The sequence below is a fragment of the Sciurus carolinensis genome, chromosome 10 (assembly GCF_902686445.1).
Source record: "Sciurus carolinensis chromosome 10, mSciCar1.2, whole genome shotgun sequence".
Classification (NCBI taxonomy): Eukaryota; Metazoa; Chordata; class Mammalia; order Rodentia; family Sciuridae; genus Sciurus; species Sciurus carolinensis.
Window position 1 is genome coordinate 56426553 of NC_062222.1, and position 64142 is coordinate 56490694.

The window sequence follows — 64142 nt, forward strand, 5'->3', positions numbered from 1 at the left end:
ATATAACTTAAAGGGAAATTTGGGTTTGCTTGTACACTCTAAACTTCAACATAATATAAAGTAGATTAACATATTGGATTTATATATCATTACCTAGGGCCTCATATTTCACACTTACAGTTTCATTTCTGATATCAATGCTTACGTTTTGCACTGATAACACTGTCAGAGAATTGCCTTCTGGGTTTATAGGGAGGTTTACTCTGCAAACGCACATATTAGAATGAAACTTCCCCCCCTTTAATCACCCCAACAGACTTTCCAGGAAAAACCTCATTCTAACCCAGAAAAAAGTCAACCTCTACTCTTTCTTTCATTGAGCTCCATCTAATGGCAATCTTGTGCTTTTCCACAGAGAGGGAAAATAATGGCTTTAGGTAAAGTGTAAACTCTCCCTAGAGCATCAAGGGAGCTGAGTTTGGGCTTTCTCAGTAGTAAGCTTTGGGGTTTATCATTTGCTGCATCAGGATTTTACCAATTGGACTGACTTTGGCTCTGGGCATAGAGAAAGTCAATGAAAGAGAAAGCATATGCTTTTACTTAATCACATCACAAAGTAACATATCCCTGATGCACAGCTCCAAGCTACATTTGGCAGGGACTAGAGGCATCCAGCTGTTCTAAATGCCAAGTCAGATAAAGAAATAGCAGGTTTGAGACTGAAGACTGCAGGAGGCTTCTACAGCAACCCTTTACTGCATCCCTTTATAATTCGGAGGCAATGTAGAAATGCTTAACAAATGCACACAGCAGTGGGCATGCATTTCAAGATGGAAACAGTGAGAGTAAAGATAGGAGGCCTCATTGGTTACTATATGCTCCTGAGAGTGGAGAGACCCAGAATAGCTGTTCCAAGGCTGTCAGTAGCTGCTGGATGCACGCTCTGCTGAGTCACTGGCCTTGGCAAGACACATTGGCAGAGACCTGGTAGGCAGGTGATAGAGAAAAAACTGCTCTCTAAACCAAGCTGCTCTTTAAATGGAGTCCCTCATATAAGACTCTCTTTTTATTCTTTAATATGTTTATTGTGCTCGAGCCATTTAGATAGTACCATAAACAAATTTATTTAGAAATGTCTTGAGTATTGAAAATATGATTGTCTCCAGGGAGAAATAGTCTCTTCTTTTTCTCTCTTTCTTTTTCCCACTTTCTCTTCCCCTTAAGCATATAGGTGTGTGTGTATACACATACACACACGCACACACAAATGTACACACATAGAGAACTGTTTGGGAGTATTTATGTTTTTTCCCTATCAATACAGGATTGGAGATAATAAAGAATCTAATACCAAAAATGAGATAATAGAAAAAATGAGCAGGATCCTCCCAGGCTCCCAAGTCCCACATCTGTGAAGAGAGGCATCTACTGCACAGCACACTGTCCCTGGGCACAGCGTGCACTCCAGCTGCCTTGGGGGGTGGACTCCTTCAGGAAGTGTTGCCAGCTCCCACCTTGGGCCTTTACACCAACTTGCTTAATTGGAAAGCCTTTCTATCCTATGAGTGAGCCAATAAATATTTCCGCTGAAAGGCTGTGAAAGGTGGGAATAACACATCCGGAAGCAGCTGTTTGAGTTCCAGCACACCCATCAGGCCAGCTGGAGGTCCCTTTATTGTCTCTTTGTTATCGAGATGAGGTTGCTCCCTATAGAGGATCCTGGTTTCTCAAAGGCATTGCATTTTTAAGTGTCTTACTATATTTACCCAGGACCAGTGGGAGTGGCTTGACTTTTCCAGTGGAAGATGAATGATCATCACAAGGCTTGCAACATAAAAAGATGATCTAAGGGCCACAATAATTCTAAAGGAGAGACAAAAAAAGTGCAGCAGTATATTTGCATTTCAATTCATTCAGCATCACCCACTCCTCCCCTAAACCACACCCTCATTTAATAACTCCTTCTTGCTGATGATTTTGGCTCTCAACCATAATTTGTTTGCTAATAAGGAAATTTCTGTCCTGGACTGGCTTCTCCTAAAAAGCAGTGGAATGGCAGTGTCTGTAAAGAAATGGGGATTTAGAGAGTCAGAAAAACCTTCTGTGCCCTCTGATTTTCTGATCACGTGGCCTCCCCCTGAAGTGCCAGATTGTTGCTCAGAAGGAGTCTCAGCATTGGGGAATTGATCCTTCAACTTCTTTTCCAGCTCCAGAACACAGGCTCCGAAGGGATTCATTAGCATGCAAGCTCTCTTAGGACTAACACCCACATCCTGTCTTCCATCTAAGGTAATAACATGGGCCTATAATCCTCTTCCTTCCCCCAAACAGGGGAAGGTGTATTTCCTCAATTCTTCTCATTCATCCACCCACTGAGAAGATTTCAGATTGTTCTAGAAATAAAAGGCTCAGGATATGAGGTGTCAGCACTTAAGCCCTGTCATCCCTCTGACGGATTACTGCCACACTCCAACAGTAACTCATATTGCCCACATTATACGGTCAGATGTGTGTTCAGCTGTGAGAAGCAGAGAACTGACCCAAGAATGGTTTAAATTCATGAGGGCTATTTCCCAGATACCCCTGGCTGATAGGTGATTGCCCACAACAGTGTCATTTTGCAGTAGTGTCACCCTCCAACTCAGAAAGTATAGAAGGTTGAGATTTTGTCAGGCACATTGTTCCCTTGTACAAAATTAATAAGAAAGTTGAGGGATAGGACTGGATTTGGGGGCAAGAAATAGCAGTGATTGCAACAATTCAAGCATTTATTGTGCTTAGAAAAAGGTCAATTATATATGTTTGTTGAATGAGATCCTAAAATGTTAAGACAAAGCGTGGTCAAAGTAGGAACACTTATAGAAGTCCTTTTTAATTAATAAAATACAAGTTTATAGTATTACTAAATTCACAGTAGCTTTTGGAATTATATATTTTCTCATGTAACGTAGACCATGAAAGACAAGAATGAACCCCAAATAATTTTCCTATGTACTTACACGAATATACCATAGTGAAGCCCACCATTGTGTACATCCATAAGAATGGGGTCCTTATTAGAATAAGACATATTCCATGCTTCTATAATTACATCAAAATGAATTTTACTATCATGTATAACTAAAAAGAACCAATAAAAAAAGTCCAGAGTCTAATATTTTATAACAGGGACAGATTCAGGTTCTCTGGGGCCTGGGATCTGAAGCTTATTTAATTCAGCACCCCTGCTTTTTGTTTTATTTTTGTTTTTATTTTTTACTTTAGGTTCTGGAGATCAAACTTAGGGCCTCTGTAATGTATAAAGTTGCTCCCCCACTCATTCCGTTGCAGTCATTTTCCCTGCCTCCCAACCACTTGTCAATCTGTGAACATCCTAGCTAGCTATTGGTTCATCAGTCAGCTTGCAAGTATCCTTCTCCGTTATTGGTCCCCTGTTAGCCCAGTGGAATTCAACCGCCATCTTTTCCTTCTTGCTTTTCTCTCCTACACACTTGCTTTTCCTCCTCCTCGCTTTCCACTCTCTCTAGCAGTACGCCCTTTCTCTTTCCTTTCTCTTTTCCTCTCATTTTCTCTCTTACCCTGCAGAGAGACACTCTGTTTGCTCAATAAATTCCCTTATGTGATTTCCCTGTCCAGAGTGGTTCCATGGGATTCCTTACAGCCTCATGCATACTAAGCAAGTAAGTGTATTACGACTGAGCTATATCCTCAACCCTTCAAATATTTTATTGGTTTATTATATCATATGTATTAGTGGGATTCATTGTTACATATTCACACATGCACACAATGTACTTTGGTCAATCTCATTCCTCAGTACCTCCCTTGTATCCCCCCTCCTCCCCTGGTGTCCTTCCTCTACTCCTCTGGTTTTCCTTTTATTTTTTTGAGATTACCCTACTCCCCTCATCCCTTTTTTTCCTTTCTAGCTTCCACATATAAACAAAACAAACAAACAAAAACCATATGACCCTTGGCTTTCTGAGCTGGATAAGTCTTTTTTGGGCATACTCATATATGTGACTGAGTAAACCCAGCCAAGAAGATTTCATGGTCATGGGGATTAGTATGCAAGGCAAATAATGGATTTGGCTCTTTCTCATTCTCACATCACTTTATGAAACAGAGAAAGAAAGCTCAGAATAAAGTGCTCCACACACTTCTAGTTATTCTGTCAATAGCATTGTAGCTTTAGAGTTGAAGGATGTTGGCATCAGCCCTTCCCTTAATACTTTTTATGAATTTCAAGGACAATGGCCCTTATCATGTTTCAAATCTGACACTGTTTCCGTAACTCCATTTTATCTCCAAAGAGGCATATCCCTCATTATTATCATCTTGAGATAGCCTTCATTAGTTAGCACCTTGATTACAGACGAGTGTTCATATAACAGAAGTATCCAGTGCTATCTGATTCAGTGGAGCCTTGTCAATTCAGCTCAATAAGGATTATGAAGTCTGGGGAATTCCGATGACGGTGTTGAACTCTGAGAATAGACATTCGTCAGCACCTCCAAGGGATTGATTTTAAGACCTCCTCTCTGATACCAAAACCTCAAAGTTGCGTATAAAATATGGCACGGTGTTTGCGTATAATCTACATAATCCTCCTGTATACTTTAAATCATCTCTAGATTATTTATAATATCTAATACAATATAAATGTTATGAAAATAATTTTTACATTGTATTGTTTAGGAAACAATGACAAGAAAATCTGTATGTATTCAGTACAGATGCATTTTTTTTTCCAAATATTTTTGATCTGTGGTTGACTGAACCTGTTGATTTGAGACCTGTGGATAAAGGTGCTGATTGTGGAGAAAGGAATTTCATGCTGCTTCTCTCCTCAAGAAATTTATGATCCAATGGTGAGAGGCAATTCTGATGAGGTGAGTGCCATTGTAGATGTGCAAGCACCATGGCTGTGAGCAAGTTACGGGACTCTATGGGATAACATTCTCAAACATGGTTAGAAGCATCTGAGGTGGGCCTTGGTGTAGAACAGGATTTTGCCATGTAGAAAAAGCTGGTTAAATTTTTTTAAAAAAATTTTTATTTGTTATTTTTAGTTATACATGACAGTGGAACATATTTTGATATATCATACATACATGGAGTATAACTTCCCATTTTTGTTTGTACATGATGTTGAGTTACGTTGGTTGTGTATGCATAAATGAACATAGAAAATTATGCCCCATTCATTCTACTGTTTTTCCCATTCCTATCTCCCCTTCTGTCTCTTCATTTCCCCCTGTCCAATCCACTGAACTTCTATTCTTCCCCACAACCCCCACTTATTGTGAGTTAGCATTCACATATCAGAGAGAACATTCTGCCTTTGTTTTTTTGGGGATTGGATTATTTCACTTAGCACAAAAGCCTCCAGTTCTATCCATTTACCAGCAAATGCCAAAATATCATTCTTCTTTATGGCTGAGTAATATTCCATTGTGTATATATACCACATTTTCTTTATCCACTCATCTGTCGAAGGGTACCTAGGTTGGTTCCATAGCTTAGCTATTGTGAACTGAGCTGCTATAAACATTGATGTGGCTGCCTCACTATAGTATGCTGATTTAAAATCCTTTGGGTATATAACAAGGAGTGGGACCACTGGGTCCAAAGGTGATTCCATTCCAAGTTTTCTGAGGAATCTCCATACTGCTTTCCAGAGTGGTTGCACCAATTTGCAGTCGATGCTTGAAAATTTCATCTTTCTGCATTTGATTCATATTAAAACAATTGCATTAACACCAAGCAATAATGAAATTAAGCCAAGCATGAAAGAAGTCAGTTTTGGGGAGCAAATGTTTGGGTTTGAATTTAAAAAATGTAACTCTGGAGGTTACTACACCTGTTCAAGATTTAGTTACTAGGCATATCACTGCCACAGTACTAAGGAATGTGGAAAGCACTTGGTAAGGATGATTTTGCAGACTGATAAAAATTTCCAAAAATTGCCTTTCTCTTCTATCCCTTTTCTTCCTTTGATAGAAAACAAAGGGGAGTCACAGGCCACCTTTCCATACCTTTGTAACTGTGGGTTGGTAATTGCCTTTTGGCTCCCTGGAAAATAAAACACCCCTCACACTACAGATTTTCAGGTTAAAGACCTATCTAAATGATCAAAGTATTTTAAAGAATTTTTAAAATAATTTAGTCAATGATGTAGCTATTTTCTGCAGTAATGCAAAATACCCAGATGGTTATAGAATTGAAATTTGGAATGTTGGGAAAGAGGTAAAAAGCACCGTAACAAAAATCCTCAGATTGAAGCTTTAAGTCTAGGAGGAAAATGGTACTTCTCTGACAGTCTGAGAAGCAATTCAGGTCCACTTCTACTTCCAGTTTAATCTGCTTTCCCCACTAACATCAAGGATGCAGAGAAAACCTAGCTCAGAAGTCACAGGAGACTAGATATCCAAAATTGCAGTCCATCAAAGCACATGATACTGTGAGGATGACTGTCTAATTTGGAGCTTAAATGGGGGCACCTGCGAGGTCCCTTGGCACTCCGTACACAACAGTTAGATACTTTACTCTCCTAGAGACTCCATGTTGCTGTTTGTTTTTCAAACTTCCCTTAGCTTGAATGTCTCATGTTTTTGTTTTTCAAAGCTCACTTGTGTGTTCCACATGAGAAGCATCCAAACTCGGCACGTCTTTGTCTCGCTAGGGTGTATTTACTATGTTTTACAGCATGTTTGCTGTGGTGTTACTTTGCTTCATGTGTGGTTGCAGTCGAGCACAGCAAGACTGCCTATTTTATTTTGAGTTTTCTCTGGCACTGTTTTTTGCCTTTTCAGGAGAAATTTACACATAAGCCAGCCAGGCAGACAACTGGTTCCCTAGTGAAAGGAGCTCAGGATCTCCTCTGGGAATGAGCAGAGCAACCTCTGTCTCTCTCAGAATCAATCAGACATTTGCACATAATGTGAATTGTAGTCAACTGTTATCAGACAGTTAAGATGGAAGGACTTTGCAATGTAGTGTGAAGTTGCAGTTTTGACCTACCTGGAATCATGGAAATGTCCTGCCATCCACTTAACTGTGTGTTTTATCATAAATTAACCTATTGTAGACAGATTCAGAATAACCGTCTCCTGACCCTCACCAGCAGTTCCCTGAATGAAGGTCCCTCACTGTGTGGCTATTAATGAGCTAGACAGCACCCGAGGATCCTAACTGTACCAAGGGCCAGGTGAGGAATGGGATAGCAGAAATGCTTCTCCCCAGGACCCACCTCTAAGAATTCTATTTTTCATGGGTTATGTGGACAGTTTACTGAAATGCCTATTTTCTTGTTCATTGAAATAAGGACTCAGGTGTTTATGAAAAAGCAAATCTTCCAAGGAGAAATTTTAAGATTTTATATGTAAAAAATGATGTAATTTCAGTCATTTTAGAAATTTATTAATTCTGAGACATGTAAATATTTTCTGGCTACAGGGGAGATCTCATAGAAACATTTTATGTGATATTTTCTAGTTTATGTATGAGAATCAGATATAGAATAAATCAAACAATAATTAACAAATTGGGAAATTATATTGCCACTCTATCTCAAATTAATGATTTGTTTAAATTGTGGTGTTTTCATCTTTAGGAAGTACAGTCATTCTGGTATTTTTAGGGGATTGATTCCAAGTCTGCCTTTGGATACCAAAATCTGCAGATGGCACAGTGTTTGCATGAACCTATGCAATCCTCCTATATACATTAAATCATCTCTATATTACTTGTAATATGAAATATATTGTTAATGCAATGTAAATAGTTGTTATGCTATATTTTTAGGGAATAATAACAATAAAAAAGTTTGTTATATATTTGGTATGGACACAATATTTTTTGCAAATATTTTTGATCTGTCTTCAGTTGGTTGAATCCATTAATGTAGGACCCAGGGCTATAGAGAGCCTACCCTTGTTAGTTTGCTAAGGCTCCCATAACAAAGTGCCACAGATCCAGTGATTTAAACAACAAAAATTCATTTTCTCACAATTCTGGTGAATGAAAGTTTATGATCAAGGTGACAATAGAGTTAGTTTTTTCTGAAGCCTCTTTTGGTTACTATAGTTTCCCTGTCTTCATATTGTCTTCCTTCTGTCCTTACCTGTGTGCTAATCTCTTCTTATAAGAATACATATAATACTGGATTAGAGTCCACCATAATGACCTCATTTAAATTAATTCCCTCTTTAAAGATTCTGTCTCCAGATAGAATCCCATTGTGAGGTTACAACTTCACTGTGTACATGTTTTTGGGTACCACCCAGACCCAAACAGGAGGTATTGGTAAACAAAATACATTTTCAATTATATCAACTTATAGAATTGTAGTACATGCTGGGTGATGTGATAATTGTTTTAAGTATATTAATTCATATACAGAGAGTTTGACTTAATTTTTTTAACTTTATGATGGGTGAAAGTGAATCATTTTCAGTGGAAACTGAACTAGTGATGTCCGATGCAATAATCTCAATGCCAAGTAGCAACAGTGAACCACAGCTCCCAGGAAGCCCCCCAGTTATGAGGGGAAACAACCCCATTCTCATAGCTTAGCACAATGTACCATGTTTGGGAGTTAGGTGTACTAAATGTGCTTTCAACTTACATATGATATTTTCAGCTTATAGTAGGTTTATTAGGATGTAACTTCATCATAAGTCAAGGAGCATATCAGTTCTTACGATGACCTAAAAAGCTAGATTATTAGAATCTCCATTTATTATTTATTTTTGTGGTACTGGGAATGGAACTCAGGGTGTCATGCATGCTAGGCAAGTGCTCTATGACTGAGCGACATCCCCAGCCCCAGAAATGGTATTAGAAGCATGTGTGAGTCAGTTTTTCATCCCTGTGACAATATACCTGAGCAAAACAAAGGAGGAAAGATTTACTTTGTCAGGTTTTGTTTTGTTTGGGGGATTGAAAAACCAAGAGGCGCTTCACAACCATGCTGCGTTCCCAGTACTTTTTATTTTGAGACAGAGTCTTGCTAAGTTGTTGAGCATCTCACTGAGCTGCTGGCTAGTTGCAATCCTCCTGCATCAGCCTCCTGAGTCACTGGGATTACAGGGATGTGCTATCTTGACCCAGTGGAAAGATCTATTCTGTCTCAGGGCTTCAGATGTTTCAGTCCATGGTCAGCTGACTCCATTGTTTCGGGGCCTGAGGTGAGGCAGATCATTATGGCAAAAGGGCATGTGGAGCAAAACTGCTCACCTAGAGGCAACCAGGAAAAGAGAGAGAGAGAGAGAGAGAGAGAGAGAGAGAGAGAGAGAGAGAGAGAGAGAGAGAGAGAGAGAGAGAGGGAGAAAGTAAACCCTTCCAATGTACACCCTCAGTAACCTACTTTCTCTAACCAGACCCCTCCTCTTACATTTCTGCTACTTCCCAATAATGCCAAAGGATAATGCATCCATCAGTGGATTAATCCACTGATGAGGTTAGAGTCCTCATGACCCAATCACTTCTCCAAAGCTCCACTTCTGAACATTGGTGCACTGGGGACCAAATCTTGAACACAGGAGCCTTTGGGGGACAGACTATGACGAAGCAGAAAATATAAGAAATGGTCTCAACACAGAATGTCTACTTCATTTTCCTAAGGTTCTTCAGGGATATTTAGTTAGTCTTGTATTACCCACATTTCTTCATTCAGTTCTCTCTCATATTTACTGAGCACCTAACATCTTTCAGGTACTGTAGGATCATCTATTTTCTGTAGAGAGTCTGGTTTCCAAGGTAAAACTGTTATGCTTAAATCCTCAAATCACTTCACTATAATAAACCAGTAAATGAATGCTCAGAGAAAGACACATTTCAATTTCAAGATCCCCAGCCTCAAGAACTTTAAGATCTAATCTTCATTGTCCATGGAGATGAGAAATTCTATTTTGCAGTGTAATCCAGAGTACTAGAGAAATGAGTTCCACAGGCAAAGGAAAGTTACTGCTAGGTTCTGTCTTAATCTCTCAGAATATCCCCCAGGAGCTACCCAGTTCTCTTAATTTTTGTCTCTATAGTCACTAAACAAATCACTCATCATTTTTTTCAAGTAGCCTTTCTAATGGAAAATAAAACTGGCAAACCAGTTGGCATAAGAATTGAGTCTTCTTGGCAGTGGTGCTTCTTACACTGAGCTAATAGCCAGCATTCCAATGTACAAATTCATATTTCTTGAGTGTGATTTGTTGGTTCCAAGATCTGCTCAAACTTAAAAGGAAGTAACTTCATCAGCCTAGAGTTCTTCTGCGACCAGAAATGAGACTGTCCAACTTAAAGTGGGCATCCTTTTCATGTCTGTCTTTGGTGCAGAGAGTAGGTGCTAAGTAGTGGATGTGAATGTCCGTCACCGACCTATATCTGGAAGTGGTAGGTATTGCAGGTGTGTATCTGAGGAAGACCTAGCTAGAGCAGCTCTAGAAACAAACCAGGATGGGTGCCATGCTCGGAAGTCCAGCGCAGGTAAGGAGCGTGTGTGTTGGAGCTACTGAGAGGTATGTGCATGTGGGGAGTGGGCGAGAGGGTGAGGAATGACTGGAAATTTGGGAAAGGGAGTTTCATTCCCAAAAGCCCCAATCCAGGAATTTGTTCCGAAAAGTAGCCCGGGGGAGGGAAAAAAAAAACTGTTTCTCAAATAACCAAGGGATGGGCAAGAGGCCCTGCAGTCTGGGTCAATCAAGGGTTTGCTGTTTCCACTCTGTATCACTTTCTACTCTGCACGAGATTCTGTTTTATTTTGAAAATTCTATCATAAATTAAATCCATTCTTACACCTTCTGTAAGTCTTGCTACGAGGTTAAGAAACAGACAATTATTGAGGGCCACTGCTGTGTTCATAAACTGCAGTTTATGTTAATTCTCTTTCATCATTGCTCAGTATTGGCAGAAGTAACCACTCACTAATAACCTCAGAAAGTTCGAAAATGTCTCCATAGCTGCCGAATAACCATAACCAAATCTATCGCCATATCAATCAAGGGACAATCCCAGGATGAATGAGGTTAAAATTCTCTTTCTGATTCTCTCCTTCCTGCATTTCATATTTTTGCTTTATTATACCACTGTTGTGTGCCAGCATTCTGAACTAGAATGTACCCTGCCATCCACATGCCACATCTTGGTCTACACAGGGCACCTCTCATCCCACCTTCACTGCCACCAAGATGGGGAATGTGCTCTTAGTTCACTTGAGCAGTGTTAGTCTTGGCCCTAGTATAAAATTGGATGTTACAGAGTGTATACAGTTCTTCCCCTCACCTAACTAAACTTAACTGCATACACCTCAGGTAGAAATACTGCCTATCTTAGTTCCTTCTTGATCTTGGTCTGTCTGAGTTTGCTAAATTAAATTAAGTAGATTTGAATGAGCACTGTCATAAATTTGGCAACAGTGTCTCTCAAAATTAATTCCAAATATCATTCCCAGGTTTAGATTCCAAAGTCATGCCTCAGGGTCCCCTGTTCTCAGTCACTGTGTCCTCCACTCTGCCCTGCTCACTGCCTCCTTAAGAAGACCTTCTCAATGTGCCCCCAGGTTTTCTTTCTTGAGCCATCATTTTGTGGCGGGTCCACCATTTGTGTGGGGTTCTATTGACATTGGGGTTCTGGATGTTCAGCTTTAAGCCTTCATCTATGTCTAACTTGTATGATTCCTTTGATACATGTTTACTAGGTAGTGAGATATGAAGGCTCATTTTACCCTCAAAAGAAGCTTAATTCCTCATCTACTCCTTCAAATTAGCATCATGACCAAATCTTATCATTATTTATCTGTCTTAGATGACAGACTCCATCTATCCCCATTTTAAATCTCTATAGTTTACTTCCAACTATGAGAAACAGAATCTTCATCTTGTCTTTTTGAAAGTATTCATTCTAATCAGCTTTTCTCACTAAGTTCCTATTTCCTCTCTAAAAGAGACCCTAAGGTATCATTTTCAGAACAGGGAGACTGTCAACACCAGCCAAACTCATGGAAGCAACTCCACTCTTTGTCCCAGGTTTTGCTGGATGACTCATCTCTGGGGAAACTATGAGGTGTCCTTTTCTAGAATTCTATACCTCCACTATTTAATATCAGAAAAACTATTTTACTGTAAACACAACAGATATGGTTTCCATTAAGGGAAGAGTCAGTAACTGACATATCTAAAGTATCAATTACTCCCTAAGATTAATATTGGGAAGAGCCTACAGTCTCTATTTTGAAAGTGACACTCTTATTCACAAAACACCACTGTGCCTCACTAAGATATTTTTTAAATATACCACGTTAGCTGTAGCTTAGATAATTTGTACAATTTAAATCATCATACCATAATTCAGGAAAAGTAGAAAGTTATTTTAGAATAGAGTGAATCTGTAGATTAGGTCTCTAGCACATGATAATGATATCATTTGGAAATTAACTCATTAAGTGAAATAGGACTTTTATTTTCCCATAAGCATACTCTGCTCTTGTAAGGTTTGTTTTCTTTTTTATAGAAATTATTTCTATAGTTTCATATGATTTTGTATTTATTTTAATGAAAGAAAATTCTGTATTGACATATTATTTTATTAAGAAAGATTAGGGGATGCATATTCTGATGGGTCAACATATCCAGCTGGCTAATCAGAAATGATTTTATGTCCATCAGAGTCAGCTGTAACAAGTATTCATGTCAAAGGGCAGCCAGGAGCATTATTGCAAGCACACTATTAATCAGAGAAAATGCATAATATGCAAATGCCTTCTGATGATAAATTACATGAATACTTTTTCTATTTCTCCTTCAAAATTGCTGGTAATACAAACAGAATAATCCTTATTTCTACTGGAAAAATGATTTCCTATCTTGGTGTAAGATTTGACTTTTCTTCTCAGAGAATAGAATGGTGCAAACAAAATCAGTTTTAGCTGAAGATAAAGATACATGATCTGTTGAAGCTCGGACACTTTGGAGAGTCTAACTCCACTGTTTCTCCTCCTTTATATGTGGTCTGAGGTAGAGGTTGTGATTTTTTTTTTTCATATAGTTATTCTAGTTTTTCCAGTGTCTCAATCTAAATTTGTCTCAAACTAATTAAAAATTTGTTCTTTATAACAAAAAATAAAAAAAACCTTTTTTATTTAAGTACTGATTCTGTATGCATTGTTCTAGTTCCCGACTCTCTAATCCAGCTCATCCATTTGTGGAATGTCTACATTAATGATGATGTCACATTATCTTAATTAGTTACCTTTTTGTAAGTTAAGTCTTAAACTATAGAATGTAAGTCCTTCAACTTGTTGTGTAATCATATTGTAAATTTCTGCAAAAATGCCTTAGTCTTTTGATAAAAATTGTGTTTAATCTACAGATCGATTTGGAAAGAACTGCCATCTTAACATTATATCTGCTGATCCATGAACATTCTATATTTCTTCTTTGAAACTCTTTTTTAGTTCTTTCAGCAGTATTTACAGTTTTCAATGTAGAGGTCTTGAGTGTCTTCATATATTCTGAAACATTTAGTATATGTGTTGTCTCGGTTTAAAAATATTTTTAGTTGTTTTCTGAAAGTACACAAAAATAAAATTAACTTTCTGTTATATTGACCTTACGCCAGTGACCTTTATAAATTTGTGTGCTAGTTAGAATAGCTTTAAAATGTAGATTCTGTAAGAATTTCCAAATTAATAGCCATGACATCTGATGATAAACATGGTTTTACATTTTTCTTTTCAATTTTATATTATTTTAATGTATTTTCTTGCCACAAGGGTGGGTTTCTCAGTCTTGGCACTAGTGACATTTTGAAACTGTCCAAAAGTTTGCATAATGTTTATTATTATTATTATTATTATTATTATTTTATTTTTACAGACTGCATTTTGATTCATTGAACACAAATGGGGTACAATTTTTCGTTTCTAGGGTTGTGCAGATTGTAGATTCATACCATTCGTGTAATCATATATGTACATAGGGTAATGATGTCTGTCTCATTCCACCATCTTTCATACCCCCTTCCTTCCTTCTTCTTATTGCCCTCTAAAGTTCCTCCATTCTTCTCTTACCCCCTACCCCCCACGCCCATTATGTATCATCATCCACTCATCAGGGAAAACATTTGGCCTCTGGTTTTTTGGGATTGGCTTATTTCACTTAGCATGATATTCTCCAATTCCATCCATTTATCTTGCAGAATGTTTAACAGTATCCTTAGCTTCTAACCATCAAATGAAAGTAGTATCTACTTCCTCCCAGAATCTTGAAAACCAAAGGTGTGTCCAGGTTGTGCAGTGTGTCTTCCAGGGCAACACCGTCCTGTGGAGAACAAAAGCCTTGTGGTGAAAATGGACATCCTTTGCCACTAAGTATAACGTAGGGTTTGTTTGCTTTTATTAGACTAGGAAAGTTTAATTCTACCCCTGGTTTGGTGAGGGGTGTGTGTGTGTGTGTGTGTGTGTGTGTGTGTGTGTGTGTGTATTGGATATTTTACAGTGTTTTTATTATGTGTGCAGTAGATCATATGATTTTTCTCCTATATTCTGTTAATAAGGTAAATGCATTGATTTACTTTTTAATGTTAGGCCAACCCTATATTTTACTTGGTCAGGGTGTATTATGCTTTTTATATTTTGCTCAATTTATGTTGAAACTGTTTTATTTATGATTTTTACACACACACACACACACACACACACACACACAATTTTTTTCTTTTGTGGTGCTGGGGATTTAACCCAGGGACTTGTGCTTGTGAGGCAAGCATTCTACCAACTGAACTATATCCCCAGTCCACACCAATATTCTTGAGAAGTGTTGGCTATAATTTTCTTCATTTGCAATATTTCTGTGAAGTTTTGATATCAAAGTATGGTAGGAAGCAGTCCAACTTTCAATATAAATCTCTATTTTCTGAAAGAATTTGTGTAAAATTGGCATTATTATTTTCTTAAATGTGTAAGAGAATTGAAACATGATTTTTTTGTGTATAGGAAGATTTCTTATTATGAATTCAATTTCTTAAATACATACAAGGTTGTTAAGATTTTCTATGTCTACTTTTGTTGATTTTGGTAACTTTTCCTGTGAATTTGTTTATGTCATATAAATGATTCAATTATTAGACTAGTTCTTGGTTAGATTCGTCTCAAACTAATTTTGGCACATCTTTCATATAAATATATATTTATATATAGTTTCAAAATTTTAAATTTACTGTTAAAATTAACTATACCCAACTAGAATAAGACCCTGGTTTTCTATTCCTTATAAGGTGGTGAGTAAATAAGTGGTTTAAAGAAGGAAAACAAGTAAGTTTAGAAAATTCAGGATTGTATCTGTGGGAATAAGATACATGTCATGCAAGCTCCTAAGTGTGGTTCAAGCCTAAAATCAGTTTCATATCAAGGATTAAGACAGTGTTATGTACTTTCAGAGCACATCAGACAGTAAAAACTAGTGAAGTCTTCAGGAGAGAGAGACATCAGTCAGCTGGACATAAAGAACAGAGGAAAAATAGCATGAGCTTAGGAGACTGAAGAGGAAACATGGAGGAACATGGACATGAACAGGATTTAAGACACAGCAGCATGGCCAGTACGATGGGATCATCGGAGTTTAGGAACAGGAATGTGGTTACATAAGGGAAGGGGTCTTGGGGAAAGTTTCTAAAGGTCCAGAAATGCCAGAATTAGAAAGTTAAGATTTTCTTCTTTAGGCAAACAGTTTTTAGTCTTTTCAACTGTTCTTCCTTTTTCAACTCCTTCCTTTCTTTCCCTTAATTTTTTCCAAATAATCAGAGCAGAGCCCTTTCTTCAAATTGAATAGTACATGGGTGAGTAGTATTGAAATTGGATGAATTAGAGAGAGATGCTTCATCAAAATGTGCACTGTGGAGAGGAAACCTGGAATCCAGCCACCACATGATGGCCCCTTATATAGGTTCCTGAGAGGCACCTCTAGGGTTCCTTCCTTAAATCTAGATTTAAGATTGCAATGTTAGGTAAAGGGGAGTCCATTGATTTTTTTTTTTTTTCTTTCTCTTTTTTAGAGGCAGATGTCACTGTGTTGCCCAGGTTGGCCAGGAATCCTGGATTTAAGTGACCCTCCTGTCTCAGCCTCCTGTGTGACTAGGACTACAGGCATGTGCCACTGTTCCAGGGCAGTCAATGGATTTTTTAGCTGGGAAGGCAAGCCTTTCCCTAGCTATAAGTTTTGAGAAAGTTATTTAGCCTCTCCAGGGATCGTTTTCTCCTAGGTTACATAGAGGTAATAATACCTTCCAGAGAGGTTATAATAATTAGAAACGAAGTACGGGGCATAGCGTCTGGTCTACAGGTGTTCAACTAAATGTAATTGCAAAGTTAGTGATTGTGACCATGATAATGAAAATAGAAGGTGTTACTAGGTACCAAGTTCCAAATTCCTGAATTCATTATGAGACCTATATTTGGGTTTGGATTCTTTGTGGACTCCAAACTCAGGTTCAGAAGACCCCTCAGATTCTGTAGCCACTGTGAGGAGTTCACACCTCTCTGCCTCTGGCTGGCCCCATGTTCCTAGGCAAAGGTACTCAGAACAGCCCCTGTGCGGTGGCTCTGGTTCCCCTGCATGCCTCCACTCAGAAGAGCCACTCTGATGTGAAGTGTGGACACCTGAGGCCAGAACAAGGCACCCCCTCCTCCCCACATCACTGCAGGACAACCCTAAGTGCTTCCTCCTTCAGAGGGATCCCTGCAGTGGCATTCTCCTGTTTCAGCTCTGGAGCTCGAAGGAGAGCAACTGATTATGCTGTTTTCCATGAAGACACCCCAGGTGTCGCTTTATGAATAAAATACATCTAAATTGTGTCATTGCTATGGCAAGTTTTCTGTGTATATTCACCCTTTCTGAAAAGATGGATTTATTCACCATTCACTTGTTTATTCACTGATGCAGTATATACGTACACTGTTCAGTGTGTTACAAGCACTGTATTAGGTAGGCACTGGAAATAAACTGATGGACCAGCCTGCCACTAAATATTATGTAAGTGGTAGTGATATGTATATATGTATATATTTGTATATATATGTGTACACACACACATACACTCAAAGGGCATTTAATGTAGGAAGTCAGAGTCAACTGCTAAATGTGTTTGTATCTTTCCAGGCTGACTTATGTGACTCTGCCAACACCATCTGCTCTACAGCAGAAAAACTAGTTAATAGGCAAAGGTGGCTGCCAGTTTAGGTTTCAATGTACTCTCCTAGTTCCCTCCAGGATGACCTGGCGTGACCACCCTTTCTAGGTAAAGAGGGTTCTCTCTCCTTTTGACAATAAATCCTCAACCCGAGGAAAGAGCGGTCACATCAATCCAACTGACTTTAAATCACAGGAGGGTGAAATTTTTACGACTTAGTACTACCAAGCAAACACCAGTGTGCTGATTGCTCAGGAGGGGTGAATTCAGGTTAGTTTGGTTTGAGATCTGATTGTTTGTAACCTGTGTTTCAATACCACTGATGTGAGGAGGAATGATCCCTTCTGAAATACTGACAAATGTTAATTTTCCCTGATATTTTGAGATGCAATAAAACACGATGGCTAATCCCTAGGAAGGGTGTGCTGGCAAGGGTGAAAGTAGAAGTCAGCTGAGAAGAAAGGAGAATCAAATGTACTGAGCACAGGCTTTCCACTCCTACAAAATGAGAACTTGAAATAAAAATTAATTTTTGTTTAGGAAATAATTTTAAAGTCTCTTTCTTACACACTTGATATTGTAGAGTGAGAGTTGTGATTGCCAATCCTGTCTGGGGATTTAGTTTGAAATGAAAGTAGCTGAAGCAGGCAATTTTGGCAAATTGCTTAATAAAGCAGCAAATAGAAGATTATTGTTAAGAAATCTGGAAAGTACAAAATGCTGAAAAGACTCATTTATCATATTTGTACTCATTTTTAATATTTATAATAAGGTATGTCTTTTTATACCTTCATTGAAAATAATAATTGAAATTATTGGTACATAAAATTTAGTCTACTGTGCTTTGACAATTAACACTGGATGAAGAATACTTTATTAGATTAATATTTTAATGTCATCAAATATATTTTAAAGCATTTTAAAATTATTTGTGCTTCATTGTAAAATTAACCCATGTTAATTGCAGAAAACTTGGAAAACAAAGTTAAAAAAGAAAATTAAAAAAGATAATCCTGACTAACTAGAGATAATTACTCTTAAAATATCCCCAAATCATGGGCAAATGTTTTATCTCTAAAAGCTTCCTTCTCTTTATCTTTAAAATAGAAATAATAATAGTATCTACTTTATAGAGCTTTATATTTCATATAAACTGTTTCTAACAATGTCTTATGTATCATAAGGACATACATATAATTTTATACTAATTTTAAACAAAACAACATCAGCTTATACAAATCACTCTGTAACCTGCTTTTGTTCATTAAACAGTATTATCAAAGATCATTTTCAATGTTAACAAACATAAATTCATAATATAATTTGAGTAACTGTCTGAGTGTTCCTCTCCATGATTATACCATATTTGTAAGACAGACTATAGACATGATTTTTAATATTACATCATATGCATATAATTTATTTAACACTTTATATTGTGAACTTCATGTTTGTTATGACTCTGTTGCCTAAGGAAAATAAAACCATGTTAATAGTAAAAAAATATATTTCTCTGACTGTCTCCAGTTTTCTCTTGCTGAACCTTAGGCTCTCATTCAAGATTCTTTCTCTCATTTCTTGGAGTTCCTGAGATTCATCTGTTTGTTAAATTAACGAATATCTAGCACATACCATGCATCAGGCAGTGGACCAGGGATGCAATAATGAGAAAAAATAGACTTCAGCTGTTGCTCTCTTGGCATTTCCAATCTTAAGGGGAAAACCAGACCTTAATCAAATAATCACCAGATAAACACAGACTGTGTTAAGTGTCAGAAAGAAGAAGTTGAGTGCTAGTAGAAAGCTGACCAGGATTTGACCTTTGCTGGGCCTCTGGGACCTCTCTGAGGATGTCCCCTAGGTCTGGAGAAGCTTTCAGGAGAAAGAGGGTTGTCCCTTGTGGGAGGGACAGAAAGAACAAAAGCTTCATGTAGGAGGGAACACTGTGCCTGAGAAGCCAGAGTGTGCACACCTGTGCAGAACAAGTGCAAAGCCAAGCTGGCAGTGGACCGTGCGTGTTTTAAAATGTAACTTTATTGTTATTCAGGTGTGGTGAGGTCAGCCAATCAAGAAATAATTGTCAGGACTGGGGTTGTAACACAGTAGCAGAGTGCTTGCCTAGCTTATGTGAGGTCCTGGGTTCGATCCTCAGTGCCACCTATAAATAAAATAAATGTTGTCCATCTAAACTACAAAAAAATTTTTTAAAAAGAAATAATTGTTCTTGAGAAGGTACTTTGTTATGCTCACCTCCCAAGAGGAGGTGGCATACCACAGCCACGGGACCACATGGAGAAGCATCAGTCAGGAGGCAGAGGGATTGAGGGGGGAAATGCAGGCAGGAGACTTTGCTATGGTTTCCATGGGACAAAAAGGGGAGAGGCAGAGTAAACTAATTTAGGATTGATTAGTTTGAATAACTTCAGCAGACTCTGGGGCACAAGAGCTGCCCCTGGTTTCCTGGTACCTGGCCCTGGGGTGATTAGACAGGGGTCCTGAGTGTTAGAGTTCAGTAGAGGAGGTAGTTGGAGTATGGATCCAAAGAGCTGTTTTCATTTAAAAGGCACACTCCCAGGCTGATTGTTTGCTTTTCTAGGAATCAGCTAGCTCTAAGAGGAGCAGTCTCTCCAGGGTGAGCAAGGCCCCAAGATGTCCAAGCACAAAAAACACAGAATTAAAGGACATAATTCATACAGTGTGCCTGAAGAACATGAAGCAGACCAGAGTGGCAAGGGAAAAAGATGATAAGGAAGAAAAAATTTCTTGATGTCATTGAGAAATCACGGGAAGAAAGGATGGCATTTCTCAAGGTCTCTGAGATACTTCAGTACAAATAGACCTTTCCAATTTTTGTAGACCCTTTTCCCCTTGGACACAAACATGCAGCTGGGTTGGAGGTCAAATCTGGGTGGCAGAAAGATCTACATGCAGAAGAATCCCCTCAACTGAAACACTGATCTTGGACCTGGATGTAAGTCCCTTCCTGGTAAATTTTTTTTCTTACATTCCTTGGTAAAATAAATTCCAGAGCAGTGGTTTTCAACTGGAAGCAATTTTGCCACCCAAGGGCCATTTGGCAATGTCTGGAGAAATTTTGGATTGTCACAACTTAGTGGAGGGTGCTACTGTCATCTAGTAGGTGGAGACCAGGGATGCTGCTAATTATTCTACAATGCTTAGACTGTCCTGTACAGGGAAACATGAAATCCAGAATGTCATTAGTGCTGAGGTTGGGAAATACTTCTCTAAATACCCATATCCTGGAAATGAAAGGGGCCAAGATTTAAGCCATGACCTTCACAAAAGAATTTTTCAATAATGATGCTATGTGAACATTATTTGTATACTTTTTTTTAGTCTCAAGAAATATCTTATTTTTCTTCTCCCTACTTCTTCTCTGCATTTCTATTTCTGAGGAAGGAGGACTGGGGAACTTATGTGGAAAGAGTTACTTAGTCTCTTATCTCCCAGTACAGTTCCAAAGCCCTTTCTAGTACAGTCTTTTGGGTGTCATATTTATTTCTTAAGTCTCATAATTATTACTTTATGAGATCAACTAGTCTTTAATAACTGACCACCATGTACTCAACATGTGTCTAACCTCTGGAAGTCCAGCAGAGTGTATGGTACATGTGTGCTCTGTCCCATAGTCTGTACATTAGCCTGTTTACTTCTCTCCTTAGCCCTGTAGTGGAGGGATTAGTACCGATCCTTACACAGGAGCAAGCAGAGGCTTGGAAGGTTAAGTCATGCCCAGGACAGATGGCTAGTATGCAGGTGGACCTGGATTCTAACCCAGGCACATGGTCTAACTCCAGTGCCAGTACCCTTCTTGTGGGACTTCTTAACTCCCTATGAACGGAAGTTAGGAAGCATGACTCTCTGATCCCCTTAAAAATCTGTGCTTCTGTTGACTCTTAATTTAAGAAACTCCATTAAACTTACTCTCCTCACAAATCAGTAGGAAAGTCCCGGTTGAAGGCAAGAAAATGAATCAGGGGAATAATGAGCCCTCATAATGGCTTGACACCTGATACACCAGAAAAGCCTGGCTTTTGAAAACACTGACTATTCATTTGACATCTTTGCTGAGGTGCTATAAACAGCAGAGATCAGTTACAAATATGACATTGTTGGGGGACATTTCCTGATATTGCTCAAGTTCTGTTAAATGTATCCTCATTGAACCTGAGATTATCTGTGAACTTCAAAGAAAATGGAAAGGCTCATCACGAGTAGGCCGATTCCTGTTCTCAAGAGAGTTTCCTAACCCTCAGATGCCAGCCCCCTCCTTAACTCCCAGAGGAGCTATTGTACTTCCCACACTGCCAACAGTTTTTAAAAAATGTTTTAGCCTTCTATATTCTTTTAATTATTTTGTTCTGTCATGCTCTTATTCCTTTAGAAAATAAAACATGAGTTATCTAGCTAAATAATCTTTAGTAAATACATAGAAGCCTACCCATGGTCTCTGCCCAACAGACCTCACAGAATCTCTAAACAGGATAGTTGCTGATGAGCTTTGCCTGCTGAAGCCAGTTTGCGAAGCCTGGAAAAAGTGCCTATTTCTTCAAATGTACACACACCACTACAAAGGCCCAAGGATCATGAATAATCAGGGAAATGTGATGCCATGGGAACAATAAAAACAATAGAAATCACCAGCAACTGATCCTAAAGAAATGGAAATCTATGAACTCTCCGTCCAAGAACTCAAAATAATTATCTTAAAGAAGCTCATTATTTATAAGAAAACACAAATGTACAATAAAATCAAACCAGGAAAATTCGTGTATTATTTTTCCTTGTTTTCTAGTTTGGCAAAGAGATAGAAACTGTTAAAAGGAACCAAACAGAAATTCTGGAGCTGAAGAACACAATGACTAAACTAAAAATTCCCATAGAGAATTTCAACAGCAAATTCAATCAAGCAGGAAAAAAAAAATCGGTGAGCTCAAAGACAGGTCATCTGAAATTACCCAGTCTGGGACACAAATAGGAAGAAAACAAAAAGAATAAAAAAGAGTGATAAAAGTTATCGGACATCATCATGCATTGTGGTAATTCCAGAAGGAATAGAGAACAGAAAGGAGCTGAAAGCTCTTTAAAGAAATAATGAGAGAAAACTTCCCAAAATTGGAGAGGGAAATTAACATTCAGATCTAGGATGCCCGAAGAACTCCAGACAGATAACAAGATCTTCACCAAGACACAGTATAACCAAATTCCAAAAGATAAATACCAAAGGAGAATTTTTAAAGCAGGAAGAGAAAAATGACTAGTGATGTTCAAGGGAACATCATAAAACCATCAGCGAATTCCTCAGCATAAATCCTACAGGTTAGGAGAGAATGAGCTGTTTATTGAGAGAAACAAACAAACAAACAAACAAAAAAACCCTGCCAACCAAGAATACTAAACTCTGGGACTTGGGTTGTGGCTCAGTAGTAGAATGCTCACCTACTGGGCATGAGGCCCTGGGTTCAATCTCAGCACCACATAAAAATAAAACAAAGACTGGCCTTATAAGAAATGCTAAAGTATCCAGAAGGTAAAGGTGGCTGCTGCTATTCCAGAATCTTGGTGAGACCCAGTCGGTGCTGCATACACACTCTACATCATAGCTATCTATAAACTGGTGCCTATCTGGCATGGCAAGAGTGCCTAGAACCCAGCCAACCACTTCAGTTGCTAGTACAATGTGAACCCCATTGACCATGAGGAGATACAACACACGGGCACTGTGAGATGCTGATATGAATTTCATATCTACTCCTCCATGCAGAAAAGAGTGACCAAGATCCTCTAGACAGTGCTGGATGCCACTGATCAGGTGTGACAGCCAGTAAGCAGCACTATGGGGGTCTGCCTGTCCTTGATAAAACAGAAATTTCTGCTGAATATGATGGGACCCAGGTAAAGATCTGAAGATGCTCCTGTGATGTCCCACCACCTTCAGGGTAACTCAACCATCTTTCTAACAGCAACATCAATTAAGATTACAGATATGCAGACCTCACTGATGACCAGCTACTTTTCTATGAGAGTCTAAAGACACTATTTCCAGAACTCTGCCCTCATAGAATGAAAAAAATAATTCTCCAGATTCAGGAGGGGAAATATGTATTGATTTCAGCCCGTGGCAACAGACTTCTGGGCACTGCCAGGCATCTAGATGGGTTCTATGAAGAAGCTATCATGGGGCTGAATCGGCCAAGCTAGTATTCTCACGACTGTGAATTAGACAAGAACTTGAAGTCCATCAGGTCCATGCAGTCACTGGGAGATGACAACACCCATGTCAGTTGTGGCTGCTCGGAGTAAGGTCAAATAAGAAGTGAAGGTGAGTGGGCAGGCCACTCACCCCAGGAATGCCTCCCTCATCTATCCATTTCTCTGTACCTCTCCCCTCACAGGTCACACTGACTACATCTGTAGGCATCCGAAGTTGTATCTGCAGATGGGGACTGATGGTTCGTTTTCGTTTTAGCCATTTAATCTCCTACTCCCATTCTTTTTATAGAATCTAGTTAGAATAGCACCTCTGAGACTGGGGAGTTGGGGAAATGTTGATCCAAGTGTACGGAGTTTGAGGTGTACGGTATGAATAAATTCTATAGATCTAGATACAGCACAGTGACTATAGTTAATAATACCATATTGTATACTCAAGATTTGCTAAGACAGTGGATATTAAATAATCTCACCACCAAAGTGGGGGGAGGAACTATGTGAGGTGATATTAATAGGATAATAATATCACAGTATATACATATATCAAAATATGTATTTTTATATTCACAGTTGAATATAAAAATGTTCACCATCATTAGCGATTGGGGAAATGCACATCAAAACTACACTAAGATTTCATCTCACACCAGTCAGGATGGCAGTCATCAAGAATATAAACAATAATAAAAGCTGGAAAGGATGTGGAGAAAAAGGAATTCTTTTACACTGTTGCTGGAATTGTAAATTTGTACAACCTTTATGGAAATCTGTATGGAGTTTCTTCAAAAGACTAGGCATAGAGAACCACCATATAACCCAGCTATATCACTCCTGGGCATTTATCCTAAAGAAGTAAAGTCATCATACTGTAGTGATACATGCATGCCCATGTTTATGGCAGCATAATTCACAATAGCCAGACTATGGAACCAGTCTAGGTGTCCATCAATGGATGAATGAATAAAGAAAATGTGGTATATAAATACAAATGGAGTTTTATTCAGTCATAAAGAAAAGTGAAATTATGTTATTTACAGGAAAATGGATGGAACTTGAGACCATTATGTTAAGTGAAATAAGCCAAATTCAGAAGGTCAAGAGTTATAAACAAAAGAGGAAAAAGGAAAAGAAATGGGGGTGGGTGTATCTCATGAAAATCAAAGGGAGATCAGTAGAGGAAAGGGACCAGGGAGTGGGAGGATGGGAGGGAGGGGAAAGTGTTGGGAAATGAAATTAGCCAAATTGTATTGTTATGTTTGTGCATGTATGACTATATAACAACAAATCCCATTATTCTGTAAAACTATAATGCAGCAAGAAAAGGTGGAAAGAAAAAAATCACAATTGACATCTTAAATATGTACTATTTTTTTTAAATCAGTTATACCTTCAATGAAGCTAGAGGAAAAATCAGACTCCAAAAAAGATTCACAAAACAAGTTGCTGAACAGTATATAAACAATAATTTCAAATGTGTTATAAAAATACTTTTTATATTCATAAAATACGCCTGGAATGAAATGTTGGTTATCACAAGGAAAAAGGGTGAGAGTCCGGAGCGCTTCATGATGTAGGAGACAAATGTTTGCTTTACAGTAGTTTGAAGACCTCCTCTGCTTTCTCAGGTAGAATCCTCCAGGTGACAAGATGCCATTTAGGAGACTCATGCTTGTATGCAATCTAAGACACTATGCTCTTTTATTTGTTAAAGGTTGTGGTACTGGTCACAGACACTCATAAAAAAATAAATTATTAGCCCTTCATGAAACTCTCTTACACACCAGGTAGCTACAATCAGTTTTCAGAATCTACCTCCTATGGAAGAATGAAGCACCGCTTCCAGGGAACTCATGTATTTCTCTTGTTAGGTTGATGCTCAACTAGTTGGTACATTTGTGTTGACCCCTGGCCAGGCCGATTTTCCTGTAAACTGTTACAATGCTCTCTGGGCAAAGATGGCTTGTGTGGTTGGCATCTTGTTACGACCCAACAAAGATGAGATAAGTCATTCGGTGACTGGTCACAGTTGAGAGCAGAATCAGCACATCTTTGTAGTGTTGGGCTTGCCAGGCAGAGCCCTTTGGCACAACAAATGAACTGACTGGTGAGAAAGGCTCCAGATCACACCATTCACTCCACACCCCCGACTACCTCTCTTCTTTTCTTCTGACTGTTTTTTCCATGACCATACTGCAGTCTCTGCTGAAATTTAAGAAAGACTTAAAATCAAGGACACCTGTTGTATTTGGAAACGACTGTGTTGTCTGTGTTATAGTGTCCATTGAGCCTGACAGCTGCACACACGAAGGCCAGTCAGGGTTCACTTCAATAGAAGTGTCTTTTCTGCTTGGGTGAAAAATGCCAACAGAACTATAGATCCTGGGCTGGTGCTGTGGGCTCATTTGTTTTTGCAGAAAGAACATTTTCTTATCTGCTTCTCTAGACACACACACACACAATAGGACTAGCAATTAATGTAAAAAGTTAAAGTGGGAGGTCATAAAAATAGTGTGTTTAAAATGAAGTATTTTATTTTGTCTTAAAACATAGAGGTTTGTTTGTTTTCCGACCATCTAGACCAAAGCTTTATTTGGATGTGAACACACCATTTGGAGTTCTGTTGTTGCCTCTTTTGCATGCCACTTCTAATATATAATTTGCAATTTCCAGGTTTCTTTAAAGTGGAATTAGAACTCCAGGATAGTTATGAAACAAACTGAGAGTAGCTTCCATCTATATTTTTACAATAGTTCCCAAAAAAGAGAGAACTCACCCACATGTAATTCTAGGGTAATCTTTTTAGTGACTTGTTTCCTAATACTAATACTCCTTAGTAGTCATAAAAAAGAACTCTTTTTTCACTGTATTTCATTGACTTACGTAATTTGTAATTAAATACCTATAACCAATATAACAAGGGCAACTGGCATTGACTGGTTTAGGGATAAAGTCCCACTGATCCCTGGGTAGTGAGCATTCCACCTGAAGGCAGCTGGAGACAGGTGTGTATGAGAGCAGCACCCAGCAGCTCCTGAGTGTATCTGTTACCATGTCTTATTTAACTCCAAGAGGTGATGGGTATGGGTTGACACATGGAATGTCTGCTGTTGACTCACTCTTTCAAGGGTTTTCAGTGCATTTTAAACAGTATAACCCTTGATTAATCTTACACTGAAGAACAGGACCTACACCAAAGTGGAGGTGTTTTGGAGGAACTGTGTTCATCCCCTTTATGCCCCTGAGGTGACTCTTGAAAAACATCTAGAATTCCTAGGGTCATGTAAAGCACTATATACAACCCATGAAGAATCCAGTGCTTTTACATTAAAATGATAAACTGATATCTAAAGATATTGTGATCAGAACTCAAGTTTTCTGGTTCCTAAGCTTGAACTTCGCTACATTTTCCATCTTTTATTTACCACATGACTTGTGACTGCCTCTCACAGGGTCTTGTCATCTGATTAGCTCTGGGTGGCAGCCCAGAGGCACTACTAAGGCTCATCTCCTTGACATCAGCCCTGACACCTGGTCTGGAGGTTGGTAAGAAACACAGCAGCACAGCTCAGCCTGACCTTCACTCTATCTCACTCAACTTGCTGCCAGCAACTAACCCAGGTGAACCAGGTATGGTTGAGAGGGGCAGGCATGACGTTTTCTTCTGACCTTTACCACGACTTACTTTTCAACACTTTGTGGGCCTAAGATGTATTTTTATTACTAAATATCTAGTCCCTGATTTTGCTGTCGAATGCTCCCAGGGAAGGTAGTGCCTGAGCCTGGCTTGGTTAGGAAAAGGCAGGTAGCAAGATCAAGGGGTATCGTAGGCACAGGCTTGAGCAAGCATGATGTTATAGAAACAAAAGGAAAGAACGAGCCAGCATCATGAAGGGTCTTCTAGCCAAGCTGAGGAGTTTGTATGCTGTCCTGAAGGCAGTGGAAAGTTATTAAGGGATTGCAAGTAGTGGAATGATATGACCAGGTTGTGATTTAGATGGGTCACCTTGTCAACGCTAAGAAATGAGTGGGGGGAGGGGATTGAAGGCAAGGAGACCAGATAGGAGGCTATGAGCATAATTTAGGACCTGAACTAAGGCAGCGACAATTCAGATACAGGAGAGGAGCTAGATTTCAAAGTATTAAGCATGTTTGTACTTAGAATACTGTCCAGGGCTAACTGACTACAAGATGAAAGTGGCCCAAAAAGCTCAAAAGAGAGTGTAGATTTTACACATGATCAAGCTTCAGATTCAGTTCCCAGGAATATTCCAGAGCTCCTAGTTTTCCTATCAGGGCTTCCATGTATTGCTGCATAGGCTGTGTGCTAGAAAATTCCAGGCAATGCTGTGGTTATAGATTAGAATGTGTTTGGAGCCTCTCTGAGTTGTAAAAGGCTACAACCCTTCTCCCTACATTGGGAAAACAAAAATTCCTGGAGATAGTTTACAGAGCTTCTTCAGAAATGTTATGAGAGTTATATAAGCCCTAGGATCCAGTGTAAGACTGAAGTAGTTCTTGCTCCACACAGGTGCTGAGAGGGATAGGAAAAGAGGGCAGGTGGCAAGGGGTTCAAGGGCAGCTGGGGAAGACCCACAAGGAGGTCATGCATCAAAGCAGACTGAGGCAGAATCTCCATCATTGTGGTATAGCTTGGGAATGCCAGAAATTAGTCTCACCAGGAACACCTTGCCAAGGTACCCAACATAGGGGTTCAGGTTACAGACTGCAGAGGAACCTGGAAGAACCTCTAGAGTGGTCAGCCCCCTTAATAATCTGCACCCACAAACCAAGAGGCATTTGTCTTCCATTCTCTGTTTGGAAAGGCCGAGATGCATGTTCCTTTACTTCACATTAGCCAGTAAAGATGGCTTGTCTTCTGGAAGTAGACTGTTCACAATTCACAGTGTGTCTTAAATACACAAAGTTAATGAATATGTGACTCTGCCCTTTGCTTTACACAGTAGACTTACTTTTGAGAAGTTGTGCAATACAAACAAACCAAATTTTATTTTTAAATTCTTTTCATCATTATGATATTCTAAAACTGTGCAACAATGGTAGTTTGCAAAAAAAAAAAAATCAATCATTATATGCCTGATGGAATCCAGTATAATGTAGCATTGTAGCACAAGTGGAAGTCACTAAGAGTACAGCTGCAAGTGAAAATGCAGAGGTAGATCCTAGTATTAGTGCCAAGCACATATATGTTCCTGGCACAGAGTAGATACTTGTCTGATGTGCTCCTAACAAATATATGAAGTAGGTGTTGTTATCTTTGTCATATAGAAAAGAACATAGATGCTTAAAAAATTAGTGGACCTAAGTACTCAAGGTAACAGAGCTAATAAATAGTGTGACTAGGACATTAATTGAGATGTTTTGATTCTTTCCACCACATGATAGCTATTTGTAAAAACATTGTTCTGCATAATTCTGACTTAAAAAATTGTTCTTGTGAAGAAGAAAACCATGTCCTAATTTATATTTTGTAAGTAAAAAATAATGTCAGAGGAGATTTTCCTAAAGTGGGAATCTCATTTTACAAATGTGTGAAATACTCGCTTCCGCTTATTTTGAAGATGGAATGATTTAACACATGAAGCATAAATATATAGCTGAGAGTCACAAAAAGCAAAAAGTTTAAAAAAAAAAAGCAAACTCCAAAACCCCCACAAAATTTAGACATTTTATCTTCCTTTTTTGTCTTATTGTTATTACTTCTCTCATATTTAGCTAGCATTATATAACATGTTTTTTTTCTGTTTCCAGACTGAAAATTTTGTTCTCTAAAGTTGTTATTCTAGTTTGTTTGTTTTACATGAAAAACTTATTAAGTAGAAGTTGGCAGAAGCAGAACAAATACCCTAAAAAATAACAAATTTTGCAAATGATAGAGGGAGGCAAGATGCGCTGAGGTTCTGAGCTTTTTCTATGCAAAAACTAAAGCAGACATCCCACAACAGTGGGGGAAAGCTGGTTTCAGACCACATACCAAAATGTCAACTCTGCCCATCTACAGTTGCTTGGCTGGCCATGTCTCTCCCACCTGCACGAGGACCTCTTGGGCTAAAGTCAACTCAAATCATCGCATCCTCCCATGGTGATCCCCACAGTTTCCACTGGAGATCATGTTCCTTGGTTCCCGTCCTAAATCATTGCTGAGCTTTGCACACCTGATGTGCTTTCTCTCCTGATCTTTTTTTAGGAGAGAGAACAGAAGCTCAAGGATCAGGTGCTGGCTACAGAAAAGAGATTTTGTTTCCATCAGAATCAAAGATAAGCATAAATCAAAAGTAAGAATAGTTCCTTTACCACCAGGGTCCTTTCAGAAAATCAAACAGAACACATCGTTCTAATTGTACCAGCAGACACTGCTCAGGAGAAATTGTATAAAGCAATGCACTATCTTAATCTGATCGACCGGGTCTTTAGTTGGTGAAAGTGTCCCTTGGTGGATGCAGGGCAGCGAATCTCAGCATCCTGGCCTCAGGTGTCATTTTCCAAGAATTGCAGAGACCTCAGCCTTATCTTTGGCTAAATTTCATTCATTCAATCTGCCCAGAGTCAGAGGTCTTTTTCTTGTAGTTAATGCACCTAAAATACTGAGCAGGAACTGACTATCAAATTTTAAAATGAAAATTGAGTTTTCTGATCATCCTAGTTTTTAAAACAAGATCCAATAAGATGTAAATATGTACATGCATGCATGAAATTTTGGTGAAGGTGGCAATGTACTTTCCAACAAGCAAACTGCAAATTCACAATGGTGTTTACTGAAGGACGCTATATTTAGAAAAGTCAAGTCTAATGGAGCTTGGCTTTGAGAGCCGTTTGATCCTCCCTTTCATCACTATGTGGTGGAGAGGACTCTGGCGAGCCCTCCACAGGGAGAAATCACCACCAGGGCTTCCACTGCACGAACCTCCACTCCTGTGACCAAACATAGCCTTGCCACTTCAGGAAGGTTTGCATAAAAGGGATTGATTTTCATTTGATTCTGCAAATGGACTCACCGAACTAGCCTGGCAGATAGGAAGAGAAAGAAGAGGAAAATTCTAAGGCCGCCCTGGCCAGCTTCCAGAGGCTTCAGGCTGATGGCACAACTGGATTAATCTGCTTCTTTAAACCTGAAGACACACTAAAGGTTCAAGGCCAGAAACTCAGGATTTATGTGATAGTTTGAAATTCTGAAACGTTTTCTGGTAAACCAAACAAAACAACAAACAAACAAACAACAAAAAATTCCCCAAAGCTATTATACTTGAGTTCTTCTGCATTTAAAATTTTTTTAAATTGCAGAAATGGTGGTCCTTTACCTTTATTTAGAAAACATTTTAAAAATTGCAAAAGCACACAACTTTCTCTAAGAAAGAATTCTCTCACATCTGTTGTTGCTGTAGGATTAAAATATTCATGCCACAAAGATATCCCTCTTTGAAATAAAATAAACTGAACTTGATCTGAAGTCATTGTTATTTACTTGCTAATTGTTTACCATGGGCTCACATTAATCTGTTTAGTTATGAGGATAAATATCAATAACACATATTCAATGGATTCTGGGTCCTCACAATATAGCAGGGGAAACACAAATTTATGACTATATAATGATGTACATCCTAATTTTCACACAGTGCAGTGAGTATTATAAAAGGTACTGGCAAGATGTTGTGAAAATAAGAAGTAGCAACCAATTTGGCCTAGGGTGGGGCAGAAGTTGGTTAAGGCTTCACATGGATATTAACATCTAAGCTGGGCTTTAAAGAGAACTAGTCAATAAAATTTGCAATTCCGACTAGGACTGAGTGGGCCTATGACAGACCAACTGGATTTGCTGATGGATTGGCAATGAAGTAAGAACGAGAGAGGTCAACCTTTATACAAAGGTTTTAGACCTGCGAGTCTGGAAGGATAAGTTGAAACATGTTTGGGGATGAGATAAAGAGTTCAAATTGAGACACCTCAGTAGAGTCAAGAATCTGAGTTTATGAGAGAGGTTAGAATGGAGATATTCATCTGAAATCATGGATATATAAATATTATACTGAGAGTCATGAGATGATGTGAAATCACAATGTGAGTATGTGTAAGTGGAGATGAAAAATAGACCATAGTCTGAGGAGAAATGAACACATTCAAGAGGCTGAGAAGGAACAATTAATGAGGCAGGAAGAGCACCCACTATAGTTTCCTGGAAGCCAAATGAAGACAGCTATAACCAAAGATGAGAGAATGGTTAGCCCTGTGGAATCCTACTGAAAAGAGCAGAGAACTGACCTTTGTGTTTAACAATGTGCCCTTTATTGTTAAATCCAAGGGCTCATTGATAACTCTCACAGGAGCACTGATAACACAGGTGGAGAGATGAGGGTAAAGCTTGGTAGGGGTAAATCACTCACAGTCCCTGCTGCACAGCCACGTTCCCCACCTAGTCTCTATCTGCCCCTCATTTGGTCCTCCTGGTTACTATCTTGCTGTGTTTTCATTTCTCTCTTCATATCAGGTTGGGACTTGATGCTTGGGACCATCTCTATGATTATAACTCTGATTCCTTTAAATAATGACACTTTGGGTCAACATGAACTTCAAATCCCTCACACACAAAGTTCTGTCAATTTTCTCTAATCCTATCTGTATCTTCATGGTTTGTTTCTACTGGGTTTATCCTGGCTTTAGAGCGGACCAGACACAGGTGTCAAAGAACTTACCATAGATCAGACTGTTTGCACAACTTACCCGGAACACAGACCCTACCAAGTTTCTTTCTTCCCTTCAGCCTGGACTGTTTAATTTTCCCTGAGGCATATTTACCAACCTGGTGGTAACAATGGGATCTACCCTCCCAAGAGACTGATACCTTTTCTGTATTGAGCTGGCCACAGCACCAGGATTCTCTTAGCGGTCATATGGCTTCCATGAAGAGCTCTATCGCCCTAGTAGTCTATCTTCCTCTGAATTCCTTTGAAACTATACACCCCTGTCTATTTCAAAAATAAAAAAATCATTTCATACAAAAACTTCCATTAAGATATTGTTACCAAGAACAACTCTAATCTTAATCTTAATTTAATTTGCATCACTATATGCCAGATTATATTAAAGCTAGGAACACATGGATGATAGAAGGTCAGGAGGGTCCAAGAAATGTTTGTCATACAAACATAATACACAGTTTTTCTCAGGAGAGTATGCTGGCCCTTATGTTTGTTATGGCTCCTTTCAATACAAAGATGGAGTTATCTGTATTGACAGCATGATGTTGGTAGATCCTAGAATCCAATTATCCTTGAAAAATAAGGGAATCATAGAAATAAGAAAGTTGGTGAATAATGATTGCTAAAGGATATTATCCAGGAAAAAAAACTTAAACTAATTTCTCTTTGTATAAATTCTTTAGTACAAATAGTTTATGAAGGCTTCTAGAAAATAACACAATAGTACCTTAGAATGACCATAGAGAAGGTAAAAAATATCCTTGTAGTTTTATTTAACTTCCTATCAGTATAACAAAATGCCTGAGGTAATCTACCTATAAAGAGAAAAGAATTATTTCAATTCACAGTTTGAGGTTTCAGTTCATGATTGGTTGGTTCTGATGCTTTGGTTTTATAGTTAACACATCATGGTGGGGTTGCACGGTAGAGCAAAACTACTCATCTCATGGCTGGAAGTGAAAAAGACAAAGAAAGGAAAGGAACTGGGTCTCATAATGCCCTTCAAGGGTCCAACCTCAATGACTCAAAGAACTCCTATTAGGCTCTACCTCTTAAAGTTTCCACTACCTCCCACTAGTGCCAGGCCAGAGACCAAGCTGTTACCACATGGACCTTCAGGGGATACTTTGCATTTATGAATCATGGTGGTCTCAGTTTAGTGCCTTGTACTTTCTTCTTGCATATGCATAATTACATCGATAACAATCACTTAAGTTTTGCAACAATGACATTTTCTAGCTTTATTGTCATTTTCTATAGCCCATAAGAAAAGCAGATATGCTGAAGGAATTTCTATCATAGAAATATATACTGTTGAGTCAATTGAGGAACAATTTCAGCAATTTAAGTTTGGTTATTCATGTTCCTACTGATTACTCTTTTTGTGGACAAGTAGCCAGATATTAAAGAAAGAATGAAAATTATCAACTATTCAACTCTTTACCGAAATGTTCCAATATCTTTGGCCAAGTATCTAAAAACCTTATGAGATTAGTTAAATCTTCATACAAGAATTAATTTCAAAAGCAACATAGAGTTCATTTTCTTTACAAATGACCAGACTATGTTTTAATCTCATAGTTAAACATGATTTTGATTTTTCTGTTCTCCAAGGAATTTGACAAATGAGGAAAGAAGACACCCTTATCACCGATAATGTCAAATATTTGTGACCTCGTCCCTCTCTTGTTCTCAATTTTACCATCTTTAAAGTGAGTGGATTGAACTAAATGTCCTATAGAAGCATTTTTTTTCTTATGGATTTCAACTCATTCTCCAGCAGGAAAACCACAACCCCATTTCTTTTCCCCACAGTCTACAAAAGATAAAAGTTTTGGCTGAATAGTCTTTGTTTCTAAATAAATACCTGGAATTAGAAGTAAACTCTACCGGGTTTCTTATATCTCTTTGGAGTATCTTTGAGTGACTGTTATGAAAATGTTACTAGAAGGTTCCAAAAGGACCTGAACTCATTCCCAGGATGCCCACTGTCACAAGACCAGCATTAGAAGCTGTAACAGCTAACAACAGCAGCAAGTTCACTGAGTGCTGGGCACTGTTTTAAGCCAATCACATTATTACCTCCTTTAATCCTCACCAGACCCCAGTAGCTATCATTTCCCCGTTTTACAGGGTTACTTCATGTCTCATGAAGAAGGTTCTACACTGTCCACACCGGATGCAGGGGAGATCATGCTTAATCTCTCCGCAGTGCCATTGCCTGAGCAACCAAGTAATCAGCATGGTCTTCATCATGCCAGTTGCAGTGGGGACTGAAAAAAGCACGACTCTACTAACTGAGAAGACATATCCATTCACAGCAAAAGGTCATGTGTGTATACAAGAGGTATAAACCCTTTGCTCAGGAGCTGGGAAACCCAGTACTTTCCTGCCCTTCACTTCCTCTACACATAACGATATGCACAGAAACAGGAGTTCACTTCAGCCATTTTACATAAATTAAATTAGATTGCATACCACAAAATAAGGGATGGAAAATACATTTAATTGATTAAAACACTTGATTACCATACCAAAGTCAACTAGGTAAACAAATCATTTTATAGAGGCAAAGCAGCAAATAACAAACAGGAATTTGGGAAGATCAGGGCTTTGACTAGGAAATAAAAAACTGTCTGGGTTTGCAGATAATAAGATGGTGGTGCCCAGATACAGGTTTCTTGTGATTGATTAGTTGAATTGATGTCATTGGTATTTATTAAAGAGTTTCCACAGAAACAATGTCTAAGGTGCATGACTAATTCCAACTGGACTTATTTCCAACATAGAACAGGAAGTGAGGCCACACAAGAAAAGTTAGAGGCCAAAAGATTTATCTAACCCCTGAAGCTGAGTCATCTTGAGTTCAAGTGTATTTGATTTATGTAAATTCAACCACTAGGGCAAAAGGCGAAAGGGGAAACACAACTTTGTAAATTGTTATTTTGCAAAGTGTTCTTTACTGAATAAATGTGCACTTACGTATTATATATTACATATAATTTTGTGCAGTCACATATTACACAGGATTGTATACTCAAAAGCCTGAAATCAGACCTTTAGGAAATTTGAGGGGTTTCCAAAAGCAATTTTGGCCTTTCTATCTTTTTATTTTAAGTTGTGTCTCAGAAGTCCAACCAGTGAGCAGCCTGTGACCCCACCATGAATTAAAATGACCCTCTGGAGAGCAAGAAGGCCCAATGGAGGTATGTCTCCAGGTCCCAATACTAATACAAATGTGATTGTTATTAAACTGGGCTCTCTCCCTGTCTGATCCTGATATTCACTAGGAATAGAGAAAGAAGAGAAGAGAGAGCAGTTCAGGGGTGTTTGGATTGGTCTGTTGGGCCTTATATGTGTTGTACTGAGGTTGCTTTAGTCACACTAAGGCAACAGGGAGACAAACAAGTGAGAAGACCTTTCAACTACGGAAATATATTCCAAAGAGTTATGAGCTGTCATATCAAAGTGTGTTGTGTTGAGTTAGCATGGAGAAAAATGGTTTTCTCATCCATGAGTTTATTTCCCTAACTGCTACAGACATACAGAGATAGCCAGGACAATCCTCTGCACCTATTTCTATTTTTAGAGCCTGTGTGGATGATAAATATACAGAGACCAACTCGTGTCTTATGGAAGGGAGCATATGCTTGCAGGGACTAAAATAGTAGCACATTAAAATCAGGCAGGTGTTTAACTGGGGAATGCAAAAGCACCTTCTCAAAAGAGTCTCTGGAGGTTTTTATTTAAATGTTTTCAGCAAAATAAACTGTTACTAGGAAAACATGTTGTCATAAATATAAGAAGGGTCTGCTGGTCTGAAATGTATCTGGCTGATTTCTCCTTCCTTTATAATCCCACTAAGTCTCAATGCTCAGCAGCAATAGTCAGATCTCCTTGCATCCTTGGTCACCCAGGGCTGCTGGCAGGATAAGGTCAGAGTTCTCAGCTCAAAGTAAACCATCTTTCTTGATTAACAACCCCTAACCTTTTAAAGACTAAAAGGTTCTTTTAGTAAAGCAGGTGCTGGGAGCCTTGTACCTGCTATATGCCCTGATCTACAGACAGTGAAGAATTTTGTTGGAGGCAGTGACTGGTTTAATGAAGGAAAATAGCGTACTCTGAAGAGGCCCATTCTGACTCTTTAACTGCTAAGTTGAATTATTTTTAAAAAAGTCATTATTTGGGATGTATTAATTCTGAATTTGCACTATTTGATAATGATGTATTTAGCATTTGCTTTATTTTAAACAGCATTTTGCTAAGCGAATTTAGAAGTTAAACAAGATAATGAGGTACTTTTTGCTAACTTCTGAGTTGGCTTCCCTAGCAGCTAAGGACATGCAGCTAAAGACTTCAAATGTGACTACAAACAATGTCTTAATAACACTTGTAGATCATAACACTTTGATGCATTATTTTATAAATCATTCTTAGTTATTTGGTTAAGGACTCTTCCTAAATAATTTTGCTAGCTTTTCTCTAGTTATCCAAAAGTAACAATTAAGCTATTTAATTATTGATTCAATAATGGAGGCAAAAGAGTATTTTCTGAGTTCCTACTGTCCAGTCATTTGAGAGGTAACAAAGATGTATAGTATGCCTACTGTGAACCAGTAAACAAATGAGGCAAAAAATAAAAGTAAGGAAAAAAAAACAAAAAACCTCTGCCTGTGTAAAGCTTATATAGTCCTAGATATTGGAATGAAAACAATTTATAAGTCAGATATTATCCTGGCTTGCATGGAGTTTAAGTTCTGATGTGAAAGATGAGCAATAAACCAGGACCTGAGTTTTTATAAGAAAATTGGTGGGCAGTGTAATGCATATGGTGATGGCATGTGACAAGGTCATTCTGAGTCCCACTTGGATACGGTAGAAAGGGAAGATCCCAAGACGAAGTGATGATTAAAACATGAAGGATAAAGAACTGGATATTTAATTAACATAAAGTTATAATAGCACAGAAAATGTTATGGAACCCTCAACACCAAATTTGTATATGTGGGAAGATAAGGTTGAACAAAGGGATGGTTATACTCTTAAATTCTCGTTCAATAGCTCAGAGTCATTTGAATTGTTCAGCAAATATGTTTTTCTCTTAGGATAGAAAAAAATTATTTTCATGTTCTTATTCTGTATGATAGAAAAGGTCAGATTGTTTTCTCAAAAGTTGCTCTAATTTGCATCTTAGGTCTTGAGTTGGGAGCAGATTTGAAGGTATGATTTGAAGCAAGGGAAGAAATGAGATGTTAAATAATTTATGATTACTGCAAATATTCAAAGGAAATAGAATATTGAATTTTTGGAGGCCTATGTTTGAAATTGCTGATGTTTGAAATCAGAAATTTGGGGAAAAGAAACATTTTTCAAAGTGAATGAAAACAGAAACAAGATTTAAGTCCCAAGTTGTAATATCAAGATAAAAGGGAAAAAGAATCCTTGTTAAGAATCATGGCAATAAGTCATCCATGTGATTCTGTGGTCAGGCAGCTGAGCTGGCTGAGTTGGCTGGTTAATTAAATTCTGTTTCAATGCCATCTTAGAAAAATTGACAGTAATTTGCTAAAGCCTAATAAGGCATCTTCTCTTTGCTACTTTCCCAAACTGGGGAGGAACCTTTGGAAAATCCCCTCTCATCCCTATATCATGCAGGTCAGGATAAAAGATAGAGGTCATGGGAAAGATGAACCAAAAGAGTTAGATTATTTTAAGTATGGTGTAGAGAAAGATTTGTTTGCTTATTGATGTTTCACCTCAAGGCTGGTCTGGAAGGGACCATTTTCCTTCATCCAGTAAGATCTGAAACATTGAAACTCCCACAGCTCCCTTAGGAGAAACCAGATGGAAACTATTGCCTGAGATAACAAGTCAGGGCCAGAAGGGAAGAGAGGAAAAGTAGGGGTAAGGAAAGAGAGGACAAAATGCCAAAAAGACCACTCAAAAAGCAGAAGGAGAAGGAAGAAGAACAGAGAAAACCGAGCATCCTGGCTCAAGGGGAAACATCAAAACCTATTTGAGCCACCTCCATCCTGTGTATGCAGGCTTAAGTGTTAGTAAGGTTTTATTTCTGGTGGTGAACTATTCCTTCCTGTCCTTCCAAGTTTTAAGGGCATAGCTAAGGGGTTGCAACTACAGTGTGCATGGCATGATTCTACAATAACGTGCTTTTTTCTTTGCACGAGAAGATGGTGCTACTTATTTATCCTCATGGTACATGCTGTTTTTCTATTCACAGGGATAGTCTTATACTAATCCTACCACTCCGTTTCTTTGGACTCCATGGAGACCAGCTGGTGCTGTGTGCAGGCAGCTGGTTGAGGCAGTGGCCAGCAGTGGGCATGGCCCTGTGACCTCCACCTCATAGATTGAATGCTCAATCACCAACTGAGCATGAGCTTGAGTTGCTCAGAGCTGGGTTCCAACCAGGGCTCCAACACTTACCATTAATTGTAAAAGTTATATAGGACACGTCTTCGATCATCCTTGAGTACTTTATCCACTAAATGGGAAAATGTGCATTTTCATGGTATGATTGAGAGGACCTTTAAGCAGAACACAGAAAGCATGTACCTCAGAAAACAAATAATACTCTTTGTCACACTCAGCAACAAAAGGTAACATGGTGCCTTTCCTTCAAATGTAATTCCAACCTGGTCTAGAGAGACACAGCTGTCCACAGGGCATTAAGCAGGGGCCAAAAGAAAAGCCTTCTTCCTCCTGGGGTGGTGGTACACGCCTGTAATACCAGCAACTCTGGAGGCTGAGGCAGGGGATTGGGAGTTCAAGGCCAGTTAGGACAAGGTAAGTGAAACCCTGTCTCAACAACAACAACAAACAAAAAAAAAAAAAAAAAAAAAGAAGAAGAAGAAGAAGAAAAAGGAAAGAAAAACCTCTTTCACATCAATTTGCATGAATAGCTATGCAAGTGCTTATGGAAAATCTTTCACAACTTAAGAGCCCCGAGAATCTGAGAATGTCTGTGTTTGGAAAGTCCTTTGTCTCCCTCCTGGTTCACATTGAATCTATCTCTTCATTTCCAGTCTAGTGGTCTACCTTTGATAAACTTCTTTCTTTCCAATGCCATATTTATATATCATATTATGCCACTGTCAGAGACCCTAAATATAACCATATCCTTTTACCAACTGGTAGATGATCTGGTTTTCATTCTTCATTTCTTCAATCATGTTAAAGTTTTATATACTATGATACATTTCACTAGACTTTCAGGGAGTACTGAGTAACTTTCTCTACAGAGATAAAAATAATGATGCTGAGTCACTTCCTTTGTTGCTCTTTGAATTCCCATATAAAGTTATCAACCAAGTATACCTTGCCTGGCCTAGCAAGTGGGCCCACTTACCCTGGGTTAATGCTGGTAGCATTAGTCACTGTTAATTGCTCAAGAATTGAGATCAGGTAGGCAATCACTGAGTTCATCTGTAAAAAAAAAAGTGACTCTAGTCATATTAAGGAATAAAAGGCTCTATGGCTACCAATGGACAGCAAGTTATTTCAACAGAACTGAGAGTATCCATTTTCATGGTAATATAAACTGACCCAGAACTCTGAAAATGCCAGGAGGCAAACAGTTTCAAGTTCTTAATTATTTTACCCTAAATTTGGTCATTGTTTTCCCATTTATGTATTTTTTTAAATAGGTAGACTCTGTCCTACTCCCAGTTTTCAGAGAAATTGTGGTTTGAAGTAAGGCTGATTTTTTTGGAAATTGACTTTATTTGAAAAAGTTTTCCCTAAATTTTTTCCTGTACTGCCATTCATTTAGATAAAAAGCAGAGAGCTACGCAGATATCTTGGAGGTAAGTACCTATTTTAAAATGGCCCTGTGTTTGCCTCTTGGGGAGCTTTGGCTAGGACTGTGCTCTCTGAGGGAACAAGACTCTGGAGGGAGATTTTTCAGAACTTGGGGCATTAAAGTTATGATTTAACCTGCACCCAAGAATCTGACCTTGCAATTTTGTAGTTTGCCAACTGCTGGGAGAAATTCTGCTGAAATCTGTTGTGTTGTCATGACAGACAAGGCCATATGGAAAGTCCTGGAAAAATTCCTTCCTAGACTATAATTGTTTTGATGGGCAGAAACTGTGCCTTCCATTCAACTATGGGGTATGTATGCTTCATAGTGTTTGAGGCTATACTTCAGGGTCTATCCGCCAAGGCACGATCAACCTCAGAGCAAAAGAAAACACTCTGCTTGCCTGAAGAAGCCAACAATATTTTATTTCAATTTATTTATAGGATCATGTTACTTAATCCCCAAGTACTTAATATGTACACAAGTTGGTTATATGAAAAAAATTCAAACTGTTACATGGTTTATTTATGGTCATGTAGATGAAATTACCAATTGGGTAAGTTACTTCTTCTAATTGATTTATCTGGGTGTCCTGTAGAGTATGTGAATGTAGAAATCAGTAAGACCATGTAGCTTAATGGTTAAGATCCAAGCTCTGGAGTCAGATTGCCTGGATCTGAAATCTGCTTCATAATTTCTTAACAATTCTGTGCCTCAGCTTTTCCATCTATAAAATCAAGACAACAATTTTATCTAACTCATCAGGTTCTTATGAGATGCTTATTATTTAACTAATATACACATTTAAAAGGTGCTTTAAGTAGTTCCTGGCATAGTAAGCACTATGTAAGTCTTAGTTGTAATTATTATGCTATCATTAAGAAACAGATCATTGTGTCATTTCTTTTTCCTTTTCTTTTCTTCTGTCTTCACCTAGAGTTCTGACTTTATGTCCATAATATTATTCCTGACATTTCCAGTCTTTCCTTAGGTGGTGATTTTAATGGCAGTGGTATGGGCAGAGGGAGTTGTGGAGAGAATAGCAGGGCTGTGTGTCCACATCCCAAGTGTGAGAAGGTGGATGTTTCAGTTGTTCGGGGCTCCTACTTCATACCTACCCACATGCCTATTCAGAGGAAGGAACATTTTTCCATGTGGGGGTGGCATTCATATTGGAAGGGGATGGTTGATGGTGTTATTTTTGTTCCCCACAAATGTGGATGTTTAAAATAGTGCTTTATTCAATCGGTGTAAGTGACACATAAACTATGTATAGTGGTAGAGTTGAGCCTGGCAGGTGATGAGGGACAGATCTCACCAAAATCAAGATGTGGTTCTCCACTGATAGTATCCAAGGAATTACTCTGAAGAAGGCCAGCACAGACCCCCATCTTGGGTTGCCTGGCAAACTTGCCTGCACAACTACTGACTTGTTTGAAATGGATGTAGCTCAGAGGCAGTGAACTGGGATTTGGCTTTGTCTCCATGGGGCATGCCAGTGGGTCACATTTCCTCTCTGAACCTCCCTCCAAGCCGCACTGTACTCATGAAGGGTAAGCATATTCCTTGTTCTTTCGTGCTTTTTGACTCAGTGCCCTGCGGGCCTGGAATGCAGCCAGCAAAACAGAATCGTGAGCTTGCAGCCCGGGCTATATTTAATTGGGGCTTATTGTCTTGCCATGGTTTTACAAGTTTAGGGGACATTTTTGAGATCGATTAGATATTGTAGGGATTTGCAGTAGTGTCAGTTTTGGCTCTGGGTGCTCCATTTTCATGACTATAATTAAAAATGTATTTAAAGTGCTAAATTTCAGGTCTTTGAAAATCACCCTTTTATACTTCATGTCACACAGTAAGGATTCTAGAAGGGATTCTTCCTATTTGGGAACAATAGGTTATGTTGCATAGAGTGCCACTTTGGGGAAAGAGGGATGAAATATTGTTTTCCAATGAAAAGTTTTATTACCAGAACTCTTCCGATCTGGCTCTCCAAAGAAAGAAAACACAACCATTTTGAAGCAAATATAAAGCTACCATATGTATGAAGGAGATTTTGAAGTATTTCCAGAGTGTCCTCAATTGATTTGAAGTGCAGTGCAAAATATGAATTGTGTTTAAGAACAAGGGGGGAAATCCATTTAATCAGAGGCTGGGGAGAGAAAGATGGCAAGGAGTAAAGAATAATTGCATACTTGCTAGACATCTCTGTAATAGATTACATAGGACATTTGGCTGATTTGAATTGGAACCTTCATGCCTCCACCCCCAGCCTCTCTTTTCATCTCTCCAGAGCCTCTTCCCTCTACCCTCAAGTGTGGTTTTGATATGACTAGGGAATGGACACTAAAAATATTTCTGGAATGACGTGACCCTCTCTTGCCCCATCCAGGAAAGGGACGAGGCTTCACAAGAAACAGCACATGCTTTGCTTTCATTTCTGGGAGTACAGGGGTCGACCTACAGATGCTGCTTCTTCCGTGGCTGATGGCATTCAGACCCCCAGCTGCCCACGGTGCCAGGCAAATAACTGGACAGGTGAGCTCAGTCACGGGTCACTGGCCGCAGTCTCGGCCAGAGCAGCAGCCCCCCAGCCACAGACCACCTCTGCCTCCCCATCCAGGAGCCTTCCCACCTCCCTCAGGTTTGCTGCAGTCCCGCCACAGGGGCTGAAGACCTCGGAGGTGGTGGCAGCAGTGGCAGTGGTGCCTACAGCCTTGGGAACAGTCCAGGCACGTGGGACCCTGCTTCAGGCAACACTGCGGCCCCTCCAGGACCAGAGAGGGACCCAAGACAGCCCCGGAGGAGCTCACCACTGCCTCTTCCTGTCGCTGAAACCTGGGCAAGGACTCAGAATGGAAGCCGCCACTCCTGAGCCGAACTCGCAGGCCAGACTGTTGGAAGTACAGGACGGAATGAGCAGAACGCAAGACAGCCAGGAGTCCAAGCAGCAGCTGCAGCCACTTCCCAAGCCTTCGGCCTCCTCCCAGCGAGAAGCAAAATATGTGGAGATGTGTGCTTCAGCTGGAATCCAGAGGGAGAGTCCCCGGACAGTGAAACTTACACTGGAACACCGCTCCGGGGATCAGAAAGTCGCTAAGAGCCCAAAGGAGAAAGCCCAGGATGAGCTCAGTAGTCCGGAGTGCAAAACTCCAACCCCCCAGAAGAACCATGCTTCCTCCAAACGCTCCAGATCCCAACTCTCCTGCACTGATGAGGGTGGCAACTCCTCCTCCTCCTCCCCTGTGGACAAAGCAGAAGACAATGGCCTTTCCAAAATGGATGAATCTGCCACATCATCCGGGGCTCTGGCCACCTCCTCTTCATCGTTAGGCTTTGAGAGTGAGAGTGAAGTGAGTTGCCACCCCAAGGGAGGGGAAGGAGGGAAAAAAGCAGCAGGAGGAGAAGGGCAGGAAGGGGGAGGGAGGACAGGAGATGGAGCAGAGTGCAGGGACATTATTGCCAAATCCCAGAGTAACAGGGACCCCCCCAAAAATGAGGAGGCTCACTACATCACCACCCATGAGATCCAGCTGAGTGAGGTGGAGCAGGACATGGATTTCGATGTGGGGCTGGCCTCCCGCTGGGATTTCGAGGACAACAACGTGATCTACTCGTTCGTGGACTATGCTTCCTTTGGTGGCAGCGACGAGACCCCAGGGGACGTCACCACCCCCACCGAAGAGGACGACGACAACAGCTGCTACCTCAGCACCACTCCCAGCACCAATGCCACCCGAACACCCAGCCCCACCAGCAGCGACCTGGTTCGCCCTAGCGCAGGCAGCAGTGATCGGGACACCAGCAGCACGGAAGTGGGCAGTGGCCCCTCCGACAGTGACCCTATTCCCCCACCCACTGGGCCTGGCACTGCCACTCTGCCTGAGCCCTTGCTGGAGCTCCGGGAGGCAGCTTCAGGGGCAGCCTACACCACCGCCAGCAGCTGTGGGAGTGCAGCAAGCCAGATCCTCCTATCAATCAAACCAACTTCCCGGGCTATAAATGAGCCTAGCAACGTGCGTGCAAAGCAAAACATTATTTATGCTGCCAAGCATGAAGGCGACATGAGCCTCCGCGTCTCTACAGCTGCTGAACACAATTCAAGTTCACTGAAGCAAAACTCGGCTGCAGCCGTGGCTCAGGACCATGCAAAGAAATTCATTGCTGTCCCTGCTCGCCTGCAAACCAGGTGCGGGGCCATCCGGGCAAAGGAGCTGGTGGACTACTCCAGCGGAGCCTCCAGTGCCGTAAGCGAACTGGACGATGCAGACAAAGAGGTGCGTAACCTGACCTCCCGGGCCTTCCGGAGCCTTGCTTACCCCTACTTTGAGGCTCTGAACATCAGCTCCCGTGAATCCTCCACCACACTCTCCGAAGTGGGCTTTGGACGCTGGTCAACCTTCCTGGATCTAAAATGTGGAGGTGTTGGAGCCAGGGTGGAACAGAGTCTTCTCAGGAGCAGCGCGGCCTCTGTGGCTGCAGGTCTGAGGAAGGCCAGTGGGGCCCGGGGTACTGCAGACCAGCTTTACATCCAGTCCAAGAAGTCCCAGACCAAGGCCTTGGAATTTGTGGTCAGCAAAGTCGAGGGGGAAATCAAACATGTGGAGACACCCTTGTGTTTCCAGAAACAGGTCCAGACGGGCTCCCGAGTCGTCACCCTTCTGGAGCCCCTGAACTTACGTAGTGAGAGCAAAGCCAGCTCGGCCACTGCACCCTGTAAAGCTACCAAGGGCTCCAGCAAGGGTCCTGGGTCTGTGTATACGGATGATGGCTCAGAGACCTCTGAAAGCAGCAAGCCTGGCACCCGCGGTGATGGCCCCCACAAAAAGTCCAAGTTTGCATCCAGTTTGCTCAAAAATGTCATTTCCAAGAAGATGCAGCGGGAGCACGAGTTTAAAATGGAGAGGGGAGAAGTCACTGATACATCTCATCACAACCTCCCTGGCACCTCCAAGGAGGCAGAGGGGTCTTCTGGGGCTGAGAAGCTGAGAGAGAGGGGCTTGCAGCGACAGAATTCCCGCCACTCCGAAGCGGGTTCCGAGTACACCGTGGTCAGCGTGTCCGACGCAGGCGGGGAGGGGTCTAAATCCCCAATTTTCAAAGCCAGTACTCCTCGAGAAGGCAACGCAGGTTCTAGTCGGAATTTCACCGATGGACAAACGGAAGTGTGTGAAATTAAAAAGAGTGCCTCAGAGACTGTAAAAGGCATCTTTCTCCGCAGTCAGAACAGTGCTTTTCGGTCATGGAAGGAGAAAGAGGCCGAGAAGCGGGAAGAGAAAGCCCCCATTGGCAAGCTGAAGCTCCCCAAAGGCGGGGACTGGAGGGCTGATCTTGGGGAGATCTCTGCCAGCAAGTCCACCATCATGTCTCGCCTCTTTGTCCCCAACATCCAGCAGACGCCCAAGGACAAGCAACCTGGGAAGCAGGCCACCAAGTACCCTGCTGCCCAGGCCACAACCACCGCAGTGATCAGGCCTAAGGCTCCCGAAATCAAGATCCGGCTGGGGAGTGTGCAACAGCCAAGTTCAGACTTCAATATTGCCAAATTGCTCACGCCCAAGCTGGCTGGTGGCAGCGCTTCTAACCTCTTCAAGACCATTGAGGACAACAGCAGGGCACAGCAGAAACTCTTCCGTGGGGACAATCTGGAAAAAGTGCCCCAGTTCCAGGTGAGAGATGTCAGAGACAAGTCCAAGGCTCAAGGGCCCCTCCACCAGGTGAGAGATGTCAGGAAACTAATCAAAGGGTCAGGGGATAGCAGTGACAAAGGCAGTGTTACTCCAGAGCAGGGACTGACAGGGTCCAAGCCCAGGCAGCTGGCTGCTGCAGCTGGTGGATCCAGATCCCTGTCTCCCATGGTGATTACATGCCAGGCTGTAGTGAACCAGAGGGAAGACAGCATGGACCGAGGAGAGCCCAGGGAAGGCTTGGGCAAAGGGAACGGCAGCAGGATTTTGAACTCCTCCTCCCCAGAAGGGACAGTCTTGGTTCACAGAGCATCTGGCAGGCTGCCTGTAGCCACCATTGCCCCCAATAAACCTGAGCAGGGCTCATACCTGCCTGTGCTCAAGATTGTCTCTAAGGCTGCTCAGAAGACCCCAGAGAAACCCAAGGAGGAGGACATTAAGGAGGAAGGTAAAACCCCAAAGCCAGCCCGGAATGCCCTGGAGAAGCTGACTGCTGCAGTGAGATCCATGGAAGAACTGTACAGCTTCAACAGGAATGAGTGGAAACGTAAAAGCGATCCCTTGCCCATGATGACAGACAGCCATGTCCTGTCACTCATTGCTAGTGAGGAGAGGGAAGGGTTAGTGGGTCCTGAGGGGGACCCTGACAAGATGGCCAAACGACTAGGTGAGGTGGAAGAACGGGGCACAGGAAACAAAAGTGGTGTGGTCCTCCGAGGGGCTCCCATGGAACGACTGCAGCGGAGAAACTCCAACCCCAGCACCGAGAGTGTGTCTGCCCGTGCAGCAGCCTTTGAAAACATGGCCAGGGAAAGGCCCCGATCCCTCTACATCCCCCCAGTCCACAAGGATGTGGAAAGAACCCAACCTCTGCAGCCCCTCCCACCACTCCCCAGCAGCCGGAACGTGTTCACAGTGAGTGCCAGCAGCACTCAGAAAACTGGGGGCATCGCTGGCAAGTTCCCCCAAGGACCTCCTCCAGAGAGCTCTTCAGTGGCCAAGGGCATCAAATCACAGGGACTCCGGTCCCTCAAGATCTCTCCAGCCACCCAGGCACCACCCAGTGAGGTGACCAACAGGAAAAGCGGCATCAATTTGGAGAAGAGCAATAGTGACTGTGAGAATTACCTGACTATCCCCCTTAAGGGAAACTCTGCTGCAGGAGAGCTGCCTAGTAGGCCTGGTGCTGCACGAGAGGGTGCCCCCATCTCCTCAGCTGCCACCCTCTGCAGCTTACCCCCACTGAGTGCCCGCAGTCAGGTCTCCAGTAGCCCCAAGGGCTCTCAGGTCAGTGGAACCAGCCGGCCAGCTTGGCGTACCAAACCTGACAACCCCCGGGAGACAGCAGCTGCCCGCTCAGGGCCCCAGAGCCCTGAGCATACCCCTACTGCCATCTACCACCAGCAGCCACTGCCTTTCACCCTACAGGGTGCCCAGCCTCAGGTCCTCTGCTTCTCACCACCAGGCATGCCTGCCCCAGCTCCTGCAGGCCCAGCTGCTGTTTCCGCAGACCCCTTCCAGCAGTCACAGCCTCAGCAGACTCAGCGCAAGATGCTCCTGGATGTGACCACCGGCCAGTACTACCTGGTGGACACACCAGTACAGCCCATGACTCGGAGACTATTTGACCCTGAGACAGGGCAGTATGTGGATGTGCCCATGACCTCCCAGCAGCAGGCTGTGACTCCTATGTCCCTCCCTGTGCCTCCCTTGGCCCTGAGTCCTGGAGCCTATGGACCCACCTATATGATCTACCCTGGGTTTCTGCCCACAATGCTGCCCACCAATGCCCTGCAGCCCACACCAATTGCTCACACTCCAGGGGGTGGCGAGCTCTCAATGACCACAGAGCCCCCCAGCAAAGAGGCAGCTGCAACTTTCACTGAGGCCCCATACTTCATGGCCTCTGGTCAGTCTCCTGCCACCTCTTCCTCCTCAGCCCCAGCAGCCACATCCCAGCTTGTGGGAGCCAAGGGCTTCGCCCAGCTACATGGCAAACCTGTCATCAGTATCACTTCGCAGCCCCTGGGACCTCGGATCATCGCTCCCCCTTCCTTTGACGGCACCACCATGAGCTTTGTGGTAGAACACAGATGACGAGAAGTCACCAGAAAGCAGAATGGAGCAGCTGCTGGTGAGTGAATTTTACTTTGATAGTCAGAGTTGAGAGAGTAAGAACAGTTCCGTTTCTTGATATGTGAAGTGGGAGATTTACAGCAGAAGAGACTGTCTCTAGAAACGGGCACTATCCTCTGTGATAAAAACTGAATCCTCTGTGATCTCTGAAGGAGCTCATTTGCTTGCCAGATTTCCTTCTCTCCCCACTCCTCTGTCCTCTTTGCCAGCCTTTCCCCTTTAAAAACCTTGCACTTGCCCTAAGAGAAGGTGTTCTGATCATTTGAAAACTGAAAAGCTTTCAAACTAAATGCTTAAGTGAAGTGAAAACTAAATGCTGAAGTGTTTCTTCCCCACCCCTGACCCCACCCCCATCAGAGGAAAGGGAACCTTCCATTTGTCCCTTCAGCCTTTGGTAGAAATTGGCAGGAAAAAGAAATGAAAATCTGGTCTGGATATTGCAGAGCAAACCCCACAATTTCTGACAGCACAGTGACAGGCACTAACATTTCAGATTGTTTGACACCTTTAATCTGTTTGCCCCCCAAGAAGTAAGAGGAGTCCAAGACTGATGCTTTCATGGTAGGGAGGTTTACTAAAATTGACCGAAATGCTTCTCTCCTCTTCTCCCACATTTTCCTCTTGAAATTTCTTATACAAAGGGAATGTATTGCTTTTCAATTTTCAAATGATCAGAACACCTTCTCTTAGGGCAAGTACAAGGTTTTTAATATATCTTACCCCCTGCCCACCCCCCAAAGTTTTGCACTTTGACCTCCAGAGGAGAAGGAGATTCTGGAGCCACAGTTGTTTCTCGGTTGGAGTTGCTGTGTTTAACTCAGTCCTATTCTGACTGAATTCACCATGCTCCACAGCTAATCCCCACAGGACACTCATCTAGTCTATGTTTTCTACCTTCAGAAACAAATCAGCTTCACTGCTTACCAACCTCTGCAAAAGAAATCAGAGAAAATAGATTCCTGACACCTAGGTTAATCCATACTCACAGACAGGAATCCCTGCTGTAAATACAGTCCTTGGAACTTGATAGGAGGAGTGAGTTTGGCTGGTCTGAACCAGGACACTTCAGGTCAAACACATGAGACAGGGCAAAGACACCTTCAGACAAGAGCATAAAGATGTCAGAATGGTGGGGACAAGCTTGCCCTTCATATTCCTGCACTCCTCAGAAATGGGAAGGGTTGAGATCATAAATCCTCTAGGTAGTAAGATCGCACTGAATGAAAAAAGGAAATGGAAGTAAGAAAAACCCTACTTAGGCTTCTATAGCAGAAATAAGTCATTTTTCTCTTCCCTCATATAACTGTAAAGGAGCAGAGGAACACTGCTGTTTTGTGCAATGAAAGAGACTTGAATTAGAAATTAGGTTCATTAGATTCAAGTCACACAGCTTCTCACCAGTTCTGTATGTGATCTGTGGCATGACAGACTCTCTAGCATTGGTGTGTTATCTCTGGTGGGTCTATCTCCCAACATGTATCTGCATGTCAGATTCTAGAGCAGTGTATTGTAAGTTATAAAACCTTTTCCAAATTGAGGGATCATTGCTCTATATTATCACATTAATTTGGACTGTAAGACAATATTAAGCACTGTTCAAAAATTCTTAGGACTTTCTCCAAGAATTCTGGTGAAAGCACAAGTCTCATTTTAGTTGCAGTCTAAAAATAGATGATTTTTATTGTTCCTTTCCAAGTCTTCAACAGGAACTGTGTGATGATCACATATTGCCAGGGGGTGGTGGGGGTAAATAATGCATCTTTTGTTTGGTGTACAAAATAAAGAAAAACAATCGATATGCAAGTAGAGGAAACTTAGAATTGAGGACTAGTTTTGCAGAAGGAAAAAAGTAGCCCATAGGCAAAAGCATTCTAATCTCCTGAACAGGTGGTATGTTTACCTAGGGCTATTTTGGACCAGCTAATCCTGCAAGGCGTTTGTGAAGCTCTGGAGGTACAGCAGCAAGGGAAAGGGGGACAGAGAGAAAGGAGGGACTGTAATTGGGACACACTCCCATGGCATCCACCTATCTGAAGACTTGGGCCCCTCTTCTGTCTGCTGAGTCTGGAGAGACTAAGCTTGGAGTTTTCCATCAGACTCAGATATAAATCACAGTTTTGCATCTTTGAGACTTGAAAATTATTTTTGATGAATTTTCCCTTTTTGGAAGGACAACCTTATTGTAGTAAACAGCCTTAAAGATAGACAAAGACTGGCTTCTTGTTTTAATGATTCATCAAGAAATCAATGTTAGCCTTTTTTGTGTACAGGCAAGAATCAAGTTAATCAAATTCAATTATGAATTAAAATCTTTCAAAACCCATCCCCCTGAAAGTTCTATACCATTTTTATAAGCCAGAGTTTTTAAAAGTGGGTAGTTCTTTTTTTGGGGATGACAAATTTTTTAAAAAAGCATTGTTCAAATATTTCAAAACATCGACTAATGCTTAGGTGGTTGGTCAGTGCGAATAGATTTGGAAGGTGTTTCAGTTCAATATTTCCTTGAAAACCCGACTTTCAGGGATTTTCCTGGTGGCAGGGATTTTCCAAAGGCAGGGTTTTCTGTCCTCCTTTCAACTGGGAAGTTGCATAAGTAATTTGATCCAATCACAATATTTCACAGAGAAGTAAACTGGGACTTCTGGATAATTTTGCTGAAGTCCCCAGAGAGTGAGAGAACCAGGACCTGTGGCACTGGTTCTTCTTTCCTGGGCCACACCACCATCCCTGCAAGGACACATGGTAGGATGCATAGAGTAAAGGAAAGCTGGCAGAGGAGATATAGTGAGCTCTGACCTGCCAGCAAGGACATCTGGGATCTTTTCCCTAGTGACAATTGGCCATTAACCATCTACACTTCCATTTGCCTTTCTGAACATTTGTAAAATGCACATTTGAAGGAAATGCACCAATTTTCTCATTCATTCAATGAACATGAATTCCATGCCTGCATTTCATCAGCCACTTGGCATTAAACTCACATGTGACCCGGAGAGTTCCACAAGTCAGGAGCCTACACTCCAGCAGGCAGGAGGAAGACCCCTGCACACAAAACTGCAAACCCCTGTTCAGGAACTGTGGTAACCTTTAAGATTCCTTCCAGCTCAGAGAATAAGCAGTTCACCATCTATTTTTAGCATTACATTGTAGCAGGGAGCTTTCCTTTTCTCCTCCTGGCGTATATTTGAGCCCTAGCAGCTGCCCTTTTCGATTGGGAATTTTCCTTTTCTGGGTGGATTTTTCTCGCTTCTTTTTGTCCTATGGTCAATACTCCAGTCCTTAAATTTTGTAGGGTCCCAACCCATCTAAAAAGAGAATTAGTAATATGTATTTTATTATTATTTAGTAATGCCATTGTTCATGGTGACAATTGCACAAGGCCGTTCACTACGCAGGCCCGGTGGCCCAGGGGTCACATAGCCACAGAGGCAGCCCATCTGCCACACACCAGTGTGCCAGGCACACCAGTTGCAAACCTCACCAGCCTATTTTTGTGAGGCTTTTTGTGTGTGTTTGTACATTTCTGTTGTCCCTTCACAGTATCTTTGATGCTTTTTGATGGACTACTTTTGTTTTCAGTTTCTGTCATTTGAGGCTCATGGCTGTGTTTTTCCTCCTTTGACATATTCATTCTCATGTTTTCTTCTGTCCACCCACTTGGAAGACATGTTTTTGTTTTAAAATTTGAATTGAGACTTGATACTAAATAACATTTACAAGGGCATAAAAATAAAATCAATGTGTAACACAAAAGAAAACTTTGATGCTATGTTTGCTAACAGAGTGGGCACCAGCCTAAGTGTATTGCAATTATTTTGTTTCATTTTAATATCTCTCCTTTTTTTCTGTAAGGTTTTGTTTCTTCATTTCTGAGTGGGCTTCACGTTGCTCCTACATTGTTGCTTTGTCTTTTCTCTTTACTTCTCAGAGTTCTTACTACCCCTTGAATAGCGCTCCATAAATCAGTCACTAAAGTGGAAGAGAAAACTGTATTGGGGAGAGCTGTATTTATGGGGTTCCCAGGGGCTCTAGAGGAGTCCTCAGGTGATCAAATCCAGTCCCTTTGTATTATGATTGCAAGAGGAAATTGGGGCTTAAAGAAGTTAAGTGACTTTTCTTCAGTCACAATGTCCCTTTAGAGCTGAGACTCAAACCCTGAATATTCATACCAGGGCCAATTTTTGGTGACCAACTCATTCTGCTTCTCTTTTTTCCCTAAGGCCTCTTTTCTTTGGTTTCTGCCTCACTATTCCCCATTTTTCCTTGCTATGCATTTGAGAAATTGCTTTCAGATCTTTTCTGTTTATTTGCCATTTCTCCCACTGATTGACTTCAGGGTCTCACCTTGCATCTTCCCTTCTCCTTGCTTCCTGCAGTTTGTTTTTATTACAGACTGGACAGCTTGAAGAGCAGGGCTGGGTGGGCCTTGCCAGTTCCCTCACCTGAGCATCTCCAGGGCTTGGAGCAGCCCTGGTGGGTCATGGGAGGGACAGGAACGTGACTGCCCACTGTGGCCTGGTGGATGGCGGCTGCAAGCTCCATGTTTGGTTTTCACTTAATGCCATAACTGCATTCCTGAAACCATGAATTTATTTCTGTTTTCCCCCTAACTTGGTTGTGGTTTCCTTTCTCGATCATTATATATATTTGCTACTTCATTTTATTCTATTCTTAATGTCGTTCTGTCTTTTCTTATCTCCCTTCCAGTTTTACTGAAGGGAAGTGTCCCTCCAGCTTACAATTTTGTGCCTTTCTCCACAATTCTATTGTCTTTATGTTTTCTTCTCCACCCTAAGATTAATAAAAAACCAAAAAGTAATAGTTGATCTGTACTGATCATTTATTATATGCCAGGACTGACCACCATGCCTTTGGATTCTTCAAGCAAGTAGGTATGATTTTTAATTCCTCTTTGACAACTGAAAGGTAACTCATCCCAGATCCACAGCTACTGCAGTCCAGGCCCTTCCACCTCTGGGCCTCGTGCTCTTATTATAGAGGACCTCCTTGCTCACCCACTTCTTTTACTCTCTGCCCCCTTTTTCTTTATTGTGAATTGTCTCTCTTCCCTTATCTGTACTTTCCATGTCAGGCCTTTCTTTCTACCTGGTTTCTCTAAAAGTTTTCAGCCATTGCCTTTTGCCCATTGGTCAGTCAGCTTGGGAAAGGATTAGTTATGTGACACGTTTACATCCTTGTGGAGGAGAGAGCACAGCTGGTAATTGACTAGCTGATTTTCCTAACTTCAGTTTCATTCAAAGCAAAATGAAAATCCTATCCAAGAGGAAATAGAATCTCCTAGACATTTCACTGCCTTGTTTTGTGTGTGTGTGTGTGTGTGTGTGTGTGTGTGTGTGTTGGGTTTCAGAGAAGGGGCAGGAAAGGCCTGAGAAGGAAATAAGTTAAAAAAATTGATCCCAAATCTGATAATCTCCCACATATGCTAAGTCTCTAGGTGTGTTTTTCTTTAGATTAGAAAATTAGCTGTTCATAGGACATTTTATGCCCCAAAGAGAAATCTGAGCCAGTTTCAGGATGCCCAGAGGCGCTGGCTCCTGTGATGGGGTAATTTTTTGTGTAAGTAGAGGAAGGTGTGGGGTATGCAGGTGAGTGTGGGAAGCCCCCCCATGGCAGTGGGTTAAAGCATAGATGAAGAGAGCTGTGTGACTGTGACTAAAACATAGCCACACGTTCCTTGAAGTCAGGCAGCCCTGACTCAAGTTCTGTTACTTATTAGTCTAGGCAAGTGACTTGCTTTCTCTGAGCCTAGTCTCCTCATCTATAAAACAGGAATACTTTTTTGGTGGGGTGGAGGGCTGATGGTACTAGGAATTGAACCCAGGGGCGCTTAACCACTGAGTCCCTCCTCCAGCTGCTTGTTTGTTTGAGGCAGAGTCTCGATAAATTGCTTAGGGCCTCAATCAATTGCCAAGGCTGTTTTTGACCTTGCAATCCTACTGCCTCGGCCTCCTGAGACTCTGGGATTACAGGCACACACCACCACACACAGCTAAAACAGGGGTATTTTTAAAGGACAGTTGTGATGACTGAATTATAAATCCACTACAGAGAACATAGCACAGAGTTCATGGCACACAGTCAGTGTTCAATCTCCTCTGGAGACTGGCACCTCATAAATGTCTCAGGGTCTTCTTATCTTCACAGGGCCCCTCATCAGAGCAAAAATTCAGGCTTTGTCTTTGCAGACACTCAGGGCCATGTCCGGGCCCATGTCCAGGATTGCTCTGTATTTCCCCAAACTGGAGGAAATGCCCACAGCCCAACACTCCCCTTTGGGCTGGCTGATCTTTCAGAAAAGGCTAGTTGGCTGTGCATCAGGGTACTCTAGTATCCCCCACAGCCTTCCAGAATGTTATACAACTCTGGGCCAAGCTTGCCAACTGTGTGTGGTGATTTTCCTCTTCTGTCTGGGCACAGGCCTGTGTGGAGCAAGGGAAAATCTGACCCAGCATCCCTGCTGAACTCTGTCATGTGTTCTGGTTCTAAAGTTGTAGGGAATCATTCAGCCAAACTCCTTGGTAACACAGTAGTCATCCTTTTATCTCTGCCGACTTCTTTATGGTCCTTTATGCCACACACACACACACACACACACACACACACAAAAGTTCACGAGGTTTTATTGGCAATTCTTACTATTTTATCCTTAATAACAATTGAAGCAACTTTATTACTTTCATGAAAATCAAATGAATTTTGATATGAATGATTCATTACTTTCAAACAAAATTTCTCTGAAGTTAATGGAAGCAGAGACAAAATCCTATGAATATCCAAACAGGCAAAATCTACTCCATTGATCCCCAAATATGATCCTAGTAGATTGTATAAACAGATTTCTCCTACATTTCTCATTGTTATTGTTCCAGAGGGTAGATCCCCACCCACTTAGTGTCGTTTGCATACTGCTCAAATCTTTGCAAACCTTGTCTTGGGAGGGCACACAGCCAGAGTTATTGTCAAATCCCTGATCCACATTGAAATTATTCTTCTTAGTTTCTTAGTTTCTTCTCCTCCTTTTTTCTTTGTACCAGAGATTGAACCCAGGGGTACTTAACCACTGAGCTGCATCTCCAGCCCTTTTTGTATTTTACTTAAAGACAGGGTCCCACTGAATTGCTCAGGGCCTCAATAAATTGCTGAGGCTGACTTTGATCCTCCTGTCTTAGCCTCCCAAGCCACTGGGATTACAGATATGCACCACCACGTCCAGCTCTCCTCTCCTTTTAATAATATTTTCTTTTCCTCTGACTAATCTATATGTCCTAAGGTTGAAAAATTATCAAATAAGAGATCTCCAAACACACAACAGTTTTTTTCATCCTGAGGATTATTTCTCATAAAATATGAAATAATAAAGTGTGAAGTATATGCATATGAACTCTGAAATCATAATTATTCCTATCTTCTTCTTATTTAAACATTTTTTTTTAGTTGTAGATGGACATGATACCTTTATTTTGTTTATTTATTTTCTTATGTGGTACTGAGGATCCAACCCAGTGCCTCACACATGCTAGGTAAGTACTTTACCACTGAGCCACAACCCCAGCCCAAAGTCTTTCTTCTTAAGCATGTATTGAAACAGATCTTTTTCTGGATGGCAGGATTAAAATACCCCTTGCCTTGATACTCTGATTGCATATAATTGATTAGATAGTTGTTATTTGATACTACTTGCAGCTTGTTTTCCACATGATAGGATCTTTTTAATCCCTAACAAATATTACCTGTAGTCCACTCTATTTCTATCTTCATAATATTTTGTTCAAACATCAACTCTCATGTATTAAAAAAGTATTCCTTCAGTAAAGTTCTAGTAGATTTACAAAATTATATAGAGATAGACAGAAAGACAGAGCTGACTTTTAGTAAGTTTTTGACTATACCAGTGCTGTCTTAGAGTGGATGTAACTAAATTATATGTTCTAACCCATTTTTCTTATTTAATGCAAAAGGCACTGTGTGCAATTCCACAAAATTTCATTAGTGGTCATTTACTTTACAAGAATCCTTAGTATAGAGTTTATTCACTTTATTAAGTTACTTACTCATAGTAAATTTCAAATGTTTCCATTTAGTTTAAATATCAGTTCTGCCTGCTAATTTTAGAAACATATATTATACTGTTTTATCCTTGATATGAATGATTTCAATGAAACTAAACATTTAATTCTGAAACTATTTTTGAAGAGTTGAAAGCATTTAGTTTAGTTTTCGAGGAGAAATGTCACTGTGGGTACTTTCTTAAAGTCAGAGTAATGTCTAATAGGTTTTTCTTCCTGCCAAATACATTTTAAAATGTATGCTTCATGGTTATTTATAATGAAACTTGACAAAAAAATTCAAATAAAATATTTTGACATTTTTCTTGATTGTTTAAGAATGAGATGTGTGTTTAGAACTGACAGTCTTTACTTTGACCTTTTTTTTTTCTTATAGGAGCAAGACAGAAATACAGTCTATCTGAAAGTTGAAATCTAATAGCACTACGAATCCAGCTGAAAAATTTCCTCCACATGCATAATTCTTAATTTTTGCTTCTTATAAACCAAGTGTGTAAGTTTTCATATTTTCCTGAACAATTCTCTTAAGGCAGTTTTGTTATTTCAATTTTACTAAGATGATTGAATGGTTGAATTTTTTTCCCCTATAAAACTATTTCTTTTTATACTTTAATACAAGATATAAGCTTTCTGTTCTCCTTCTTTCCTCTTGCACCTGTGAGTAGGCAAACAATCCCTTAAGTGTTTGCATGCTTCAATCAAAACCCACAACAGAATGGGACTGCTTCTGTTATAAACCGAGTGAGCAAATCACTAATTTGGATCACAAATCACCTTATAGGTTCTTGGACTATATCAAATGTAGCTGATAAAGTTGTAGCACATATTTAGGTTTAAAATACGATGGGCCTGCTCTTGGAATCATATATCAGCCAAACCTAGTTATTCTCTTGGTTGTGCTCTGTGTTCTTTTAATGGGTTTGGAATGATTTCAAGTGTAATTGTGGAAAACAATGGTTTTAACTTTTGTGCTTTGTTTTAATTTTTTTTCCCCACTGTACAATGCCATGACACTATTTGTTGTCTTAAAATAGAATGGCTTGAAATAGTGGAAAATCAGTGACTGCATTTAAAATTAAGTTCTTTGTCTCAGAAAGGTATAAAATATCTATTTCCCTTTCAAAATCCAACCTTTGTTATGAGCGCATAGCATTTTTTTTTTCTTGTGATTCCTTCCATGGTTGTACACTCCACTCCTGTCTATCCCAGACTGGAGTCTGAAGAGTGAACTGTCTGAGGTAGTCCAACAGAATGTGAACTCTACTTCAGAGGCTCTGCTTCACTCCAGCCCGGCCATCCCAAAAGCAGTAACCTCGAATTACAGTGCTTGCCTGTTATGAGGCAGGTTTTAAGAGATGGTAAAAATCCAAATCACTGGATCTTTCACTGACATCTGATACTGCCTCAGTTGTAACCCAGTTCTGAAGGCTATTTGAGTGAGTGTTCACAGTGAGTCTGAAGGGTTGATTGAACAAATACTTATTTAACTTGTCATAATTAAAAAGGTGTCAACATATACTCAACAGGTGTTACATTGAAATATTTCTTAATTCCTTCCTAAAGGAATATCCCTTTAAAATCTGAACATTCTCCAGACTTTCTTTAAGGAGTCTTCTTTTATTTACTTATTTGTTTAAGGCCAAGGCATTTTGGTAATTTTTAAGGAGCATTATTTTGATATTAATGTTTGTCAATATTTGGTTTCTGCTTAAAATTGCTCTTGAAGTCACAGAATTTTATGCAATTCATGTGACTGGATTTTATATGAATAATCTTGTAATTATGCCTCCATCCAGACTTTTTGAAAAAGCAAAAATGAAGGCACTTTCAGGGGATTCCTTAAAGGTACCTCACTCAAAAAAAGAAAAAATTCTTGTGTGTAAAGAGAAAGATTCAAGACAGGAAATCTCACCACAATTCAATTACTCATTGGGCCAATGAGCTGTGAAATGAAGCTTTCATCTCCACGAGACATGAAATATGAAGCATAGTCTCTGTATGGAAAAGAAGTCCTTGTACCATACTTGGGAAAACACTTCTCCTTTATTATAGAGGTCTTCTTACCCAGGTACATGAGTAGAGTCACTCCACAACTGAATTTTTCACCACTGGGGAAAAAAATCTTAAAGCATCAGTGCTTCCTCATTTTTGAGAGAGATTGATTGGAAATAAGGTCACTTTCTATTGAAACAAGAAAGTAGCATTAGTGTCAAAGATTTCAGACTATGAACACTCAAAGCAGCACCATGAAATCTCAAGTTTTTGACCTTGAGTAGTGAAACTTACATAGGGTTTGGGTGTACAGTATGTATAATATCCAAACAGGTGACTTTCAAGAAAGCCCAGTGACCACACTGAGCAGTCGCTGATTGCTAGCTCCTCAAAATGGAAGACAGATCTTCCTGAGAGAATGTGGTAAAGCTGAGGGTTGAGCTGCCCATAAACTATTCACCAATATTTATCACCAATAGATCTGAGCCTTAAATTCTCAGATAAACTAACATAGAAACTGGGAAAGAACTTTTCATTTGTTGGCTCTGAGAGGCTGAGTCCACTGGGAAGTTGCCAAAGAGGTAGTGAATAGCCAAGTGGTTAAAAATGTAACTTGGAAGTAATGTTCTGAGTTCCATATGGGCTAGTGATAATGTCATCGTACCAAACAAACCTGTAGACCATTTACACCCCTAAGTGATAGGGAAAGAACTTTTTCACGGGTATGATGGAAATTTCCATCCTCATTTTCATCATTTAATCATTTCTTGAGGTTGCATGGACATTTGAATGGAAGTGGTTACACCCTTCCTTTTTCAACAAAAGGGGAATAAAACAAAAGTCTACAAAACCCTCTAGCACACAAAATCATTACCCCAACAATGTCTTATAACCACTGAAACCCGATTTATATTTTATGTACATAAAACCATTAATAAAGCATTTCCTAAAGAGAATCTTGAGTTTGAATCTAATAAGTCTGGCTTTTGTGATTTCCACTCAGGATTACATATGTGGTTCAATTTTCTAGAAAAATCATAGGTTACTGTGTGTACAAATCCTGACCCATTTCTTCTTTTTTCTCTATTGGTAAAGGGCCATGTTGAAAAATAGGCCCATTTGGATAGTTTCTGGAAAAATTGAACACATTTGTAATCCATGTGAAAATTATATTCTCCAGAATGTATTTTTCTGAAAACACTCACTGAAATTGCCCAGATATACAGATAAAGACTCAGCATATAGATTGTATGTTTATCACTGAGTAAATCAGCTAAAACAATTACACTTTGAAAACTTTATAAAAATAATTCTCAAATATTAACATGCATTTCAAATTTATCCTCATATCATTAGGAAATATCTAGTGATAGAAATTCCCTTTTTCTTAATTTCAGATTTGACTTTATCATCCTTGCTTCTTCACAAGATTTAATGCATTTTGATTGTCTTCATCCTTCATAGAAATGAAAGTCTGTGTTTGCTACAAATTGAATGCTCACGCTACCTGAAATAATATTTTGGATTACAGACTGCAGGACAGTATTGATTCCTAAGTAGGCTGACCCTAACCTCATAATAAGTCTGTGTAAGTGCATGGAAAACACAGTCAATAATAGTCTTTGTACAAAACAATCATACTATATATTTCCTATGTGGTGCTTGAGGAGTTTCATTCTATAGTTTACAAGGTGTAAGTTTGCACCCCAAATTCTCAGGGTATGTTATTTTACCCAAATACTTGAAAGAAAAAGGTGCCCTGTATTTTATCAGTACTGTTGAGGGGGAAAATTATGTGTAAGTTTGTTTGAGAAAATTGCTTATAAAAAATCAAACCCATAACTATGTTAGGCTTTTACATTATTTCTAAGGAGATATATACATAGATAAGATATATATTTTCAAGAGACTGCTTATATATTCTTTAACTTCTGGGTCCCAAGTAGACCTCACAGGTGCATAAAATTGTTAATGAAGCATGTAGCATTTGCTACATGGTGTCTTGAGCTTGAATCTAATCAGAATTGCAGACTTTCATCCTCTGGAAAGAGACCATGTCCATCTGTGACATGTATGAGGACAAGGCCAAGGGGAGGATTCTGAAAATTGGACTCCTTTGTATGCCCCGCGTCTCAGAAGGAAACTGAATGTTCACAGCATCATTTATCAGCTGTTAGCATTCAGTATTTCATGTTGCAGCTAGAGTACATCATTAGATTTATTCCTGTTTAATTCATAATGGTGCAGAATCACACACACAGACACATGCACACACGCACACACAAACACACATCTAGTTTGATTTTTTTTAAAGTTTCTGAATTACTTGTTACAGGCTAGCATTAATGGCATAAAGTCCTTTCCAGGGCTTCCTGAATTACCTGCCATACTTGTATGCATTTTCTAATGCACCCCCACCCCCACCTTTGAAGATGTGCATTTCTGTATTTACATATAAATTATATTATTGTATAGTAAAGACAGTGGTGGCTGAAAGGAACGTGAAGACTGTGGAAGATGTGTATGAATAAGGGAGAGTACATTGTGTGATATGTAAGGAAGGACGTTGGAGAAGACTGAATTATACTGCTGACTGAATAAACCTGGTGGCATATGGAAAGAATGTGAAATTTTAAACTGCAATCAACAGAGAAATCTTGGTGGAAAAGTTCCTACCTGAGGTTTGATGTTATTCAATGACAGAATGCAGTGAGCTTGACTAAAGGGGCTTTGAAACCAACTCTACAGCTCTGAGAATTATCTTTTCAGTGTATTGCATATGGAGAAAATGACTTAGACAAGGATCTTGTGAGACTAGCCTACTTGCCTTTAATTGCTAGCATTTGTAAACGATTGTGCAATCTTGTGTATTGGTTTTTTATTTTGACTGTTTTGAAAAAAAAATGTTTTGTTGTTTCTTTTTTTTTTTTTTTCCAGTAAAAGTGACTGCAAAGAAAGCATGCATCTTGTTTTATTTTAACTTAAGAAAACAACAATAACAAGTTTTGGACATTTTGAACATTTTCATTTTCTTCTGGTTTCTAACTTGAAGTCCTTCATTTAACTGAACACTCAATATTTTACTTAATTTCAACTCATTTTCTATTGCTCTAGTAAGAAATGTCCTTTAGTGACTTAAGAAAACACAAATTTATGATCTTACATCTCTAGAAATTAGAAGTCATGCATGGGTTTTTATCTATTCCCAGAAAATTTCACCTGGACAACCTGAGTCTAAGTAGCATTCTAAGGAGCACCTATCCAGATATGTGATGCTTTGCTGACACCAAAGAGTTACCTGGACAACAGGTATCCCTGAGGGCCATATAGAGGCCCAGGAAAGTAACAGTTACCCCTCTCAGAACTACACAGCACAGGCACACAATTTGAATACCCCCTACAGTGATGCTCAGTGCTGTGATGTAGCTGTTAAATCATCCAACAGTCAAGTCATGGATTGACACACAAGACACTTGAACCCATACTCCAGAAAGAGGGATATCCAGGATTCCTCATATATGTCCAGAGCTTGGGCGACACAGAGCCTAAAAGAAAAATGAGTGCAGTTATAGGCCTTACATTTTCAAGTTACCTCTGGATTTCTAGCTTTTACTTCCAGTGCATTTCAAACTACATTCTCTATTTCTCTCAGGTGCTCACTGTTCTCTACGTTGTGTTGCCTCGCTAGCTTTCATTATAGCATACCGACCCCATCCCAAGTATTCCAGACTCAGGGGCTATATGTGTGGCAGGATTTTGCTGAAGATTTGGATAAACAGGATAGGGATTAGCAAGTGGTCCATCACATGACAGGCAAGCTGCATCATCAGACACCTGGACTTGAACCACCGACATTCCTATTCTTTAATAGTTCTATCCCATCTCTGGTCCAAGGTAATTCTCACTGGTTGTTGAGTTCATTGGTGCACCAACCACTCTCCCTATGGCTGGAGTGCTCTCTCCCCTTTAGCCTCCCACTTACTCTCTAAGTTACTGGCTCCCAACCCTCCAATTTTCTGGTTTTTCTTTGTTTTGTTTTTTGTGTGTGTGGTGCTGGAGATTGAACCTAGGGCCACTCTACCACTGATCTACAACCCCAATTCTTTTTTATTTTGAGACAGGATCTGGCTAAGTTGCTAAGGGTAGTCTGGAACTTGCAATGCTCCTGCTTCAGCTGCCTGAGTAGCTGGAATTGCAGGCGTGTGCCATTGCAGGCTCCTGCCATTTATTCTATAGAGTAGCTACCTAATTAAGCCCTACTAATGCAGACCCTTTGGTCTATGCAGAAGACCTTATCTTCAAAACCAAGCATACTGTTGTCTGGTTACATATTGCTGAGCAACAATCTACCCCAAAACTTAGTGGCTTAGAAACAATAAAAATCATTTATTTCACTCACGAATCTGCAGTTTGGCTAGTGCTCAACATGTAAGGTTTCTCTGCTTCACACAGCAGTAGAGAAGGGACTGCAGAATACACTTACATGATGGCTCAATTACATGTTTGAGAAGTTGATGCCAGAGGTCAGCTGGTTGCTCAGTTGGGGTGGAGAGCAAATGGCCTCAATTCCTCTTCATTTGAGTCTCTCGGTGCTTGGGCTTCCTAAAAACATGGTGGCTATGTTCCAAAAGTGTGTATCCCAAGAAGCAGGAAGCAGATGCTGCCCGTTTCTTAAGGCAGTTTCTCACAAACAGCACCACTTTCATCATCTCTATTTAACAAGCAATTGTTGAACTGAGATTCAACAGACAGGAACACCAATCCACTTCTTAATAAGAAGAGTGCCAAAGAATTTGAGGACATATTTTAAAAATATCATACCCATTAAGAGGTATTTTTAGATACATACTTTCCCCCCCCAGTACTTGGGATTGAACCCAGGGCCTTGTACAAGTTAGGTAAGTGCTCTACCACTGACTACATCCCCAGCCCTTTGTATTTTATTTTGAGACAGGATCTTGTTAAATTGTTGAGGCTGAATTCTAATTTGTGATCCTCCTACCTCAGCCTCCCAAGTAGTTGGGATTACAGGCTTGAAACAGCACACCTGGCAAACAGATACTTTTAGAAAGGAATTCTAGATCAGTGTAGGCTCAGTCAAACATTCTAAGGGGAAAAAGAAACTAGAACAAGAGTAGTTTGTAAAAGTTTTGGTGGGCTAGTTGCTATAGCATACCCCTATAATCCCAGCGATTCAAGAGGCTAAGGCAGGAGAATCTCAAGTTTGAGGCCAACCTCAGTAAGTTTGTGAGGCTCTCAGAAACTTAGACCCTGTCTCAAGATAAAATAAATAAATAAATAAATAAAAGATCTAGGGATATAGTTCAGGGATAAAGTGCCCCTGAGTTTAATCCCTGCCCCCCCACCACAAAAAGTTTTGGTGGGCATATTTGCATTGTGTGCTTAGGGCAACATATTAGAGTCTTGAGGGCAGAAATCACTTGGATGTGAAGAGGTCACCTTTCTTTGGGATAGAACAAATGCCTACTATATGCCAGGCGCCCTGATTCCTGAAGAGGTTAGGATTTCAGGAAGCCTTTAAATATGGTGAGAATGCTTGATATGACGATGAAGCTGTCTAGTTTAAATCTTGCCAGAGGCATGGAGATTCAAAGAGGAAACTGGCCAACAGCCACAAAGAAGAGATCCATGTCAACCACCCAGCATGGGGCGGGCAGGGGAGCAAAGAGGGCTAGGTGTGGACAGGACCAGGGAAACCAGGGCAAGGCAAGAGACTGAGAGCAAAGCTGTCTGGCTTTGCAGGGGCAGGTCAACCACCCCAGGGCATGAAAGGAGGCATGATGGACAAGCAGCATAATCAAAGCCCTTTAATAAGAATTTATCCAGCAGAAGTAGCGTCAAAAGGTAGTCATCAAAAGACATAACAGAAACCAATATTTTTTTTCTACTCCTTGAATGTATAGCCCAATCAACAATCATCCCTTGAATTCAATCTTCTCTAAAGGTTTGTATGTCTTTACCTCTTGTACCATGGGATAGCAAGAACAGGTTTTTTAAAGTCAGAGATGCCTGGGTTCAAAATTCACTTCAGCCCCTTATTATCAAGTTACTTTGATTTCCTAAACTGATGTTATCATCTCTGTAAAATTAGCATAATCACATATTAGAATATTGTATATACATACGATATCGTATTGCAGAACAATATATTGTTGTAGTATATGGTAGATAATATTGTAATGTGATAATTATATTGAGATAATATATATTATTATCCTGTCTGTAGTTACCTTTTAAGAAATATTAACTACTATAACATACCTCTTTATTTTTACACTTCTGTCTGAAAATTCAAATTCGTTGCTATGCAGGTTGCTTAAAAAATACTCAAACC

At 40.3% G+C, this 64142-nt stretch overlaps 1 protein-coding gene and 1 long non-coding RNA gene across 6 annotated transcripts; one reads left to right on the forward strand and one right to left on the reverse strand.

Moving 5' to 3' along the window:
• Positions 1-14124: 14124 nt before the first annotated feature.
• LOC124995093 (uncharacterized) lies at positions 14125-43792 on the reverse strand. 4 transcript variants are annotated; one of them, XR_007110610.1, is made up of 5 exons: positions 43395-43792; positions 42950-43128; positions 42699-42779; positions 39436-39512; positions 14125-14255 (listed from the first exon to the last, which is right to left on the reverse strand). It is a non-coding gene; the product is annotated as an uncharacterized LOC124995093 (long non-coding RNA). The 4 variants fall into 4 exon arrangements; XR_007110611.1 differs by lacking the exons at positions 14125-14255; positions 39436-39512 and adding an exon at positions 40391-40615; XR_007110609.1 differs by lacking the exons at positions 14125-14255; positions 39436-39512 and adding an exon at positions 41806-42037.
• On the forward strand, positions 42309-60711 carry C10H4orf54 (chromosome 10 C4orf54 homolog). 2 transcript variants are annotated; one of them, XR_007110607.1, is made up of 3 exons: positions 42309-47706; positions 56172-56288; positions 59185-60711. XR_007110607.1 is itself a non-coding variant. In XM_047567550.1 (2 exons), exon 1 carries the CDS (start codon positions 42309-42311, stop codon positions 47667-47669), a length of 5361 nt encoding a protein of 1786 aa, XP_047423506.1. In that variant the 3' UTR covers positions 47670-47706; positions 56172-60711. The 2 variants fall into 2 exon arrangements, 1 of the variants encoding a protein (XP_047423506.1); XM_047567550.1 differs by having other exon boundaries at positions 56172-60711.
• The last annotated feature ends 3431 nt before the right edge of the window (positions 60712-64142 follow it).

Coding starts and splice junctions, on each gene's coding strand:
- C10H4orf54 (XM_047567550.1), top strand. CDS start 42,309: ATGCTTTGCTTTCATTTCTGGGAGTACAGGGGTCGACCTACAGATGCT.